The 57,931-nt window shown below is 37.5% G+C and overlaps 2 protein-coding genes across 7 annotated transcripts; both read right to left on the bottom strand.

Moving 5' to 3' along the window:
• Positions 1-7,387: 7,387 nt before the first annotated feature.
• Positions 7,388-21,979, bottom strand: LOC139135123 (actin-related protein 2/3 complex subunit 4). The gene is made up of 6 exons (XM_070702375.1): positions 21,907-21,979; positions 20,721-20,839; positions 18,028-18,139; positions 17,528-17,623; positions 16,885-17,055; positions 7,388-9,372 (listed from the first exon to the last, which is right to left on the bottom strand). Exons 1-6 carry the CDS (start codon positions 21,907-21,909, stop codon positions 9,367-9,369), a joined length of 507 nt encoding a protein of 168 aa, XP_070558476.1. The 5' UTR covers positions 21,910-21,979; the 3' UTR covers positions 7,388-9,366.
• Positions 21,980-25,338: 3,359 nt separating this feature from the next.
• LOC139135122 (serine/threonine-protein kinase Nek4-like) lies at positions 25,339-53,220 on the bottom strand. Of its 6 annotated transcripts, none has more exons than XM_070702369.1 (17): positions 52,768-53,220; positions 49,535-49,801; positions 44,780-44,977; positions 41,917-42,024; positions 40,476-40,633; positions 39,812-40,010; positions 38,853-39,107; positions 37,999-38,022; positions 37,182-37,199; positions 36,528-36,719; positions 35,789-35,873; positions 34,533-34,550; positions 33,831-33,970; positions 33,154-33,311; positions 32,076-32,344; positions 30,199-30,338; positions 25,339-28,024 (listed from the first exon to the last, which is right to left on the bottom strand). In XM_070702369.1, exons 1-17 carry the CDS (start codon positions 52,861-52,863, stop codon positions 27,929-27,931), a joined length of 2,421 nt encoding a protein of 806 aa, XP_070558470.1. In that variant the 5' UTR covers positions 52,864-53,220; the 3' UTR covers positions 25,339-27,928. The 6 variants fall into 6 exon arrangements, with proteins under 6 accessions (XP_070558470.1, XP_070558471.1, XP_070558472.1 ...); XM_070702370.1 differs by having other exon boundaries at positions 38,008-38,022; XM_070702371.1 differs by lacking the exon at positions 34,533-34,550.
• Between the last annotated feature and the right edge of the window lie 4,711 nt (positions 53,221-57,931).

The raw sequence follows: 57,931 nt of genomic DNA, 5'->3' as shown, positions 1-57,931 counted from the left end.
CGTCCCTTCCCCCCCCCCCCCATCACAGTATAGTACGGGCAAAATAAAGTAGTACGTTGTCATCAAAACGAGATGGGGCAAGACTTTTTATTATTTAGAGTTTTCAAATAAGTCTTCGACAGGGTAAACATCGAAATTTGAAAACTGTTCAACCATTTTCTGAGCCTCAGTCCCGGTCAGCATTCGAACTTTCAGAGTAATCGATGCACTTCATCGCTTGTCCACTGCAGCCAGTAAACCAGTCCATCAGGTATCTTGCCTGTTTTGAGTTGTAAATAGAAGCAGCTATCTGTCATTTGAGGGATGGATCCATAATTTGAAAGTATTGGTAAGAACGTGACGTTTATTCTTAGGGTGCTGATATGGTTTTTACAAATCGGGAACTATGGGTAATTTTTCGCAAGGCGGGTTCCATTAATTTATCCAGGTATTCGGGTCTGTCCGCTTTAGTGCTTTTGACAACCTCCTGTGTGTAGCGATGCATGACACATATTTCTTCTATGTGATTTGATTCATGCATCGGTGATGGGTGAACGGCTCTTGCACAAAAGATTGGCATGTACTTGGTGAGCTAACATCAACACGGAGCTGACGTCATTGATGACAGTCAACAGAAATAACTGTTAGTGTCTGATTGAACTACATTTAGTATCGTACACATCTGCCGATGCAATCTACGTGTTCCAAGTCATGTCGAAGAGTAATCCCTACCGATCGCTTTTCGGCAATCTAGATTTGCAACGGTTCATAACGGTGTGAGGCAAGCAATTGGAAGCTGTTAAATGCCCTGGTACGATGAACGAGCTCGGGGAACTTTACACTGCGAGTTCAACCGAGCACACTCGAGAGGCGATGATGCACCAGCAGTCTATCAGATGTGAGATTGGACTGCACATCTTCAACTTACGTTTTCCAAAGTATTTTATGCTCAATAGAAAATGCGAAATACCAACATGGCTTAAGTGGGTTTATACAGGCAACTACTTTGCTTAACTTCATTACTTTCAGTGTAAATATCATGTTTAAAACTTTGTGTGGGGTAATGATTTGGGTATTAAAGGTGACATACGTAAAAGATTGAATTTCCGTTGAGTGGAAAATACTTTGTACTTTCAGTGTCGACAATCTAGGGTCAAGGAGAACTCGTTAGCGATACAGGTAACTCATCGAAAATCCAATCTTCCGGGAAACCCTCGGTAAGAATATTGTACAATTCAAGTAGACTTCGGTCAGCGAAGGTAACCGGCCAAATATACAATACATATTTACACAGTATATAGTACATGCATAGCCGCGTGAACTCACTGATAGGTAAACAATCCATTAGAGGCTTAGGGCTGACGCTCCCATTCAAGCGTGCAGAATGCACAGCGTTCGATGAACTTTGAAGGAATTCAACATTGGGAAGGTACATTCCGATAGGTATATATTAGCAAAATTAAACCTATATTGATGCCAGAATGACATATGTTTAAAGGTACGTGAAACGTCAGTTTGTGAAAATATTTTACGATTGGATTATTTATCGAAGTGAAAATTAAATAGCCATTCAAATAAGGGAAATTGTCACGCTTTGTTTTTCATTGTGGTTTTTTCCATCAGTAGCTTTGGTCCCTTGACCTTTATTATTTCAATGTGTTTTGTCACAAGGTAGAAAATATTTACATGTGAGAGCGAATCATCTATGTTTAACATTTATCTTTGTGTAATTCTTTAATGTTAAGATAGGTGTTGATATCATATATACATCGTGTCGATGAAGTTGGCAAACCGAGAGCGATCTGCCAAAGCGATCCCGTCTGTCTTCAAACCTTGGCAGGGGGGCATTCTTCAAAAACTCGAAGCAATATCCCACATACGTTTAATCACTCCTTGTGAGAGAGGGTGCCCTGGCGCTTGTAGCCGTTGGCAAAAAGCCCTTTGGTATCGGCTGTCGATTGAACACACTTAGTGTACGCAAGGCAGGGAACCAAAACATAACTTCAATATCCTCTTTCGGTGACTTGAATTTCAAAATGTTTGTAATAACAAGTCGCAATAGATGAATGCAGGTTACTTTCCCGATTGCGTTATCATATACTAGCTTTGACAAAACATCTCCCGTAAAGATTTTACATCTGAGCAGTAAAATACACTGACTACATTTTTCTGTTAAGTGCGTCATGCTACGTCGCCACTTTGAACTGGTGAGGCTTTGAGGTCGATGCTTTTCGAGCTAAGGAAACATTTGCATAAGTTTTAATGTCGAGAGTCGACCCTGTCGCGCGATGATTTAAAGCCAGATATTCGCCCTCCCTCCACTGCTATACATAAACCACCAGACTCTGGAATGCATAAAGAAAAGCCAACTGTTGAATTCAGTGTATTAGATGTGAGATTGGACTTCACATCTTCAGCTTACGACCATACCATATTCATGCTTTTCATTAGAAGCTGGCAGCTGGAGAAATGACACAAGAAGGTCACAGATTTTCCATTCCTGCATATTTATTTATCTTCAGTCTCTAGCAAACAGAACTGTTTTTCACAAATTGTATTGTCATTGTTTGGTTGTTGAATATTGTGACACAAACACTGATCATGCATAAATTGTAAAAAAATATTGCAGTGTTCAATGTCATTTTCAAACAGTTTTACCGAGTGCAAAATAACCTGAAACTCCTCTTAGATTGCACAATTAAACACATTAATTTCCCAAAATTTCCAATACGAGAGGGGAAACCCCCTCTCGTGCTCTCCCCTGGGGCCCGGGTGTTCTAACAATTTCACGTAGTAAAAAAATTAAAAAACACCTCTCAGATTGCATCAGACTGCACCATTGCACACATCAATATCTTAAAAATTTCCATGCAAGATAGGGGGAAGCCCCTGTGACACTTTCCCCTACTAGAAGCCTCTCGCGTGTTCTCCCCTGTACTTTCAAATTCTGCCGGTCAGATATCCTAGTGAAAACCCTGTCATAATACCCATCCAAATTAAACAATATACATATGGTTAGATACTGTGTGAGCAGTATCTTTATTTTATTGTGACTTGCAATTTCATTTTGATGGGTTCACCTTTTTTGAACCATCATGAGATAACTGATGATAGTCTAGCAGAGTACATCAGGATTTCAAAGGTCTTTACTGTTGCTGTATTTTGTAAATTTTACAAATACATGTATTTGTATTTAACTTTTCTAAGTGGGGGGATCAGTCAAAATTTCAGAGTTAGAGAGGGGAGTTACTCAATTCATCATGGTTGAACGGGGGAGTGTCACTCGAAATTTCTGAGTTTCAGGCCGTAAATAATGACAACGCATCACAAACTTGATGACAAAGAAAAAAAAATTGCATTGCTACTCCATTTGAAAAAAAAAATTGATGCAGCTCTGACAGTAGAAAAAAAATTGCTGTCACTGTGACAGGAAAAAAAATTTGCTCCCATACCCATTTCCTCCATACCCCCCCCCCCAAAAAAAAATCAAATGGTTCTCCCCTAATGTCAAGTATTTAGCGTATCAACACAATCTATATGAGTATAATCTCCATTGTTATTGTTGAAAATTGTATTCACGTCCGGACTAGAATTAATTTGTAAACAATAAACAATGATCACCACACACATACAAGCTGTGTTGACAAAATGAATACTCGAAATTTCAGCATGACAAACTGATTAGGGTCAGACACGGTACTAGTTGATATACAGAAGCAGAATACTGAAAAAGTTGTCACAAGTTACAGCTTATGTCCCTTTAATTTAAATTATACGATATATTGGTAACTTGTTTGTAGCGAGGAGTTCGGGAACGCACATGCGCCGTCGTAAAGGAAAGGGGACATGAGGGGCACGTCTTAAAGTGCTGCTGGTGACGATCGGAAACCAATTTAAAATTTGAGTACGTAACAAAAAACGTCGCTGAGATTATCCTTACATTTACAAACTGATTATTCCCAAACTCGCTCTTCGGCTGTGGATGACGCAAGCCTTGGTTTTACGGTCCTTCAAAAACGTTTTCCCGTTAATTGTGGCATTTGGTTTTTTGTCAAAAAGACAATTATGTAATAATTTCTCGTTCATCTTTCAAACACATCGTAGCCTTTTCCTCTCTTATATTTTGGACCTTCTCTGCTTTTACGGGGGTTGTCGTTGGCCGTCAGTGACGACAGTTACACTTTTGTTTCTGTTGTTTGACCATGACTCATTATCCAGCTATCTTTTTCTGTACCGTAGCTGCCAGACATGCTGACAGCTGAAAGATACCCTTAATCCGGACGGGCAGCATGCCAATCTCACTGCAGCCGTTCCGTGAGAAACACTGTGCTCCTACGTGGTACTATGTTTAACTGTAGTGAGGGTACACTTGTGTGTCAGGCCAGTCTAGATCTAATACGAATGAAGCATGTATAAATCAGCTACCCAGAGCAACGACCGATTAACAGTCACATGTCGCGTTAGAAGTCCAATTCTGGTTCAAATTTGGTAGTTTATTTTGCGAGCAAATGGCAAGAGCGATGTAAGTGAACGCCTTTACATTGTCAGGCTCGGACGCTGGACCGCAGACGGAATGAATGATGTCCGTGAACAGATCGTTCACCGTAAACGCAGACTGCTGATAACAGATGGCTGGTCGGGGTTTTTTTTTGCCAGAAGGGATACTTTTCGCAAGTACCCATAAATCATTGCTGCCGCCTTAAAAACACTTTAAATCATTGCACATTCAGCAGTAAATACGGACATTTATTTTCATCTGTGGAAATAGTCAGGTTTTGGAAGATTTATACAAACGTTTACATTTCTGTGTGGTTACGGGGGTATGGTATGGCGCAGCTCGGGCAGCATTGATGAGGTTCTGGTGTTCTGGATAATAACGAGTATTTTTTTTTGGGGGGGGGGGGGGAAACACACAAACACATTTCTGCAACGCAAAGTGAAAACCACTGCGCAGATTCTGAAGCTCCGCTCTTCTGGAATAAAGTATATCTTTGGTGTCAGGGTACATCGACTTCGGCTCTATTGAGAGCAGATTTAACTTTCGTTGAAAAGAGTATTTGGAATTTGATGACTTGTTTTTCCTATAGCTTCTACATTTACGTGAAAACTAAAGTTTATGTATTTTACAACATCCAAAATGAACTTGTAGCCGGAAATATGAAAGTAGAGACGAAGTTTCAGTCATGAAAAACAAAACAATATAGGATAAACGTTTTGAGAAGACCATTCATCATTTAAAATTTATAATGATGAAAGGAATCCCTGGAAGGCCAGGTAGATTTATCACAACCCAGTAATGGCATCTGAAATAGTGTAAAACATAATACTAAGCATAGGACGCCCGTGGATATTCTTAAGACAGAGCCTAGGCCTAAGCTAGTTTGTGCAGCACTATTTTGTGTTTCTAACATTGACGTCGCCGTGGAAGGGTATATTTGTCAACTTTTACGTTTCATTTTAGTGGCTATTTGACCTCTAATGGCCTCTATTAAAGTGTATGTATCACTCTCATATCCAATAGTCACTCAGAGTATAGTATATAAGGAAGGTCATGTGCTATGTGAGATCGTTCACATCGAAGTGTGAAGGCCTTAAATAATTTGTCGGGCTCAGAATTTTGGAGTCGGGTGTTCCTTTTTATCTGTCCCTCATTATTTTTAGACATCAGAATGTACTCAGCTGGAAGACAAAGCAGCTGAGAAGATTGGTTCAGATGGAATTTTCTTCGGAAGGAGAAATCCAGCTACACGCGTGCGCGTGGATGTTAAAGCCGGCACCACGACACGGAAAAAAGCCGTACGTGTATACTTGTTTGGACTGCATCAAAGTATGGTTCGGTGATAGCTGTAACAACATCTGCCACATTCATTAGGCCTAAAGTCGTCATCTTAGCATATGCATCCTTCTCAAAGTTTTGAAACGTGGTATGCTATCACGGATGAAAATAATTGGGAAGAAACCCAAAATGGGCAGCCAGCAATACCAGGATCATTGGCATATAAAGTCAGCAATTGCTACGGGACTTCATTTGAAACAAGATAGACTAGCATATCTGGTATTCGACGCTTTGTAACCCATACGAAAAGTCTTGCCAGAAATTTTAATTTCCAGTCGAAAGCTGACATATGTCAAGATTTATGAGATTGAGAAAGAACGGTGACGCAATGGGTTGTGACCATTTGATGATTGGTTTTGACATACGGGTAGACTGTGACATAATTTGATGTAGCGAAAACTAACGAAGTACTACTGATGCATTTTCAACAATGGCTGAAAGGTTAAAATACCTTACTTCCATTTCTAGAAGAAAACTGAGTATTCAGTCGATGTTCTTCCGCTAAATTTACGATATCTTGTCATATTTAGAAAGCGACAGCACGATCATAGATGTTAGTTTTGAGATGAAAACAAGTTTTGAGAAACGATTAGATACTAGACAACAAATTTGTAGGTTGTTCTAATCTAAAAAATGGCAAACCGTAGCTGTAATATATCGGCCGGGCTAATACCGCGATGAGAAATCGCAATCCAAAATCTCACGGTTTCTCTTCTGATGTCCTCCCAACACCTTGAAGACACTCGGACCCTCTGACTTAATTTCCCTTGCATTGCAGCTAGTACAGGGGTGAGCAAATCCCATCATCAGAGGTCTAGGACTGCCAAATGTTATGCCAGGACCATTATATTTTACCGTTCCATGGATCTGGTAGACGGGGAATACAATACGCCTATGTGATAAAGCATGTACCAAGGAAAGCAAACTAGACTGCAGGACCTTTATATATAGTGTTATTAGTCTTAGATTATGTACATTATTCAGTAGTCCAGTACAGTTAGGTATACTCTCTATAATATGACAGAAATAGATTTTTAGCAGAAATGCTCATTCATATATATATATATATATATATATATATATATATATATATATATATATATATATATATATATATATATATGAGCATTTATTTATTGATATATATATATATATATATATATATATATATATATATATATATATATATATATATATATATATGAGCATTTATTTATTGATAACGTAATCTAAATCCTGATTAAAAAAAATGCCTCATGACCATGTGGCAGGACTTGCAAGCTAGGACCTAGAAAGCAGGACTGATCGTTTGCTTGTCTGGTTTACCAGTCTTGCAGTCTGGTTTGCTAGTCCTGCAGTCTTGTTTGCCAGTTTTGCACTCTGGTTTGCTGGTCCTGCAGTATAGTTTGCTGGTCCTGAATAAATTCTTTATCGTACAAGAATTTGATGGATCATCAGACAAGTACAATTGCAAATTCTCTAGTTCAAGCGTAACATTCAGTGGTCTTTGACCAGAGGACTCGCAGATTTGCTCATCTCTGGGTAGAAAATAATTACACAGCAGACAATAGATGCTTGTATATATATTTCAGTTTTACTAAATAATAAGGGTATTTTAAATCATGCTGCTACAAAAAATGTAAAAAGGAAACTGGCGCCACTTGGGTAAACAAATGGCATGGACAATGTACATAAGTATTTTAACTTTGCATTAATCTCTGCCAATGAAATGTATTGCATTCATTTTTCTTACAACAAATGATGTTTACATTCTGTCTGATTAAAGACAATTACAGGTGAACTCAGCGGATCAAATTATGGACAATCATCAAATGAAAGCTGCATAATTAATGCAGGGCTACACGGAAGGAACAGCAAGACCTTCAAAATATGTGGAATGAGAAACACTACTGTTGGATGTATTGTCTGCTTTTGTTTTTTCAGAGTTTGAGGCACATGGGTCCGTGAATTTGGAGACTCCAGTGGTATCTTGATATCCCCTGGTATGAATGTGTCAATGAAGGGGGAAAGTGACTAAAATGACAGATGGACATCCTACTGGCTCCCACACCTGTTGAAACTACTTATCCACCTGATACTATACGTGAAAAATATTGTAAACAGTAAGAAGTAAATGGGCAATGACAATGCTGGACATTTTGAGTTTGATCTGACTCACCCAGAATTCAAAATGACATTTCAGACATTTCACTTTCAAGAATTTTCTCTCTTTATCAAGCACAGCATCTCCAATATTTCCGATTTGTATTGTCATTTGTGAGACTTGCACCTTGTCTACATGTATGCGTGTAACATCATTGTGCAACATCAGAATTTGGCAATTGACAAACAACAATGGCAGGTACACTCAGTCAGTCTGATGGAAAACCTAATTACGGCACCATTTTACAAGTGGTACAGCCACAAACTGATGACGTCAAATCGCCGTACACACAACGCAGACGCCTTGTAATTATGGCACTGTGTATTGTGTATGGCAATTTGACCTCATCAGTTTGTGGCTATACCCCTTGTAAAATGATGCCCTAATTACATGCTCACATGGATATGGCTGTTTGAAATTTCCATGGCTGTAATGTTTTGGAAAGAATGAAAACATTCATGACTGACTGTGTCTTCTTGGGAATATTAAAGGTTTCACACACCAGCATCATAGTATACTATACTTGGATAGCAAATTTTTCAGAAATTGTTTTGATACAACTTTTGAACAGATTTGACTTGACAACGCAGAAATAAATTGGTGTTATCATGTAACTGAGTTATAGAAAAGGTTACGTAATCCCCTCCCCCAAAAATAAATGTACTGAGAAAAAGTTGACAATTTCAAACGCCATCTGTAGAAAAGCTGCCAAAAGTTCTATCTCTGTGTTTTGTGTATATCACAAATCGAAACTTTTGTCTGTATAAGACAGTATAGCAATGGAACATACCACCTGGACGTTGCATGATGTCAGTTGACACGGAAGATGGGTGAAATGGACACAGGAACACATGGTGGGTGAAATCCGTCCTACAGAAGTGAAATGTTCAAATCTAGACAAGGTATCAAAAACCCTTGATTTGGTCAGATATTTCTTTCAAGCATCCCATTCCTATGTTTTGATAAAGTGAACAAACTTCAAATATTCTCTTTTTCTGTAAATTTAAAACTAAATTCCTTACTCTAACAAAATGGTACTTTCCTTAATCCAACAAAAATATTTTCCTTGATTTCAAAAATATACAGTATTTTTTATTCTCCTTTGCCACATAATCAGTTGCTTAATTGACAAAAACAATACCTGAAATAGACAATTTCCTAAGTAACAGAAATTTAAGGCTTAAGGATATCAGTAGAAATGAAATGTAGCGTTTCCATGATTTACTACAAACTAAAGGAGGAACTGGAGGTTGGGTGACAGGGCCAGTCTGTCCATCTGGGTATGGTTTAGCATTAGCAGTACCAAAGCGAAATTCTTGTTGATACTCGGATAAATCTTCACATACATAAGGCTGTTGACATTTGTAGGTGATGTGCATCAGTTGTTTTAAAACTGCAAGGAAACAAAGAAATGTTATGGTGCATTCATCATATTACTGGTAAGTACATTACATCACACTATTAACCATTTTCCTGCCAAGTCCATATTTCACCATCAGGTCAAGATGGTTAAAATTAATGAAACACAACATATTCCATATGGTGTATTTTAACATAATACTGTACATTTGAAGGCTGTTGAAAACATAAATACTGTAAACTTGATTTTTTTGGACTAAAGATATAACAGACCACAACAAGTGGGTGAAAATAAGTCATATTTTGGCTCAATACCGCTTTTTACTGACTTGGCCGATGGGGAAGTGATACTGTCAGCGCATGTACCCTGTAATACTACAGACTTGGTGTATGCATGCAAAAGTCAAATTTAAAAGTCAAATTTAAACTGATGTTCAGTGGTTTTGTAGTCTCTAGATGGCCATCTTTCTTTGCTGAACCAGCCTGGAAACGGCAGTGGAACAGGTAAATGATAAACATTACTTTTAGGTAAAATGCACCACTGAGATAGATATTCAGACTGTCAAATATTTGAAAATCCTTTTTCAGTCTACCACTTGTTGGGGCTCATTTTAAAGCTCTATTACTGGTAGTAAGTAAAGTTTTCACTGGCTTATTTTCCGTGAAATATTGAAACATTTATTTTTTCCTTTAGAGTTTACACACAGCCATTTTGAATTTAAAGTATCAGTAAATATTGGTAATTTGTTTCTCTGGTACCAAATTTTGCAAGATGACCCTGATTTTTATTCTTGATTTTGTAAGGGGGTGGTTTAAAATTTTTCTTACTGAAAGTTTGAGAAAAAGTTTGGGTCTTTCAGTTTTGAGGCCCGTACTACCTTCATATGAAACTGAACCTGCCTGCATGTAGATGTTATACACTGGCCCTCACACTATTCAAGATGGTCAAGAAGGCCTAACAGCCTTAATATACTTTACTTTCATGTATAACTGATGTTACATGGTGAGATGTTGGTTCTATAGGATACTTCTGTTCAGTTGGCTGCGTTACTAACTTGCACAACAAGCGACTTTCATGATAAGCGTTTGATGATGACTAACTTTCAGTCAGTCTGAAAGTAGACGTGCTCAAGTATGATACAGCTCGAAAGCAAAAGTTTGTTTTCAGCTGGTTGAGGACATGGGATGAAGGCCGGCCCAGGGTGGACTGCTGTTTCTATGACCACTAGTTCAGCACAAGTCAGATGGATAGTCAGTGTCTGACAGAGTTTACATCACTTTCACATTTCACTGCCACAGGTAATTTGGGTATGCAGCTATTTGTTCTTCTAGGTGCAACTTTTTACTGATTAGATGAAAATAATGCACTTTGACAAGAAAGCCTTATTGCTAGTTTTAAACAGTGTGGGCAGACATCAATATTGGCAAAATGGATGTGCAAAAGTGACATCCTCATTGTCAAGTGCGATAGATAAAGTCACTCCAGCTACATTGGCATTTTTTGTTTTACAGGAAGGACTGCACCCTAAGATCAGCAGAGTCATTTTTTCTTTGAAAACTTAAAACCTTCTCTTAAACACAGCAGACTAGGTTGAAAGGGATGTTTGTATAGTTGTATATGTATACACTATAGGGGAAAAGTGCTTGACTAGAGCGAGAAACTGACGCTTTCTCGCAATCGGTGAGAATCTGTTCTTATTCTCACCGCTGTCGGTGAGAAAATTTTAATCTCCGCTGGAGATTGGTGAGAAATGCACTCCTTGGCGAGAATCAAGTGTGAGAACAAATTCTCACCGATGAGAATGGAAATTCTCACTAAGTACAGCGAGAATTGAAATTCACTCGCGAGAATCATCAAGACTCGCCGTTCATTGGCGAGAATCATAAAGACTCCGAAAGGCGAGTCTTGATGATTCTCGCCAGTGAATTTCAATTCTCGCTGTACTTAGTGAGAATTTCCATTCTCACCAGTGAGAATTTATTCTCACACTTGATTCTCGCCAAGGAGTGCATTTCTCACCAATCTCCAGTGGAGATTAAAATTTTCTCACCGACAGCGGTGAGAATAAGAACAGATTCTCACCGATTGTGAGAAAGCGTCAGTTTCTCGCTCCAGTCCCGCATTTTTTTCCTATAGTGATATACACCAGCCACTCGGGCATACAAGAAATAATCCACTCACAAACAGGTCTGCATGCACAGGCAACATGATCACACTGTGCCACAACTCTAAATATAGCAGTTTTACAATTCAAAGCACAATATTATTACAAGAAATGGACTAATGAGGATAATGCATGGGCAAATTAATCACAAGCTTCTTTTTTAACAAAGTAAAAAGAATGTAAGTGATTGAAGTCGGACTTGTTATTCTTGAAAGGGTGAGTGTGACGTTTGAAAGTCAAACTGAAAAACAACATTAATACATCTATGTGTACATAGCACATCCTGTTAGCTGTCAAACTTTTCCACACACCATGAGACAGTAGCGCACACACAGACAAAGTATGGTAGACAACACAGCCAGGGCTGGAGCTTGAACTTTAGGTGGTGACAGCATATCAAGGTTATGATTACAGAGTTCAAACTCCAGACAATAAATCGTGTTTCACAGACATTGCAATGCTGAATTCAAATGAGCAAAAGAGGTTTGTGATTATTACAAAGATCTGGACCCAATTTTCCAATGAACTGTGTACACTGTTTTGAAATTACAACCATGCAAATTGCTGCAAGATTCCTCACACTGTAAATATTGACATCATTGGATCCTACTTGGTGGAGTGGTTTGTGTACAGTTGATGATCACAACTGTATGGCACCTTTTTTTTCTCAATAACCCTGACTGCTTTCAACCTGAAGACACTCTAAGGAAGTTAGCGAAGTGAGTAACGTGCAGCAACAGGTCACAATGTCCAAGCTTTTCATGTCTGTCTTTTCACTATCCAGAAAAAAACATTCTACCTAAATTCTACATGATGTACTAGACAAGACGAGACACTTGTGCACAACTCAAGCTGATAACTACTCCTCAGTATAATGCTCTCCGTTCCTAACACTGAGTGCTAGTGGCTATAGTAATCTACAATCACGGAATGGCTACACAATTAGTGTAAAACTTCTATATAGAATACTTGACTTCTTTTTCCCATTTTTTTTCCATTTTTCCAAGATTGTCTAAAAAGTTCACACTTGATATTAAAATTATTAAATTTGTAAGCCTTCATGGCAAACCTTCCAATTCAACTATTATAAACATACAACTTCAAGAAAACATTTTACATTTACAATTTATATTTAATTATAATTCTTTCCTTAATGTGCCTTGGGGACAGACAGTTTGACTCTCAAACTTTTACAATACCTTTTGCTTTACCATTGATGGGGGCCAAGTTTAAAGCTCATGGACTATCTATACTTTTAACAGACCTACTTTTTTCCCCCATAGTGTCAACGCACTGACAGCAGCCATTTTGAATTTCATGAGTTGGTAAATATTGGGTAATTGGTTTCTTCCTGGCAGTACCAAATATTGCACAGTGACCCCTGATTTTTCTTCTTTACTTTGGAAAAGAATGGTTTAAAGTTTCCTTGAGGAAAGTTTGAGCAAAAATTTAAGTCTTTCAATTTCTAGGTGCATTAGAAATTATAGTTGACAGAAACATCTGCCAACTACAAACTTGATCATTTATCATCGCTGATGAGAAAAGCTGGTAAGGGTCACCTCTTGCAGACCCTTCTGGTTACAGGATCACTTCTGGAGACTTTCAAAAAATTCAATCCATCTGTCTATTCTCATAAATTCTTTAACCATGCCCTTTCAAGCCCCAAGTTTAGCATAGGCCTATGGTGTACAATGTTCTTCGAAGTAGGCTGTATTCCTCTTCACTGTATTCGTCCAATTTTAAGACCTGGGGTCAGCAACATGAAATGGGTGTGATTATAGGGTGGGTCTTATAATTGAGCAGCACCATGTTTTCCGCCTACACTTTTCATTTATGCCACTTTATTCACATCCATTCAGCATAACTCTGGTCTTCATACATTTTTGTCAGAATGTACACAAAGTTACATCAGCTAGATTTGATTTAACTATTCTTGCCAATTCTTAAAAGTTGAACAAGTCTTATGACATGTCTCATGCTTAAAAAAATCCTTCACAATAAAGAGTATCTCCATCACAGCTCTTCATAGGCTCAAACACAGACCACACGACCTTGAGAGTGTCAATGGACAATCTGATACAACTCTTCTTAATCTTTAGTTGGTTGGTCAGCAAATTAACTTTGCATATGTGACTGTAGAAGTCTAGTCTATTGTCAGTTTTTGAGTTGTGAATTTTTCGCTTTTTGAAATTAACTACATGTAAGGAGGGGTCTCACACTCAGATGTGTAGCATTTTTGCTGATCCCTAAAAATCCCCTATGAGTGGGGGAGGGTATTAGGGGAGGGTATTATACTCAAGAAGTGTCTTATAAGCAGGCCAATATGGTAAGTGGGGGGGGGGGGGAGTGAATTTATAAATGATTCCCAACGATGGCAAGGTTGTAGGGACATCATCAGAAGGCTGGCTTTCACTACTCACAAATTATAAACTTTGAATGACAGTCTTCCTTATGCAGGTAGGGAGGTGAAAAAACTCGAAGAAATAAAATCTACTGGACAGCAGCAGTGCATTGCCTTTTATAATTTCACTGAAATTTCCACAAATTAATATTTTAAAATGCCAACAGTTTCAACCAAGAACAATTAATCCATGTGCATAAAATATCCAGTTTGTCCTGGAGGACTATCAGGAAGATGTATTTTTCCAATACTATTGTGTATCAATTGCTTTCAACTGACTTGCAGTGAAAGATGTTCCATGACCAAATTTCAGAAAAATCTCACCTTTTTAGAATGTAGAATGCACATTCTTAAAGTGGCTTTACCTTGTGTGCAAAACAAATATATTCATATACAATGGGTTTTTGCAATACAATGGGTCAGATATACATTTCAATTCAGGCACTATTTTAATAATTCAGTCCTACTCGTCAGAGGAAAGCGTTGTTTGCTCAAAGACTCTTTCCCTAAATTTCCTTTATATAGGATAGTTTCCTGTTTATCACCTTTGGATATCTCAGAGAACAACCAACAGTTCACTTTATGACTACTTGCCGATCAACGCCGAGAACCAAACAAGATGGCAACAGATCCTCAGGGCATTACAAACAGCTATGACCAACTGTGTTACAAAATCAACATCCATGATATAGACAACTCAATAGCCAAATAAAACACAAAATAAGACTTATCAGCCATCCAGATTACAAATATTTCTGAGGTAGTAGAATGCTGAGCACATTCCAAATTGTGAGATACAGTAAATCCAGGATCCCTGTACAAAAGATGCACACACCAATGTGATTTTCTGGTTTCAAAGAGGACTGACCTTGTCACTCTTGGCAAACATATTTAAATGTTTTATGAAGACTTTACACATAACTCACAGGTGGCTGTTATCAATTCCACAAGTAGGGATGAAGTTGGTACCAACAGTTCAAAAAGCTCAAGTCTGAGTGTTCTACATTTTCAATGAGACACTCTCAGTCTATGTACTAGCATGCACTTACACTAGTCCCGCTGTGCTTACAAGGACTGCTTGAGATTTGAGGACTAATTTTCAGTTTTGAACATGCAAAAGACTCACTTGGCACAGTGGTGGCTCTGAACAATTACTCTGGCATTGCATGCCTGCCTGTTGCCTTTCTGTGTGACTTGACTAGGGACATCAACACAATGAAGCAGAAATTCAATGACAAAAACAGTGTGTATTCAGGGTCAGATTTACTTCTCCATGGGTTAAATTTATATACCATTCGCCTTGGTCTGGGCATTTCATGTACGTTGGGTCTTCGAGTATCTCCAAGGACAGAGGAAAAAAATTATGGCAGAAGAGACGCCATGAAAGATTGCTGTTTATCATAAATAATCTGATGTCCTTCACTAAATCTAACACGACAAAATCCAAAATCGTCTTAATTTGACATGCTGAAGTCACCAGATAAGGAAACCAGTATCAAACAGGAGCACAAATACACGTATATGTAAAACCACTTCCTTTGCATGACCAACGCAAAGTAATTGAAGTGGTCTGCTGTCTGACAGCAGTTTGTGAAATCTGGGCCACTTGATTGCCTGAAATCTATGAACTAAAAATAAAACACTTCCTCAAACCAGCTATGTTATTTTTGGAAACCTGCAGAGGCTTGGTTCTTTAGTCGAAATGCATTATCACCAAAAAATACTGACATAGAATACCAGAGAGCAGCTAGCTGCAGTGCAACCTATCATAAATATAAGGTTATCACTGCTGATAACTCATTTGAGTCTGATGGCTGATAATGTTCAACTTTATGGCTTGAAACTACAGTAATCTCTACATTTCAGCTGTAGATCCATGATGGCACTGCATACGCATCAAGATAGGTGGGATATTACCAACCAAAGTAAAGTCTTATCCTTGTGAGTGTGAATGTGTCTTTTATTTCTGACATATAAATATATTCTATAGATTTCTTCTCTGGTAGGAACTGATTTCAGATCGTTTTTGTGAATGTCCATCCTTGAGCAAATTGCATTTTGGTCTTCCATCTACCTTGCGTACACATAATGACATCTTCCCTATCCCCACCCTGGGGGGGGGGCATTGTCAAGCCATCTGGATGATTATATAAAGCTGCTTTGTCTGACAGGGCTCTTATCCGGTTTATCTGACTGCAAACTGATTTCCTAGATTACACTTTCTAAACAGGAAACTGAGAGGGTAAGGAAGTGAAGATAAGCACTGAACACAACCAGTAAGCTGAGAGCCATTGGGAGGAGTAACTTTAATTCAGAACCAATCATTGGGGAGATAAACTAGACAAACAATTTTGCCTCCTCAAGGTAAAAACTTACTGTCTTGGAGGGTCACATTCAAGGCTACATTACTTAGGCACCATTGATTAAAATCTGACAAATCCCATTGTGCCAAATACAGCAAAACATACGCATTCAACAAGACCTTAGGGATGTATTAAAATACCAAAATGGGGATTTGTGAAAATAATTATTCAGGCTGTTAGTAAGAGTCCGAGGTCACCATTACCTATTGGGTGGTCAAGAAGCTAACAGCTCCTACTACAGAGCAGACACATTTGCCATTATTCTGATGCCTGTCTGATGGGAACACCTTCATAATAAAGCTGGTTAGATATAAATGAGTTGAATATTATCTATGCCCTGTTGAGAGCATTTCGAAAGACCAGGACTCAAACTGCTTTTGAACAAACTCCGAAACACAGTGACACCAAATTTTGCGCGTTTTAAGTGTGTCTTCCTCTGTACTGAAACAAGACACTCATACCTTTGTTACACAAAGCCCTGTTTGAGAACTTATTTTCCATCATTTGTCAGTTGGCAAGTGCAGCCTGACCACTACTCCGAGAGGAGTGATCTGATATGATGAGATCTTGCCACAATATTTCAGAACAAAACTAACACAAAAACTGTTGTCACTTACATTTTTTAGGAATTCCTCTGCAGTTATACGTGCCCTGGCGTTCACTGCAAGTTTCATTTCACTGATTTCTTTGTCAATTTCTTCCATAAAGTGAATAACAAAATCTACGAGTTTGTGTTTGTACATCTGTTCTGTGTGGAAGTTTGTAATCAAGAAACTGATGTCATAACCCTGCAAAGAAAAAAGAAAAGTGTACCTTACTTATTGAGGGCGCTGCGCATAAAAAAAAGTATGTGTTGCCATGGTTCCTCCTGGGTGGAGTGATGATGAATTTGCCAGTGTACCATGTTGAAGTACGTTCAAAGGGCACTACTGTAGATGGTCAATAAAGAAGTTACCATACAAAATATGTCTTGCCATAGATCAAAGTTTCATTGTTTTATTGCACTGCTGATTGTTTTATTGCTTATCCCCTCCAAAATGCCTTGACAACTGCTTCAATATACAGTCAACAGAACCTCATTCTCATGACTTTTGATTAACAAAAGATACACGCACATTGCTTTGCAAAGTTACAGATTACCTTTACTGTAATGGTACAGAGAGTTCAGAGTTAATGATTTCCATGGACATCAACTAATTTCAGAGACCTATATTTAAGACAATCAAATGAAAAGTATGGATGGAATTTATCTTGACATACCTCTACGGCTTTCCTTCGGAGAACAAAGAAATTTTCCGCCCTCAGCATCATAAACCTCATGAACTTGTGACACAGGATCTTCTCAAGTTCATCAGCCTGTCAAACAATGTAGAAATGAGATTATCAGAATATGAAGTTATACAGAGTAGGCTGGGTTACCAGAAACACGTTTTTTATGTGACCTTAAAAAGATCTACTGGTTTCTTGTTTTCACCAAAAACACCATAGACTCCTAAATGAGTGAAGAGTCACACGAGATACTGGGAATGCTTTAGAAGAATGCTTGCAATTAATAATCAGTTTTTTAATCATTTGATGACATTAGAAACAAAAGTACTGAAAAGCTCTACACAGCCAAAAATTGTTCCATCTACTGGCACTGCATACGACCAAATGGCGAAAGACACAGATCACCAGATCGGTTCGAGGGTATGAAAATGTGGCTGGAAAGTTAACAACTGAGTCAACTAAACACACAGAAAAACAAGGCTGTGACTTGCCTGTTTGACAGCAATGCTGACTCTGACTGAGTTTACAGAGCCCTCTATCAAAACTTTTTCTTTCTCATTACGACTAATGACGACAGGCTGTAGGAGCAACTCTTTACTGCTTCTGAAATACAAATCATATGATTTCAATTACAACAGCTGCCTTTCATTCCTGCTTTTCTGCAAAAAATTGGATAGATTATCAAAAGTTTAATATCAAAGAGATAGATGATCTTCTTACGGAAAAATACAATATATACATATTATTATACAAAACTAGGAATTTTAGTGTTACAAGTCACAATTTTGCGTTCTTTCATGTCACTATAATGAGCCATGACAATTGTCCTGTAATAAGTATCATAAATGATAGGACCTTGTCACAGTCTTCTACCAGACTATGCTATTACATATAAGACATGTTCCAGGCCAAAAAAGTACTACATTACATTATTTTCGGAAAGATCTGTGAAGATAGGTGAATGATTTGTGATCCAAAAGCAGAGAAAAGATGTGAAATTGAAAGGTGGGGTAGAGGAGGGTAGGGGAGAGAGATAGAAAAAGAGTTTAGCTTCAGAGAAAATGGTACAGAAATATTACAACACAGATAAAGAGGCCATGGAAGATGTATTTCTATTGACAGACATGCAATGAATTTTACCATGGGTTGGGAAATGATGACATATATAATACTACAGTGTAGGATTGCTGAATACCCTCTTCATAGCTAGGTGGCTATAGCTCGGTTAGCCATTCAAGCAGCCTAATATTAGCTCTACTTGGCTATTCAAGCTATTCTGAATGTCCAAATCACATTATGAGACACTGTTAGCTACCTTGAAGTGGCCACACACAAACCTGTGCGTTGTAAAGAAGGCTAGACTGGAAGATCTGTCGCTTGAGGGCGCTCTCTACGTAGGGAGCGTCCTGGAGCGACGGATCTTTCAGTCTATGAGAGAGTCTGGCTAGTAAGATATTCACGCTATTAGCCATTTTTAGCTGCAAATACTGGTAGTTGCTGGCTAGCCATGGCATTGACCCCACAATCTACACGACAGTTAGCCAACACCTATTGCTTCAATTTTGCGATCACCTCACCGTCAACTTGACAGTCTGTTGACGTTTATTCCTTCAATTTACTCTGTTTTGGCATTTGCCCCAAGACTTCCAGCAAGTCTAGTTTGGCTGGCCAACTTACATACAATGTTACGAGTCTGACTTTAATGTATGTGTACATAGAATACGCCTTCAAAATGAGCTGAACAAATATTGTAGAACCAGGAAGGTAGTATAAAGTTCTACAGGGGAATTGCTTTTCTTAGGCAGGTATAGGCTTCAACCAAACATGGACTCTACAATTTTTTAAGAATAAAAGATCAAGAAATTGTATGGTGTACATCATGCTCATTTCCTTGTGTCAATAATGTTGTTGTCATATGAAATGATGAGAAGACACTTGCGATTGTTTGAAAAGGTTATATGTGAATTGCATGTAAAGACATTACCACAAAGACCTGATTATTAAACTGCTTGTGATTCTTTTTGTATCATCTTTTGTTCAGAGACATGTGTATGTTATTTTATGGCTGACAAAATACAAAATTTGTCTGTACAAGTTTCAATGATAGAAAGATTATGCAAAAGTAGAGAATGTTTGTAAAGCTTACACAACAGTGAAAGAAAACAAATTAGGAAATGAAAATCCTGCTGAGGCACGGCAATGGCATATTAAATAGAAGTTCTAAACCTTCAAAACAGACAATGTTGGAGGCTAAATTTTTACAAAAATGCCTTGATGGTGTAACAAACGTATGGAACGTGTTTCAGTCATAAAATTCACAGAAGAAGGTAAAGTTTTGAAATGGCTGTTTGCGTAAGGTGGCATTCCAAGTTGATGACATTGAAATTCATCTGCCTGCATTTACACGTATGTACTGTACATTTATCCACAGACCCTGGATCACTCTTCAGGTCTTTGTTTCAGCCAGATATTGTTGGTCTTGATTACTTGACTACATTGTCAATTGTAAGTTGAATGCACAAATTAAATTCTGTATTATGCAATGTTGTAAAAATTTGGAAATTATATATTTTTTATAACCATCCACAGCACCTTAGATGGTATATGCAAGCAGAGTGGCTGTTTGTGTAAGAAAAGATAAGAGGTGAGTAGAAAGTGAATAATGACAGCTTCTTCAATAGAGTTCAATAAAAGGAAATACAGTTTTCACCCAACTTGAAAGTGACAGAATACCTGATAGCTAGATACTAGTGGCTAATGAGGGATAATAGCTTGAATAGATGACTAGTCAAGGTAAAGTTGATAGTGAATACCGGTAATGAATGTTTCTTCAGTAGAGTTCAATGAAAGATAATCCATTTTCACCCGACTTGAAAATGACAGAACACCTGATAGCTAGATACTAGTGGCTAATAAGGGCTAATAGCTTAAACAGGTGACTAGTCAAGGTGTTCAGCACCACTGAAAAAATAGCTGAATAGCTGCCAAATATCTCCATACCAGCTATATAGCCAAACCTTAATGCCATTTCCTGTGAACTACAAGTATACTTTAGCTCACTAGCTTCAAAATATCCAATGTTTTATAGCATTAAACAATCATAGCTGAATAGTTGCTAAAATCTAAAGGTTGGCTAATTTGGCAATCCAGCACTGTTATCAAATTATGCTTGATGTTATCATACCTGACTTCCACTTCTGGTTTGTTATGTCTCTCCACAACTTGTGAAGAAAAATTTTCTAAACACATGGCAGCTGTCAATGTTGATCGGACAGCATTTAAATACGGTCGAAGTGTGGCAGCCTAGAGATAAGAACAGAAATGTCAGAAATATTACATGATAGCTTTTTACTCATGACTTCCTTAGCAGTACACCATAACCAGATTACTATACTACTATACTATACTATACTATACTATAATATACTATACTGTAATATACTAAACTATATAACCACACATGGAGTTAAATATTTCATATAAAATGTAATTGGCATAGGCTTTTCCATTTAAATACCAACGAGTCCACTTCAAGATTTGGTCAGGTGTCCATGTTTGGCAAGCTTTTCACTCCCTAAACCCTTGTCAACAGAACGTAGAAGTGACTTACATGTTTTTAACACAATGTCTACTAGTCTACTTCTACCCGTCACAGTTTTGAAGGAAGTTACCGTGCATGAAAATTCTGCATTCAATAATACCTGGTTGGCGAAGTAATGATGCTCATAAACTTATTACATGTTTCTGATGATGCATGGGTGGGGCCAACGTGCTCGAGCGTGCAAACAGTGTGATTTTCGATAAGCAATGACCGAAGTGCCGCTCGAAATACTGTTAAGTGAATAGCGAACAAAAAATACTTTTCTCCGGTCATTCTGCGAGACTCGGGCGTTTATTACATATCTCTTATACCAAGCTGAACCAGGAAGTGAGACTAAACTGTCAGAATGTCAGTTCGGGGTCACCCACCGATCACCCAGAATAATAGACTAAGAGGAACATTCGCCGGCGAAAAATTTAAACCACGGTAAAACTTAGAAACGCGGATAGACATCGGATCGTTGGCCATGGTCTTATTACAACATTAGAGCCTTGCTTCCAATAAACGTAATCTCTTGCCTGTTTACCTAAACGAAACGGCAAGGTTCCATTTTCACGGTGCGGTTTCTCGAAGTCACACACCCACTGTGCGAGTACAACACTGCCCTTCCTCGGACCGTAATTTTATGGTAACAAATTTGGCAGTTTTTAAGCACTTATACGTCTGGTTTCAAGTACCAACTCATTGTTGTGATTCAGTTACGCTGTTGTGTAGATAAAAAGGTAATATTAGTGAATATTTTGGCAAAAATGTTAAAAGTTTCACTCACCATGGTTAAGAGTCAGAGGAAGTCGAACAGCGGAAATGCCGATTGACGCAAGCGCATTACGATGTCATAAAGGTTCGCATGGGATCATGGGTATCCCATGGAGGTAGTTACTACCTCCATGGGTATCCTAAAGTACTTGGAAAGTGGTAATGCTAAATTTGGACCGGAGAGAATTGAGAATCGTAAAAAGATAATTGGAAAGCCAGAAAAAAATGATGTGTTAGCAAGTAAAAAAGACAGAAAAAATAAGTAAACAAATAAACAGATAAAGAAATAGACTGGCTGAAAATATACATGGTCAATACATACGGCAGACCAATTTTGAGACTTTCAAAGTACATACCGGGTAATCATCTTACCTATGGCGTGGTCCCCTAATAAAGTTGATTTCAAGTTATACAATTTATCTGCAATATTTGTCATATATTTTTGCAGTTTGTATGTTCATTTATAAGTTTGTTTTTCGTATTTTTATATTTTCTTTTCTCGTATGTGAATGTTGTTTTGTCTGCCAGGTTTACTTGTTACCAAATCTGAGGCCCCTGTGCTGGCAAAACTTACAAAGAGTTTTTCCAACAGAAATTAACCTATTCTCTGTATGTTGCTAAAAGAACAAGTTTTCTTTTTTTTTTTTTGTTAGAGGTGGCCCATTTGAATGGGGGAGGGGACCGTGACTGCACAGGCTTACGGAACGTTTCGTAGATCGTCGTCGGATGGGAAGTGACTGACACTGTGAGGCCGAAGGCCGAACCTCGGTACTGTATAACATTAATGTTATACAGTACCATACCGAGGTTCGGCCTTCGGCCTCACAGTGTCAGTCACTTCCCATCCCACGACGATCTACGAAACGTTCCGTACGCCTGTGCGTGACTGGAGGAAGTGGGTATGGCGAAAAAAAATTTTAAGCATCCTGGCAGCATATTTTCTTCCCGAGCTTGCTTCAAGACAAATTTTTTTTAAACTAGTAGAGTCAAAGCAATTTTTTTTCAAAATACAAAATCATTCAATCACAACCTGTAAAATCGAGCCGTGGAAATTTCCATGTCTTCACACATGCACATCGATGAACATATATCCAACTTATGCACCCTTTCCAATGTTACTGTCAGGTATTTTTTCCTTATTCAAAATTAGTTAAACATTTTCAGTCAAAACATTTGTAAAATTGTTTGAGTATGACAGAGTTAATTGTTCATTTATTCTTTGATACTTTTTTTACAAAGGATTTATTTAAATTCAGTAATATATATTGTTTATTTTGATCCTACCAGGAAATTTACAAATCTTATCCTTTACATTTCCAGTCGTTGTTTAAAGTACACCACCAAGGCAATGTCAACAATTCGACTGAAGACTTGGGTTAAAGCAATTACACACCCAATGAATATAATCATAAATATTCATTGAGATATGAATGGCAGATTAATATTCATTTCTTCATAATGAAATATCTGATCAGATGGCATACAACATGACATTGACATTCACCAGTTGTTTTGTTTTCTGGTAAAATTTGAGACAAAATGTTAAAATTTAATAGACATGTATCTATTAATAAAGTGTTACCATTTATTTGTTTATTGATTTTAATCTCTTTTGTAGACTTGACAAACATTCTCACATTTATTCTAACACTGGCAGCATTGCATTTATAACACAGCCTTGCAGTCGGAGAGTGCAGCAGCAGAATACAAGTACATACTCATGTACGGTCACTATGATGCAAGGTCACTCAACACAGAGTGACCGTGATTCATGCTACTGAGAAGAGGTTTCTACTTCTATAGATACTTATTTAAAAATGCTGCCATAGGTGGCAGTTCCAAAGGCAATACAATTCTGTTTTCAAAGATTCTTGTTCAAAAATACTGCCATAGATGGCAGCTCCAGAGACCACTGAATGCTAGTCTACCATGCGTCATAGGCATCACAGCCAATATTTTTGCGGCTTTCCCAGAGCAAATTTTTTTTCCTTGCCTTCTGCAGGAACAAATTTTTTTCCCGGCATTTGGCCGGCAACATTTTTTGTTCTTCAAAAAATCCTCCAGCCTCCCTCGTGAAATCAAATGGGCCACCCCTTATCTAAAAGTTTTAGGTGCAGGATGTCGATGCAATCTGCTATCTGTAGTTGGAGAAAGCAATGTTACAGTAGTTGTTTTACCTTTCAACACTAATGCCATGATCCCCTGTGAACAGTCATTCATGGAGCTACAATTTAGCACATTCCACTTTATTTATGACCATAAACACTGTTGTGAACTTCATTTCCTCATAGCAGTTCAGGTACTTGAAACCAAAAATATAGATTTCATTACAATTTGAACAGATTGACACCAGGTCATCCCACCAAATTTCAAGGCTCCTGGACAAAAAGTTCTGAAGTAGATGATTTTCTGACCAAAGATAATGAAAATTTTCTGAAAGATTTACATATCCCCATAAAATGGTTAAATTTGCAAGGTACCTATCAACAAAATATTAACCAAATCTCCCAAAATCATACACCTATTGCCAGACCCTGTTGGCCTTAGTTATTTTAACGTCTCCATGATGCAGTGTGCGCTAGGGTACACAAAGTGTACGCTATGCATAGAACTTTTTAGCCACAGGGTATACACAGCGCATCTTGTTCATAGAACACTGTGACAAGTTATACACCGACCTGTATTTTCATTGCCTATTGATACAATATACATGAGCCAATTTTTGGCATGGCAGATTTGCGTCATTCTTGTATATTATTTTATTGTACAACAAAATCACTACGATTTTGTTGTTTTGAATGTGTAAACCGTGTTTGACACAGCCAAATCAATGCATGGTGGGATAACCGGGAAAAGGTCTAAGGGATTCATTCCATTTTGACCAGGCTGCCACATACTTAGAAAATACCGGCAAAGGATTGTAATATTCTCTTCGAATGCATCCCTAGTGAACATGTATTGATGAAATGTTGTGATTTTATTCAGTTTACGACGTAACTTTTGACATTTCAAGGACAACCTATCCTTCTGTGACACTATATGGAGATAGGACAGATGACTAATCTGTCTATGCTTTGCTGTACTTGCATCGATGTATGCAGTACAGCAGTTTCTCTATGTGTTAATGTATGCACCAATTGCTGGCTCTTATTACCTATAACCTTGCGGTGTGTGTGCATATCGTCATTTTATTAGTTTTTTGCATCACAAATATATCCTACCCTTTTTTATGAAATAATGAAACCAGTTCTGGCATCTTTGCACCAACTGATGTGCGTCTCTGCAAGCACATTTACAGAACTTTTTTTTGTAGCAACAAATACATCAAAATTATGTTTTTGCACAGGAGAAAAGGGTAAATCAAAGTAACTTATGGTTTCCAAAGTGGGTTTAATTCATTGAGGCACTTGAAAAGTCAATAATACTTCAAAACACATACTTCATATGCTGGAAAGGGGCATTTATTTATTCAAAGAGGCACACACATAACATGCATTCTGAATTACAATGCACATCAAAGTATAGTACATTTAATAGTATACACAACAGTAACAAATATGACAACGATGTACATCAAGAATCAATTGAGAAAGAAAGATGATTATTTGAAGAATATTGGAGTCTTTAAAGATGCAGAGCTTACCCATGCCCAAACCTGAGAATTGCATACCGGTACATACATACTTACTTACTTACTTACAAATATAAAATGTGCACGGCACATTTAAAATTATCCAATTTCTTGATAAGCGATGATTCACGGTTTCAGCAACTGTGGCTGAATGCAAAGTTGTTGACTTCAAGAGTCAACAAGTAACAATACTGAGAAAAATCTTGGATTAATTAAGTATTTAAATGGTGACACCTGTCAAGCCCTGGACTTCTACCAATTATTTACTTGCGACAACATGAATTAATAGCTTTGAAAAAGAGCTTCTTTTTAAAGGAAATCGTATACCAAAAATAAAATCCCAGAGTTCTACTGTGACACGCTGACTATTTGGCTATTTAACAAAACAGATCTGTACAAAATGAAATACATAATAATCACTTTTAGATGTTTATTCTGATGGGATTTAAGTAGTTAATATTTTCTTCTACGTTAAGAAATTCAAAGCACTGAATCACTGAATGTCAGGATTTAGCAAGTATGTACAAAGAATGTGACTGCATGTGCATGAGACTGACAGAAATCCGGCAAATTTACTTTGTCAACAGAGTGGAGCACTCGTTAAATGAAAGTGAAAAGTTACTAGGTGGCTGTATTGGCAGTGACCAGAACCCTTAGCATTCTTCCTCTTATTTTTTTGAACTGCACTACAATTAGCTGAAATCATTTCCACATCTTTCTGAATACTGTGGAATCTGAGAGAAATAGACAGACAAGATTCTGAATCTCAATTAAACTCTACGGAGGTTGGTACTGAGATGTGAAAAAACAGATGGAGCTTGAAAGCTACATTACCAAATATTGATAATATTTTCAGCTGAATCTACACTGAATCAGACTCTGATTTGAACCAAGGCTCTCATACATTATGATTTATATTTTCAATCTATTTATCTATTTAACTGCCGCAATTTCTGAAAAAAAAAATCAGTACGTCATTCTTCAGAAGTTATCTGATTGACCTAACTTGTCTGTACGAAAATTTGCCTCAAATTTGCAAAATGTTTTCTTGTGAGCAAGTTCATTAAAGTTTCCACAACGGCAACGCTGCAATACTTTGGTCTTTTCATGGGGTATTCCAAAGAGAGATGAAACCAACAAACACTGGTATTCTACCTGACTGCAAGATACATTTTGTGAAAACTGTGTTTTCACATGGAAACTTCTCGTGTCAATCTGCTAGATACTGCTTTAGAAATATACCGGTAACAATTACAATTGGTAAAACTTACTGGAGGGACGAATAATTTAATTACACTAAATATGCAACAGTGGTAAGTATTGTCTATTCAGAAAAACATTTCTTGGACGCATGACCCATTTGAAATGGATCAATATGTTTGAACACTTCCAAACGATGAGAGCCATGCCACTTGTAGAACACAAATGCAACTACAGTGTACTACCTATAAAAAATTATCCCTGTTCTTTGACAATTCTAGCATGGTTGGCATGGTTACTCCATGCTGTTGATGGTATGACTCAAAACTTGGATGGTAGTCAACTGATGGAGCCTGAAGTGAAATAACGGCATGTGACTGAATCTCCGGAGGAACAAATGTACTTTGCAATGGCCATGCACTTTTACCACAAATTAAACTACCGTTATCACACTGAATTTGTCGCCTATTTTCCAAATGAAAATATGACAAATCTAACACAGGAGTTTGAAATCCTGGTCTGGCCCATGGTCTGATGTAACAGTCACAATAGAAAACCTTGCTTTTTTTTTTGAATGACTGACGCATGCCACACTTTGAACGATTATTATTTACAGCCTCTGATTCTGATCATGTCCAACAGCGTAACCTGTGACCTTGTCCTCACAGTACTTCCATGTACCTTATTGGAGCTGACCATTCAGTGTTATTTTGACCATGTCACGAGGGTATCATGTGACCTTTGACCTTGCATGGGGAGGGAGTTCACAAAGCAACTTTTACAACATACTGTACATGTACGTACAATGCATGTTGTATCTTTCAACAACCTCATCAAAAATCAACGAGACAGAAGACAGCGTACAAGTACAAATTCAAACTTATCTAAATATTTCTCAGCTAATATAAGCTCGCCGTGGAATTTTAAAACCTTAAACTAAAACGTCCTTATCAATGAATATTAACACTTCTTTCATAAGTACTTTATATAATTGTAAAATACACAGCGCAAACTAGAAATATAACATTTTGATCAAAATGTACAAATAATGACACTGTCTTGATGAATATACACGACTCTTTCAAATAAAATTTCTCTGATTTCCATGAAAACATTTGAAAAAAGATGGTATTGTACAGCAGGCATTTATCCAGTGATGATGGATGGTACAAATTTCTCATATTTATTCAGTTCTGATGCTGTATCATCCAAAGACTGTTTCTTCACAAAACTTCAACTGCCAAATTTTACCAGCAAAGATATCAAACTTGTCTTTTCCCATGAGTTCCGTAAGACGAGGCTGGAAGAGAAAACAGTTATCATGAAAAGTCAATTGGTCATTCATATGGACCTGTACAGTATTGTTGTTTTTGGAAACTATTTTTTCCCTTGTAATCCCTAGTGCCGGTTAACCCGGTGACCCCTAATTCCCTGTAAACAGGTCTACAATCACAATTGATTACAATGGGTTGGGCTAAACCTTGGCAGTGAAAGGGTTTAACTTGACATTTTTATGAATAAAGAAGTGGTTTACCCTATGAACTCTAGCCCCCTGGTAACCTATGACATCATGTGAAGATTCTTATCTGAGCTGGGTGGTAAGAGGTTAGTTGGATGAAACAAATTCAATATTTTTTAAAATTATTTTTACAGAAGGCAGTTGTACAAAATGTAACCTCATTTCCAGCTGCAGAGGACCACATCTCAAAGCAAAGGACAAGCATGAAGTGTGGTGATTAAATTGTTCTTAAAAAATAATTTAACTAAGGACACTAAATAACGAATTTATCAGTTTCACCATGCAAAACAAAAAGGAAATAATGACATTACAAAGAAGTGAATTTTTCTTTGAATTCTGACATGGAAACATAGTCAGTAGAATTGGTCTTGTGAAACAATGAAACGATTGAAAATGTCAACAAGTCTTCTCCCATTTCTTTCTGTTGACCCTTTTCACCCCATTTTTCTATGGTATGGTCCAAAGTTGTGACAGAAAACAGTACGGTTGTATCATACAGTAGACCCTCGAAAAAACGGGACAGGCAACTCCGATAGAGAACAAAGGGTCTATGGGATTAGCAGCCTGCGATCCTACTTGGAATAATTAAGAGGTGTTAATGGGTCTGGGACGGAATGAAACTGGACCCGATCGACTGCACAACGTCCGGTTCATAGACATGTGCATGCGGGTATACGGTAATAATGTTTTCGGATTACAAGTTATTTCGGATTACCCGCAAGTCCATTTTTAGAAATAAAAGTGTTACAACTATTTCGAGAAGAATTCGTCAAAATGGTTTTAAAGTACTTTTTACATATTGGTAGCGAGATTCGATGCAACTAGAAGTCTGCAGGGAGTCAATATGTTGCTGTAAAGTGACAAAGTTTCGAATAGAAATCTGAAACACATACCGCTGCAGTTCCAGACTTAACAGCAGTTGACATCACAGAGTTGTTTACATTCCGCAATCGTCCGTGTATCTCCGAATTTTCCCTCGTTTTTGCAGTTTTTTAACCGTCGGAATATTTTCTGTGCGAGGAGTGCTCCATGATTCGGTAAAGTATGTATGTTAACTACTGAAATGTTGTTGTTTGAAAACTCTGAACGGCCAAATTTACGAGGACAGCGCTCAGCTTTGTGTAAATGCATGTCTACCTTACCGCTTCTGACTCCATCAACCGATGGATAGTCCCGATTTATCGCAAAGTTTCTCCTGACAGCGAAAGTCAGTGTTACAAATGTATTTTCTAGTACTTTGCGGATGTAAACTTTGGTGTTTCTTTAGGCTAAAACAGTACCAAAATGTTAGAGGTCGTGTATTTGAGCTCCGATGGAGTAGTCATTTTTTGTGTTCCCTGATTTTCGTCAAATGTTGCGTGACAGATGAAATAAAGGTCAGATTTTCGTTTCACAGGACTGGGGAAGTGTAAACCTGTCTAAATTGTAAATGTTTGTTGTTATCGGAGATTTTTATGGTAGGGAATGTAATCTTATATTGTCGATATCTAGCAAGAGTTTTCTGTAGCGTCTATGGCTAAATGTGTACTGTTCTTATCGTCTGTTTTTTTCCCGTTGGCTTCGGCTTGAATCCAAAATGTGATCTTCATCGTTACCAGAACATTCACCATGACTAGTATCAAAAAACCCTCAAAATTCTGTGTGTCATTACTCGGAACGTGCCATGCAAGAGCAAAGTGTACATATTCAGAACGTCAGTTTGATCGTTAATGAGATTCAGTGTTAAGTACGAAGTATTGTTGTCGGGGACCGCTTGGCAAATATACTTTAATGTATTCCAAGATAGATCGCACAAAGAAACCTCAGCAGTTGCCTGTCCCGTTTTTCTCGACAGTCTATGGTTGTATCAAACTTGGGAGGTGAAATCGTAAAACGTCAAACTATCCTACCGGTACAGTTAGCAATAAAGGCTGAAGTGAAGACTTTACATAGAATGTGATTTCTTTTGAGCCTACCTCAACGTCAGTACCATCTACTTCTTCCATTATTTCATAGGCCGTCTTCAAGACGTCGATGCCGACACCTTTGATAATGTCTCTCCTCAGTGCGGCAATTCTGTCCATGAGTCGTCCACAGGTTGTAAGTGACATGTTTCCTGTTGAAAGTAGGTGTACAATGCATGAGATGTCTGAGACCATAAATCTACAGCATCTCTCATCCATCAAAATGTCAACAAATCTGAATGGTGATTTTTGTCATTATAGAATAACAGCTGGCAGTACAATTTAGCCAAACTGACCCCTTGACAAATCCTTTGTTGATGAGGTTGTTGTGTTCATGGTGACCACCAATGGCTACCTTTTTTTATTGTGGAACAGCAGAAATCTGTACAGACTGTTGGGGTCCCTATAACCCTTTTCCTGCCAGACAGTATCACTTCCCCATCAGCCAACTCAGTGAAAAGCGGTATTGAGCCAAAACCATACGTATTTCCACCCATTTGGCTTGGTCTGTTCCAACAGCTTAAGTCCATAAAAATCATGTTTACAGTATCTATGATGATCCACAATTATCAGTAAAGCTTTTCGCATGCTTGGCTTCATTAAGCGGAGTTGTAATACTTTTTCCAATATCAACTCCCTCAATTCACTGTACATAGTTTATATAAGAAGCATTTTGGAATATGCGTCTGTAGTGTGGTCTCCTTGGCAAAAACAACAACAGGATAATATAGAACGAGTACAAATGAAATTCATTAAGTTTCTTTGCTTCAAAACTAATCACCCTTACAACAGTAATAATTATGAAGAGTTGTGTCAGCATTTTAACCTTTCACCTCTATATCATCGGAGACGATTTTTAGATACAATATTTTTATATAAATGTGTAAATAATATGTATGACTGTCCCCTTATTGTTTCTGGTATTACTTATAATGCCCCCAGAAAACTACTAGAACTCGCACAGTCTTTAGACTTCAGTTAGCAAACTCAATGTTTTAAGTACTCCGCTTTACAAAGATGTATGAGCACTTTAAGGTAGAACGCACCTCGGGGACAGACATTCGGACTCTCAAACTTTTTTAGAGTTCTCTTCTGATATACCACATGTGGGGGTTCATTTTAAAGCTCTTGGTGAAAGAAAACTTTTCACCGGCTTAGTTTTTTGAAATTCGAAAATTTTTATTTTTCGCCATAGAGTTAACACAGGGATGGCGGCCATTTTGAATTTCCAATATCGGTAAATCTTGGGTTATTTGTTTCTCTAGTAGCAAAATTTGCACGGTGACCCCCTATTTTTATTCTTGATTTGAAAGAGAATGATTAAAGATTCCTTGAGGAAAGTTAGAGCAAAGTTTAAGTCTTTCACTTTCGAGGTGCATATTACCTTAAATGAACTGTGCACTTCAAACCCCGCTATTGACATTTTTTCATTTTACGGAAGTTTTAGACGCTTGGTAAAACTGTCATGTTTAAATTTGTAGACTTTTTTGTTTGTTTTTCATTTCGCTTACTTTTATAATGTTCTGTACTGTGGGTTGTATATTTGTATTTTTAAATTTCTGTATTTTTAAACTTTATGTTTTTTGGAGCCTGTAAATGGGACTTGTTCCCGTTGATCTTCCTTGAAATAAATAAATAAATGATTTCAGGGGCCTTCAAATGGTCAATTTTTTGTAAAAATGCACCAAATGGGACGAATTGTGCTCACTAGTTTTGACGAGCTTGACCTGATGCTGAAATATGAACTTGGCTGGAAAAGGGTTAAATTTAACAATTGATATGAAAGACAGAATTACAAGATATTTCCATGGTGGTAACCTTAAGATTTTGATACATGGACACTTGAGCGTTATGTGTAAAATGACCAAAAAACAATTTAAAATTCTCACCAATCCCTTTTGGAGCTCTTGGTGCTGCTGCCTCAATTTCGATGAACTTATCACTCTCACTGGACGCCGATTTGTTATTCTTATTTGGCAGTTCAGCAAGCAATTGTTTTAGGTCCGTTTTTACCTCTGGTGGATCAGGGGGTGAGTATGACGGTGGTGCCGACGCAACGGGGCCATCCGGTGAGTCCTTGTCATCAAAGTTTGGTATGTCTTCCATCTTCAAGGTGGTTTCCAGCATCTTGGAAAACCTCTTCATCTCTTTTTCCTCCCTGAAGGAACACAGAGACAATCAACAGACAGAAGACATGTTGAACTGACTGTGCAGTATACATTGGTAGGCCAATTGCTCACTGGCACTCAATTGTAAAGAGCTTCCAAAAGAAGTGGATCTTCAAGTAAAGCTGTAAGGAAGAATGCATCCGGCAACAGACATTTGGACTCTAAAATTTTTATAATTCTTTTCTGATCTACCATTTGTGGGGGCTCATTTTAAAACTCTCTGCGTAAGAAAAATTTTCGCTTTAGTTTTTCGGAAAATCAAAAATCTTATTTTTCCCTATAGAGTCACAGGTGTTTGCAGCATTGTGTTGGATAGTCAATTGAAGGCCAGAGATCGAAGTATGAGGCTAAAGGCCAAACCTCTCAGTAGTATAAAGAATAGGAGGTTTGACACAACATATTGGCAAGAAATCCAAAACCAACACAATAAAACATTTGCCCTCAAAAATGTAACAGTGTACAGTCGAAAATACCTTCAGAAGTTAAAATCTTTACTCTGGTAGCTGCATTTGACTGATACATGCAAAATTCATATGAAAATTCACTGTCAGGCAATTCTCTGCATTCACTTTGCCAGTCCAAAATAGGGGATCATTCAAGAACAACGAATAATGGGAGTGAAAATACATATCTCCATGGCAGAAATAGTTCGTGTGGGATGTTTGGATGAAGGAAGACTTTCACTGTGACACTGGACTAAAATCTGTGACTTTTAATTGGTCCTCTACTTTTGCACATTGGGATACGAGGTGCAAATTTGAAACTTCACAGCATTTTCCCAAAATGAAATCACAACTACCTCTCCTCTCCTTTCTTTTGATCTGATTCTTCTTCGTCCGTTGATGAACTGTCTTGACTGTTGATACGATTTTTGGCTTTCTCTGCAACAACTTCATTCTCCTCTTTGTCCTTGTGTCTCTCTTGCTGTTCTTTGCTTTCAAAGATGACCACTTTTTTCTGTCAACGAATAAATATAAACGTAAAATTCCCAATCAATGCTCCGGCTTCTGTTCAGAAATTTTTTTGACCATCCGTCAAGGACAAGTACGAAAGCTACATTTCATACAATTGCCCAACCCTCCACCATGCTGGCTAGCTGGCCATCGCTATGCAAATGGCCCATGATCTTGGTCTGTTGACATTGACACACTCACCAATCACTCTTTCTAAACATATTTTACTCTACATTACTCATCATATCGTAAATTACAGAAAATGAAGTAATTCTAAATAAACGATCTTTTGGTATAAATATGATACATGTATACTACTAGTTAAAGATGGTCGTTGTATGGTTGAACTTGTACACATTTAGAACCAGGAATTTTACATTTATTTTGATCTAAGGCTGATTCTCCCTTTTCAAAAGTGACCCTGTCAACTTGCTTATCCCACAGATGTATATCAGATATTCACGAAATTCTTTTTTCAAAACAGATCAACTTTTCATAGTGCGCAAACTGTTTACTTAACTACCTTTTCTGTTGCTGTCTGAGGATCAGACTTCACACGGTGAACTTGATTCTTGGAGGATTTGGGAGTTGGACCGTCGGTGACATTGGTAGATGATGAGGTTGGAGTAGACGACTTTGATGCCTGCCGTCGCTCAACAACAGCTGAGTAGAGAAAATGAGGTATTGTCAGCAATTGATGTAGATTATTGATACAAAATTCACCACTGACAGAATGATTATGACGTAAGATGTTCCTTTGATATATTCACTTGTATTCCAGTAGGATTGGTCAATACATGTATAGTGGTGTTAGTTGCTCAGGTACTTGATTACTGAAAATTTGCATATATCCATATTCATGAGCATTCATATTTGGAAAGGGAAGCATTTCAACCATGTTTACTTACAGAACAGTGCAATGAGGTAGTTTTGAAGGCATCATGTTTTCAAGTCGAAAATCGAGGATTGACTAAATATGAAAACTTGTAGCAAAAATCCTTTCATACAACCTCATGGTAATTTTCAGTGCAAGTCTTCATATGACATAATTTATGAGAAAACCCCAAATGGTTGACAATGTGTGTCGTGTCGGCAGAAGCTTGTGATGGTTGCTTGGTCCATGGGAGTGGAAATAAGAAGTGAAAACCCTGCTGAGGAGGGAAGTGATCGTGAAAATAAAATTGACATTCAGAGAGAAAGAGAGTGAGATAGTCCAGATACTGACCCGAGGTGAATCCATCTCCTGAAATGATTAGCGGCATAGCAGAGACATGCGGGATTGGAAAATGAATGGTACACAAAAAAAAACAGCCTTGGTGAGTTATTGTGTTAGTGGTAACTTTGCAGAAGATTGCCTTATGCTTGGAAATAAAAGATGTTGGGTATGGAAAACAATTGAAATTAATGCACAAAACTGTCATGTGTAGTTGATTAAGTTTTGTTTTCAAGAAAAACAAACACTGTGGGTGAAGGTAAAGGTGATTGCAATGTTGTGATAAAATGTTAGTGGGTTGAAATTTCACTGCATCCGTGTGTTAAGTCTGGTTAAGGTAGAACGTGCCTCGGGGACAGATATTTGGAGACTCAAATCTCTACAATTCTTTTCTGATCTACCACTTGTAACGGCTCATTTTTCAGCTCATGGAAAAAAAAAATTTTCATCGTCTCAGTTTTTCGAAAATCTGAAGTTTAATTTTCCCCCATAGACTTAACACAGGGATGGCGGCCATTTTGAATTTCAAATATCGCAAAATGTTGGACAATTTGTTTCACTAGTTCAAAACTTTGCACGGTGACCCCAAATTTTTATTGCTAATTTGTTAAGATTGAAAGTTTCACTTAGGAAAGTTTGAGCAAAAGTTTAAGTCTTTCACTTTCGAGGCGCATACTACCTTAAGAAGACAAAGATACAACAAAAAGACCATATCTGTAGCTTCATGTAAATTTTACAATTACGACAAATACCAGTATTTAGTTGAGCAAAGAGGACTATGTCTTGTTTGCAATGAAATTTCTAACCATTCTTTCTGAGAGTATTCCTATGTTAAGGGTGAAATATCAACAAATTTACGGGAAAAATGGTATGAATACTGTTACATGTACATGCACTGTACTTTCAAGCACATTAGCATTACTAAATGTTAGTTCACTCTTGTGCATAGTAACTACATGTATTAGTACACAACACACTCACCAAAATTTTGAAATTAAGAATGAGTACAGACACATTACCAAAAGATGTTATTGGAAATTATTATCAGTCACTCGTTATTGATTAACTGCTAATTGTATTACTACACTACTTTGCTATTGTTATTTTGGGCAACTGTAAAGATCAATTGAGATTCATGGGTAGGGGTGGGTAAGATGGAAGGAGGGATGGAGGGAGGGGACTAGGAAATGATGATGCACCATGGGACCTGACTGTGAGTTGTCATTCTAAATCATCACACCGGTGGCATCACTATCTTACGATCTCACCTGGTAAACTTCTAGGTGTTTTGCCCTGTTCTTGAGATTCGCGTAGTCTTCTCCTTGCTCTGGCTGATGAATTTGCTGATTTTCTCTGAAACCAAAATCAATAAAACAGAAGTAAGGTAAGAGATAACTGATCACGGACAGTACAAACTCTCCTCTGACAGACAAGATGTCACATCTCTGCTAGTCAATTTCATTGCAACTAGGAATTTCTTCTTTTCAACTTTTTCATACATATCATGAGCAATATTCCAACCTCAGGACAACTTTTGTACATCATTTTTATATAGTAAACTGTTGGGAATCAATAAGACTCTGATATCCATCTTATTTCACAAATTAATCTATTGACATACAGTTTTTGTACACACTTGCTTGAAAACATGTTCAATCTAAAAGTGACTGATGTTTAACCATATTGTTTACACAAGCTACATTACAATATTCCCAAAATATCATCATTTTGAAAGCTTTCTTTTTATCAACACATTAAGGCATCATGCTTTTCAACAAATACTCTCCCAACAATGATATCAGCTCAAAATAAGTAAGCTATAGGAACATTGAAAGTTATGTTGTATAAACAAATTGACCAATATATTATTATTTTCTGTGACTTAGCATTATTGAAGTCACACATTTTCATAAGGATCATACTGGCACTCTTGTACTTTTCGAAAGAAAACATTCAGATCGGAATTAACTCATTTCTGAAGGACATATTTCTGGAGCCAGGGCTTACCATCTGATCCATGGATGCTGATGGTGTGTGGAGATCTTCCTTTGAGCTTGACACTGAGCTACTTGAACTTGTGACTTTGTCCTTGGAGTCTGCATAACTAGACTTCTTGACAGCTGATGAGGAGCTTCTGGTTGGTGTTTCTCCCTTTGAAGGGGGTGGTGGTAGAGGGCGCCCTCTGTTGGCCGACCTAGGCTGCAATGACAGAAATTTCATTCAGTAGGTTTTGTGACACTGCAATGGTATCATATCGATGGATTTAGGCCAAATTATGCAGACAAAGGCATCACAAACTGTAAAAAAAATCTAATTAGAGGTTTTACGGTTTTGCCATCTGAAAGTCCGTTGTTAGAAGTACATTTTCAGTGGAAAAAATTACATGTAGTGTTACATTTCTGTGCAATGTCTACTGTTTGCAAATACTTGCAGCGGGTTTTACATTTCCTGGACTAGTAACCTTAACTTTGGCACAAAGAGTGTGCAAAAAATCAAGCGTACACTAGACCTCCATTTTTATGCATGTGCTATGTATGCAGTGTTTGTGAAATCATGGTCCAGTAAATAGCTGAAGCTGTGACTACACCAGTCGGAAGGAAAATGAATGAATGGCTAATTTAAAACAAGGCAGCGTGAAAGTAGCAAATGCAAAATACTGACCATTGACATCTCTGTGTCCTTTGTGAGAAGCATGCAAAGAACAAATGTGACTGGTTAGAAAACTGTGTGTGGCAGACAAGTATGAAGTCAAACCCTCGGGTCAAACCATACACTCAATCCGCAGATAAAGAAGGACGAAATACAACAAGACCACACCAACTTTGGAAGACATCATCAAACTAACATTCAGGTAAATTCCCAGGGAGCTATATAACTCTAATACTAAAATGATTCATTGCACAAGATTTTGCTTCATCATTCCTTAAAAGGTCTTTGGGATTTATTTTTCAGAGATTTACTATTACCCCTTCCCCAGTGTGCTTTATCGACTGAAAGACATACTATAACGCCTTCTCTACTGTGCTTTGTTGATTGTTGTAATATCAACTAGGCATGTATCATCAATGATTATTTTTGATCATTTTATGAAATACAAAAATTTATCTTCAAATATATGATGCTCTTCACTGTATTTGCAATTGCATTCGATGACCTTGAACTCCCAAATAGTCTTAATGCTGTTGAGGTTTGCTTTGGGCTACATAGCGACTATGAGTGCAAAAAGAATATTCACGATATCACACTTGGCCACATGCAGCCTGCCCTCTGAGTTACCATCGATCAATCACACACACTTTTCTTTGAGAGACAAAAATTATTTGTATTGAACAAGTGCAGGGCTAGCACTCAATAGAAAATGTCTATTTATAATTTATTCAATCCAGAAGGAGGGAAGAAATCTTGAGTGTGGTGTATGAGTAAAGATGTCAGTGGAACAGATCAGGGATTTGTCAGGCTGCCAGTGTTTCATACTGACCACACAGACCTGTACATCCATCTCCTGTCAGGTGGCGTGGTGTGCAAAATATAAACATAAAAAGAAAGATACAGTGAAAACAGGATGTCAGGGATGGTGAGATATTCATTTTGCCCTTTTCACTGTCATGTCCCTCTACATACAAGCTGGGAGATGGTTGGTTTAAACAGTTTCAGTGGCCTTCCTGTGTATACAATGTACTACCCTGTGGAAAGCGATGTGTGTGCAATGGGTCCAAATGATGACTGTGAAAAAGTCAAGTGTGTGGTGTATTGTGATCACTGGTGCAGACAGGGATGACAAAAGTCTAATAAATGTAGTAAAAGTTACAAACAATATTCAATTAAGCATCTTTGCATGATAAGGCCTCCTTTGTGAAGACTTTCGCAGAGTGTTACAGGAAAGTAGTCGTCTGTAACAAGATCAGTGGCATTGCATTCTGGTAGATGTAAGTTACATATGTAAATTTCTTTGAAACAAGATTATGATTATTCTATTTCAACTAATTTTTATTTATAAAATCTATCAAAACTTGAGATTGAAAGTAAGGCAAATCCTAAGGATACAAAACTTGTACCTCAAGCACCAGCACTTGGTGGTCAGTGAGTGGCCAAAAGCCCCTGAGCTGTATTGCCATCCTTGGGAAAGCAATTTTTTGTCATATTATATGCAGCTAAAATTAAACAAGCAAACTGACATATACGTCCCTCACATACCATCAATGAGCATAACAGTTGTCGTCAAAATATAAATATGAAAGAGGTTGTCTGCCTGACCCTTGTGTGATTGAATTTTATAAGACATGAGTGGGTTGGGTGGGGGAGGGGGCAGCATTAGCATATAACATCTCTTACCCTTTCAATAGGAATAGCTGATCCCGATGAGCCAGCCTCTCCAGAGGGATCCCTGGCTGACTTGGCCTTTCTCTTCGCCACAGCAACCTTGACCCCGCCTTTACTGGGTTCAACTGCCGGCCTTGGTTGTTCTGTCTTAGAGGGCGCACTTCTCTTGGGTTCGACTTTGGGCGTCACTGATTTGGGTGACTTGGGCTTTTCCACCAGAGGCTGCTTCGCCCTTTGGCTGTTGGTTTTAGCTGCTGCCTCCCTCTCCTGTGGAGTTCACGAAAAAGAACATGCAAATATTGCCTGATACATTTCTTCATTCAAACACTTCAACTCTGATGAACTACTGTGACTGATGCATGCTGATTCTTCATTGCTATTACTAAGTTTTTCTGGCAGTTTTGAGGCTTATTTAAAATTATAATGGGCAAAGTCAACACTCTTTGTGGTGATAATTGATCCTAAATTTTAGGAAAAAATTTCTTGATACACATGTACATCACTAGTTTACATTGAGTAAGTCTGCTGCACTACATTGAAATCCTTACACACTGAATCAGTTTGACATGACATGAGTCTGACGAATAAACTCTGCCTTCGATAGAAACTTTAATACTCTAAATTACTGAAATGAAGATATCGACGATTTGATCTTACAACAAATCACACAGCTGGTTACTTGTAATCAGGAAAATGAAATGTATTTTTTAGCTCCCTTTTGTCTGAGTGCATTTGATTGTGTACTGAATCAATTCAAGAATGCTTTTCATGATATGAAATTCAACATGTCAAATTTTTCACTTCAAGAAAAATGTCATCTTCACCAGTTTTTTCATTCAAGATATGATTACATGTCATTGGAAACAAAAAAATATTCACATCTAACCACACCATTGAAAGCAATATGATGATGACACAGCCTGGAGTTGCCATCAGCTCGATCACTGTAGAAAAGAAATGCTTTTTACTACCTTAGCTGTAGAGACTTCTGGGATAGCTTCCAACTCAGGACTGATGTCTAACTTCTCATCACCAGGCACTGATGGCTTGGAAATTTCTTTCTTCTGCTCAGGCGGCAGCTCATAGATGTCAGATCTGGCCGACGACGGCCTGGCACGGTCTCCACTGCCGGATGAGGGACGCCTTTCTTGACCAGATGAGCTCGGTCGCCTAGGTAACAAACAAAGTTTGAAATTGTAAAAGACACAGATTGTGTTTACCAAGGTTTTAATATCCCTAAATGTAGTCCTATTAGTGTTGTTATTAAACTGATCACAACATAAGGGACTACATTCCAGACTTTCATATTTCATTACAAAAGAAAAATCCTAACTCCAAATTGTTTTAAAGCACTGATGTCCACAACAAACTGCCCTCTCTGTTAAAACATAACCCTACATGATTCAAATTACATGAAGTTACCGATGTATATGTACATAAAAGTCCATAGATATAAAGGAGGAATCCAAGGCTATAAGCAAATAATGGACGAGTAAGAATTCCAAAAAAAGGGACATCTCCAGTGACTCACACCTTACCACATCCAATATGCACATACAAACACACATACAGTACACGAAATATACATACTCAAACCCCCCCCCCCCACACACACACGTTATTACTTTTCCTTACCTCTGTCTAGTACCCTCTAAGAACATTGCAATGTGTTTCTTGATGAATGGATTTCGGAGAATTCTTGATACACTGGGTCTCCTCTCAGGATTCTGTTGCAGCATTGCCTTGATTAGATCTGTCAGCTCTTGACTGTACATCCTAGGCATTGCTGGCATCTAACAAAGGGAAAAAACAATAATACATCAATATTTCATGGTGTACATAACCTTCCTGTGCCTCTGTCAAGGTGATACACTATCAGGTAATGAAATTTACTTCAATCACAAAAAGAACCTGGTATTGTGAATTTCCATACAAAGAATACAATTGAAACAAAGTATGTTTAATTTACGTCTATTGATGTAGGAAAAATATGTAATTGAGGCGCATATGACAACGTCTTGTCTACACAATATCTCTCTGACGTCATAACAAAACATTGTGTGTGGTGTGTGAAGCAGCTTCCATACTAGAATGATTTAGTCTCTTGTATGTGTGTTACAATACCAGAATGGTACTCCATGTATTTTAGCTTTCCTACATACCTGTTGATAAGTTGTATTCAGTTATCATAAGCAGATAATGTACATGTACTAGTTGGATTATACTGTATGACGCTTCAAGTTCTCATAAGTTAGCACTCTCGTTTTGATGATTGAAAAAATGAATAGTGGAAAAGTAAGCTGTATCTTAGGTAATGATCCAGTATAAGCACAAATGTTGTACTCTACATAGTAGTTGACATTTCGCTCAGATACCTACCGGTACATACCAAGTATAACCGTATAGTCAAACCTGTCACAGCGGTCACCCTTACAGAGCAGTCTCCTCATAGTGGTCACCTTGTGGCAGTCCCATAACTTTTTACATGTTTAAGACCCTCAACAGAAGAGTCACCTGTCTTATGTGGTCAGTGGCCACACGTTATTGCTCCACTTTGGGACTAAACCTGTGTATAATGATCAGCATAACCATAGACCCTAGTTTTTCTCTAGGGTCTATGGTATAACTGACTCTGAAATGACCTCTGTCGACAAATTTTCAGACCGAAAGCAAGAAATGAGTCCATTTTGACCAATTTTTATAGACGCATCACAATTTTTGTTTCAGAAATTAAATGCATATATCATGATTTTCTGAGTTTTCTGATACTGAATTTTATCATTACTATTATCTTTTCCTAAATTCACCACTTAGCACACCACCTACACTGAAAGTAACACCACACACACACCCTCTATAGAAATGCCATGTCCATACAGCAGCCATTTTCCCTTGGTCCCTTGTGTGACAACTATACACAGGTTTGACGGTACATGTATGTACCAGTATGATGAAGGTTACACATTAAGCGGCAGCATCCTGATTATTTGCTTTGCTATGGTACTACACCCATGTCTAATAGGAGAAATCAAGTTAGTTTGACAGTCACTTTACATGTAAGTCTGCTGTATCTTACCTTTCCTCTGAGTATCTTGTAAACTAAGGAGTTCATGTCTCTTGCATTGAATGCATGTTTCAAAGTTGACATCTCATACACGCAGCAACCTAATGCCCACACATCAGACTGTGGATCAACAAAAGGAAAAGACAGATACAAATAAATTTGCAGGTTAAACTAAAGGTCCAGACATACATGTAAGTTTTACGACAGAATTTTTACCACAGAATCTGCTTCTCTGCAATCATAAAAAGAGAAAATTGTGGGGTACTTTTTTCCACACTGGCATTGGTTCAGTCATTTGTGAAAACAAAACTGTAAAACAGTCGTTCCAGTGTAACAATAGAAGTAGCTCTGCTGACTTTTATCAACGAGGCGTATTTTTATGTACGTGGTTTTGTCATTATAAAAGACAAATTTCTTTCATCCTACTCTAAGTTTAATGGTAATATCGGTTCTTTCACCTCTATTTAAAGGTGCAGTTTTCTCAGCTTCATCCTGAACAAATTGATTAATTGAACACAACTTTAAGGTAGGGGACATACAGTCAGACTTTCAAATTTCTGTAACTCTTTTCTGATCTACCACTCTTGGGGGCCCATTTTAAAGCTTTTGAAGAAAGATTAAACTTTCACCAGCTTAGTTATCCGAAAATCCAAATCTCATTTTATCCCCTATAGAGTTAACATAAGAATGGAGGCCATTTTGAATTTCAAATATCGTAAAATGTTGGGTAATTTGTTTTGCCTGTTCCAAACTTTGCACAGTGACCCCTGATTTTTATTGTTGATTTGATAAGGGAATGGTTGAATGTTTCATTTAGGAAAGTTTGAGCAAGAGTTTGTCTTTCACTTTCGAGGCACATACTACCTTAAAAATCAGTAGAAAGGACAACATCCTGTTAATAGCCAATAGTCAAGGGCTGCTGCTGTAACAAAGTTACTTTCCTAATTATAACCATAATGCACTCAAAACACAAAAAATACACAATCCAGCTTTCTTTCTTCAAATCCTTCCCTAGCAGTAAAGAAGATACATGCACCAATTTCTCTATAAAATGACTCATTATATATCTATCTGTGTACATAAGAAAACCAATTTGTAAATCCAAATATTCAAATCTTCAATAAACAAAGTAATTTCCTCAGCAATTACTTGAGACTATGGAATGGTTCTCTTGTGTAAATACTACAGAGCTGAAACCATGATAACTCTAATGTTAAAGCTCAGTGTACAGTTCCTTGGGATGTGGGAAGCAATACTTCCAGAGCCTTCGTGGTTGAATGAGATATTTGTGACCCAAGGGCATTCCATTTTTCCAACAAATCTTTCACTGTTGTTACCTGCATTGTTACGTGATGTAAGATTTCTAGATGTAGACTGTAGGTTTTAAAACCAAATCTATGTCTATGCAAATTTTAATTTTATTCTCCCTATGATTCTTTCTTCAATTTTTTTTCCCTTTATTTTTTCTTTTTTTCATATGTAGGAAACTGTACTGTAGGACAGTGTAGACATTGTGGTAATGATTCTTTCATGTCAAAGCCTCCATTTTTCAGTGGCCTGGATGATTATTAACCTTAACTAATTTAACCCTTCCACTGCCAAATTGTGGTACAACCCAGACATTTTCTATGGCCGGATGGACCTTTACACAGGAATTCAGGGGTGTAAAAAGTAAAGGAATAAATCTTTTCCTATGTCATCTGACATGTCACAAAGCTAAAGTTACTGTTCACTTTTATGTGTTAAATTGGAATTAAACATGAAATACGGAGAGGGAATATCAGATTTATTTCTGTGGACACAGCCACTTGAAGACACTGCAATTTATCAATACCTGACTGCCAACAGTCAACATTAATGGGTGGCAATGGTGTTTCCATAGATACGACCCCAAACGTAGTCACAAAGGTCATTTGAAGCAACGGAATGCGAGCACTGGTATGCGCTAGGGCATTTAAGGTCAATATTGCTTAGTTAGGCAATTCAGCCATACAAGTTACTGATAACTTAAATCATGTTGGTAAGATCGGAGGGAAACAAGTACAATACAATCTTCTGTCGATTTGCTCAGCTATTTTGAACATTTTCTCAAAATACGAACACTCTTACCGGTAATAAAATGACTGTGAGTAATGCGTTTGGGCATCTTAACTGTGAAGAATTTCCTAAAAATATTAAATTAAATCTTGATTGTTCCTCAAATTCTTTTAAATTTTACAGTTGATAATTAATGTTGGACACCAGAAGGAAATAATTTGATAAAATTCAACTGAAAAATCTGCATGTAATGTAACAGACAAGTGTGCAAAATTCTGGCATTATTTTTGTCGATTTGTTTTGATCTAAAATGGTTTACTGTTGGTTCTGTTAGGTGAAATACGCTGAAATATGAGTTGACAAGGCAGATATATGAAATATGAAATATGAGTTGACATACATGTATGCAGAATGAAGTAACAATATGTCATATACATGTATGACAAATTCGCGCCAATGAAATTTTCACATTTTGGTCTCTGTTCTACCTTGAGAAAAGTGTGGGACCTCTGTGTTTCTCATAGCTTTAATAGTTCTCTTTGTGCTAAAAATAATGTCTAACATGAAAATGAGTCAACAGAGAACTTTCAAACATTGTCAATAAGGAAAATGCATTCATTCACAATTGTCATAGGATATGAAAATATGAATAGGATATGAAAATAGTTTACTGTATTTGTACCTTGCAAGAATTGGTGACATAACAAACTCTCAAAATTGAAAACCTCTGCTTCACAACATTCTGACAGGACTGAACATTCCTGCATTTTGAGGACTAACAAGGTTAAAGTTTAACAATAGCACTGACATGCTCAGTGCCTGACAGCTTGCTACTCACCTTGTGATTATAAGGCTTGTTAGAAAACAGTTCTGGACTCATGTAGTACGGTGTGCCTATAAGTGTGGTGGCCATGTCATTGTGACCATCAAGGACCTTGGCAATGCCAAGGTCACCTACTTTGATTATCTTACTCTTTGTAAGGAAAATATTCTGTGTCTTCAAGTCTCTGTGGAGGATATTCCTCTCATGCATGTACTGAAATTAGACGAAAAAAAATGTGAATTAGTAATACACAAAAAGCACAATGGATTATGTTACATGTAAGTTGTCAAGGTATATACTATTCAAATGAGAAGGCCAAAATATTGGCATATAGGATTGTAATGTGTCTTTATAACAATTACTTCAAAAAAGTGTTAAGATCTAGACTTACAATGTATGTACATGTACAGTACATGAACTTAACTGTGGTCACAGAAAAAAGGAAATATATTAAAAAAATTTCTTTTCCCTTTATTTATCATATTGCAGAACATAGTGTGGTACAGAAGAGTTTCTCAAAAAATATTTTTGTGTGCTACATACATGTACCACATATTAATACTATTACAATATTTCAACTATAACATTGTACCATGGGTCCTGCCACGCGTGACAATTGGTAGGAACTTGACAAACAAAGAAAATTGTCAAATAGAATAAGTTTTCCTCTGCACTTGACAGGGTAACTGCACTTGACAGGGTAAATGTATACTCGTCAGTTAACCACTACATGTATTTGTGGGAACATGGATTTCCCTTTTTTCACTGCTTTCACAACACAATCAGTGGCAAGCACCTCAGTTCAACATTCATGCATTGTGCCAATCAGCTGTACATCCACAGTGTAGACGGCTGTGTTCACGGCCCGTTTGCTGACACTCGCTATAGTACAGAGATACATTACATACTGACTTGTGAAGAGAGTCAATAAGCCTAAGCATGGGTGCATACATATCTCTGTCGAATGGAGTAGAGTTTTATTCAGAAAATCAATCCAGACCTTGTCAGCCTGTATACATGAAATTTTATACATGCTTTTGAGTCTCAAGTACATGATCTCAGAGTACATATAGGTCTTGTAATGTTCTGCCCACACAAAGCATGAATGTATGTGATACCAATAAGGTTACTTGTAATGAACTGCAATGAACTGTATCATGTGTAAGCATCTCTGTATGTATACATGTGTATCCAAACTACGATTTAGATTAGCTATTAGTAGTATTGGTTACATCAACTTTGATATTTATAATGGAGTCTGACTATGTGCAGCGCATAATGCCAGCAAGGTGTGTTTACTTGTCATGGCTGATAACAAAACTATTCACCTGCTCTGTGCTCATTCATTATAACATTTAGACTGGCATACAATGATCCTCTGGAAAACACAATACCTGCTTTTGTGTGTATACTATTTGATGTCAAAATGACCTCTTGACCCGCCTGTACTGGAAAGCATGGATGTACATTATGAACAGTGTATGCCGTAACCTTCTCTCCCAGGAATGTCTGAATTATTTTATTTCATCATATTTCATTTACCAAATTCCTACATTTCCACTGAAATTACATATACATGTATATAAATGAAGGAATCACAGAATCCCATACAAATCTTCTGATCCTTCACAGACTGTTGACAAGTTTTCACTGAATACAAATGGTACAGACGAGTCGAGTAAACACAAAAAGTACATGAATGTTTAACCCTTTCACCGCCATTGTATGGCGCAAACCTATTGTTATCAGAGGTGATTGTGGACTTGCACACAGAGAATTGGGGGTGAACAGGTTAATCATATCCCCAGACTGAGGATGAATTTTGTTTGTACATTTGTAATGCAACTACTGCTTCCAACGACTGTGCATCTGCTCATATAGTACAGGTACAGCATACATGGAATTTTAATTCAAAATTGACTATCTTGTTTAACCCTTCCACCCCCAGTTCCCTGTATACAGATCCAACTTTACCATAGAAAACAATGGATTTGGGACAAACCATGGTGGTGAAAGGGTTAAATGGGGATAGATGGAAGCCATACAACAATGCTGAATTGCATATTTTCAGGCAGAGTGCACCTCAGGGACAAGTATTTGGACTCACAAACTTTTACAATTCTTTTCTGATCTACCACTTGTGGGGGTTTGTGTTAAAGCTCTTGGTGTAAGAAAACTTTTCACTGTCTTAGTTTTTCAGAAATTGGAAACTTCCATTTTCATTCCATAGAGTAAACACAGGGATGGCGGCCATTTTGAATTTCAAATATCAGTAAATCTTGGGTATAAATTTGTTTCTGTTAGTGTAGTACCAAAATTTGCACGGAGATCCCCGATTTTTTCATTTCAAACTTATGACAGTAAGTACAAACACACAACAGCAAATGTACCAAAATGTACCAACCAACACGCCCCATCCTCACCCCTCATTCACGAGTACATACGTGGACCAAAGCACAATTATGTTCCAAAGATATGTTATTCTCATTATTTTGGTTTCTGACATTTTGAACAACAGATTTTGCTACAACACCAATCGTTCACTCTACGTCAAAGCTGGACTTGTTCACACAGAATCAATCATTGGTCTAACAACACAGGTTTCTCCATTTGTTTTTATTATTCCAGGTGAACGATGAGACGAAGCCAGGTTGATGAATAATTCTGAGCAATAGGCTCTGTCCCTGAGGGATTGATGCAATTAGCTGGGATGAAATATCAAGATTGTAATCTGGTTAGTACATGTCTGGCATTGAGATTCTGAAGGTGATGTCTTCAATATATTTGTCCATCAAGAGATGAGATCTCCAAACGAAAGCACATTTAAGGAGGAAGAGAAAGTCTCTGACCAGACTGAGAGCATTATCACAAGATAATTGACATGTATTTCACTTCTACACAACTGGACCTATACAACTTAATATTCTGAGGGATGTATATAGGAGGGATATTGAGCACATCCACTTTGATTATGATAGTCCTACAAACAATCAGAATGGGGCCTTTGATTTAGTTTTCTGATATACCTCACCATTCCTTCACTCCAGATGCCCCCAATCATCCAACTTCAGTATTTATTCTACCATGGTCAATGTTCTCTAAGCACTAGCTACACCACAATAAAGTGGCATCTGGATATAAAATGATATTGGTTCTTTAACTAATGCACTGGCTTTGTCTTTGTTCTACAATACGGTTTTTACCATTTCTGAATTGTACATATAAAGAGTCACCATTTGCAGTATCCCCCCCACCCCCACCCCCGTTTAGAAATATCTTTGTGATTTTGTCCATAAGAAATTGGCATTTACTTGCAAAACCAGAACTTCCATTAGCCAAACCTGTGATTCAATATAATGGTCTCACGAAATGATACAAGCAAACATCATCTGTACTTGTGCGTTTGTTATTGAAATCCACCTTTAACGCTGATTCTAATCAATTTCTACCTACGTTCAATCTTTAACATATTTCTGCTGTCAGTCACTGTTTGTGTTAAACTGATGAAAATTTCCACTGAAGACTCTCGAACTGTAACTTGTAAGGCACGCCAAAATATACTTTGACATTTCTCTGCATCCAACAGATTTGCACTGGTTACAGAGGGTCATATACAGTAAAGCAGTTTGAATAAAAGTTGCCAGTGAATGAGAGATGAGGGACAGTCAGCACTATAGTGAAACTTTGCATCAAAAATTTGGTCACCTAAGGACAGATGTCCTCCCAAAACTTGATTTTTATCACACACTCTTCTTTGGCAAATGGGTAGTCACAACATTGATGTACAGTATTTCACAAACACCAAGATTTCTTGTTTGTGTGTGATTGTTTTAGTTAACCATGGACATATAGATCACCAATACTATAGGGACTATATCCCTACACCCTTGGAAAAGGAATCTACTGTGTAGCATCAACAAGGTGAAAAATATAAATACAAAGGGATGGGCACCAGAATGGGCAGCCAGTTTTAGCAACAGATGCATCATGTACATGCATCTGTTGCTCAAACTGGCTGTAGTGCTAGACTTTGAACCGATAACCATCTAAAGAAAATTTGAAACAAACAACCAGTATAAGTCATAGAAATTAACTCAATACAAAGAGTGCGCAGTACGAAGTATTTGAAACTCAAGGAGGTGTTAAAGACTTCAATTTACATAATCCAATACAAATTGAAAATGACAGTCAGAAAGCTTGTTGTAAATCGAAAACAGATGAAAGTATTTAGATCACGATTCAGTCATACATGTACTTGTAATACACCTTGGTCCAAATGGAATCTCTCAAGCCGGAGATACAATAATTAATCAGATAAATTCTACATGTACTGTTATCAGATGTCAATTCTCTGCTTAGGTTAACTTGTAGCATAGACAGACTTCTGCTCAACCATCTATGGTTGTTACAAACTTTATATCATTTCCTTGAAATCCACATTGCCTTTCCAAAGTTACATTACAGGAAAAGTTCTATCATCAACATGTTTGTGTGATACCTGCCGGTTTTCATACTGCACTTTGTCTGTTCTGCATTTTACTACAGACAACACCTGGTGAAGCAACATTACATGGTCTGTTCTGCATTTTGCTACATACAACACCTGGTGAAGCCAACATTACTTGGTCTGTTCTGCATTTTGATGACACTTGATTGATTCTCAACACACCTGATTCTCAACACACCTGGAGTTACCTACAAGTAGCACTTGTTTTCCATTTTATCAGGGTCAACACCTGGGCATTACACACATACAACGGTGAATCTCACCTGCAAAGCCATGGCTATTTGAACAAACCATTCCACCACTTGCTTCTCTTCAAGAGCTTTGGTTTTCTGTTCTTTCAGCTTAGTGTACAGATCACCGCCATCGCAGTAACCCATTGCAATGTATAGGAAACCATCGTCGGTTTCAAAAGAGTCTTTGTAAGAAACAATGTTCGGGTGCTTGAGTTTGGAAAGCAGTTTCGCCTCCAGTTCAGCGGCCTTTCTCTCCCTCTTGGAGGCATTCTGTAAATCCATTCTTTTCAAGACATACTGCGCAAGGAAAGAGAAAAAAGATGCTGGCATGACAAACTGGTAATCATAATACCAGGAAAAAATTATGAGGAATACAGTTCAACGCTACACACAGGATTGAGGTAAATTATTTATCAAAGTTAGAAATTTCAGAACTGTTACACATAGATGTATGGTATACTTCTCGGCTAAAACCTTTATCAGAAAGTCACTTTAAACAGATTCTAAAACCCTGGTAGCTGTACATGTACAAGGATAAAAGTAGAACAGAATGACCTAGATACCATACATGTACACTGTATGCACAAATATGCAGAAAGTGATCATTTGTTGTAAAGAAATTAATTAACAGCCCCAGCCTCACACGGTTGAGAAAATGTCTATTTTTACATTTATAATTTGCAGAGTGAAATGATTATATCAGTTATACATGTACCACTGCAAGATCAGGTTGTCTATGACTTCATTATGCAGAATCAAAATTAAGTAAAATAATATCTGACCAACATGATAATGATTTTGAGTTTTGCTGAAATAGAAATTATTTGACACAGCAAGAGAACAATTTGGTTTTCTGGCAGGCGTCTTTCCCTACATCATGTGTTGCATTATCAATGACAAAATAATTTCACGATTATTTTTTAAACTGGGAATGCGTGTGTGGATCACTCACAACAACTAATAGAATACAAAGAGCAGTGAATGTATTTCACACTTGTGTGACGTAATTTCTGTTATCATTGTACCATTCTGTAGCACTCAAAAATTGAAAAGCAATGTTTAGAATTGAATTAGATGTAGCTGTATATGTACATGTATGAGATAACTTTCTGCTCAATCCAAGATTACTATAACCCCATGGAACAGGACAAAGGGCAATTGAAATAAGTGACCAAGGGGAAAACTGTCTGCCACAGGTGAGTATGTTATGCATTTAATCGGCATAAAAGGAAGAAAAAATATTTTATTCAAATGTTTAATGTAACACAAAATACCTCTAATAATATTTTGTGTATCAAATATCATTAAATGAGAAATTTCATGCAGCTTTTGTGACAAAAACAATAAATCAGGGGCCAACTGAAGGTTCTGTTATTCCTTCACAAGGACAAACACCTGTTAATGGCATTTTTCTATATTGAATGAACGCTTTGCTTGGAATCGGGGATAAGGTTGGACTGCAAATTAAGACCAAGGATTGTACAATATACAACTATATTGTACAGTGAATTTATTATACACGACTGCTCAATATTACAGCTGTCAGTAGGATAACATATGGCTAGCAGTAGCCTTACGGTAAATAACCAGTATGAAAATTTACAATATGGTGTTGTTTGCGATGGAATGATTAAATTGCAATTCATAGATTCTGGCACCACGAGACATATGATGTGAAATCACTGTGTGGAGAGACAGATGAAAAATGGATCTTTTGTCCTCAGTTATACTCAAAGGTAAAATTTTCAATCTTGTTTATTTTTGTTGTTGCTGTTTCTCTTTTTTGTTTTCATTTTTTGTTCCAATGAGGAAAGCATTTTGAAAGGTAATTTGTAGTACATGCTCGACTATACATGTAGTTTCAATACTGAACGCCACACAGTGTACTCTACTAGAAGCAACATCTAAAATCATTCCTTTGTAATTTTATATTACACATAAATACTGTATGCAAAATGCAATTGCTATAATAAAGCTCTGTGTATTTGGGTGAATGGTGCTCTTTGCGGTAACTTGCTGTATCTAAGATTAACAAACATTCCGTTTTGAAGATCACACTACATCATACATTTATGATCAATGCTATTATAATCTTTTCTTCCAGTAAATCTTCAGATCAAATTGAAATATAAATTGCTGTCCCTCCATATTGTCTGAGTGCTGCAAGACATGTGGTGCAGGTGACATAATGTAAATGTATCAATAAATCCTACAACTACATATGAGTTTCCTGTGATTTATATCTATAATTGAAAGTGACTACTCTGTTGCCATGGCAATGGGACTATTCACTGGGTGGGTTCCACTTGGCGTATGAGTCACATGTCCTAGTCAATGTGTCATATGCTTAGATGGGGTTCGATTTATTAATTACAACAACCATTACCAATGTACCAGGAAGCAGTCACACAAAATATATTATTTGCTTGTTCTACTCTGCAGAACTTCTTAGGTTTTGACAATGTCACGTGTGTATGCTTACTTAGACTGTGATGTACGTCTAATTCTGTTTTTTAAACTATGACACAAACAGAAACAATAGCACCACATTTATTGGAGTTCAGCCAACTGTTTCATTCAGTTGTTGCCTCGGTGCATTTTTATTTTTATTATGCACTGTTGTCAAAGCCTAGGCAGGGCTTCTGCTCAATATTTTACACTTACAAATTTAAAAATCTCACCGCTCTAATGGAGAATTAATGCAACATTACGTCAAGACCAGGTACAAGGTTTGCAAGTTATATCTTGTGTCAGGCGTTATCCCCACCCAACCGTACATGTGCATTACACCATTGCAACAGCACCGTACTCTCATGAGGGCGTTTCAAACCAATGCTCCCAGTAGATATATTGCTGTGTTGTCTTGAACAACAACAACATTAATTGCATACTACATCGTGTACCTATTTTCGGCATTAATAACAATATCATTCTTACGTTTATCTGTTCTGAAAGACAGACTGAAGTCGATGGCAAAGTAGAGAGTGCTTCTTATGTATTATTTACACATTATAATACCAGACAATTGCCTTCGGGAGTTGACAAGGTGAACCAATTGTTTGTGTTTGTTTGTACACCAACGACTGTTTACTATTACATTAATATATACATGTACAATAAGCACTTGTCTTTTCAGGAGGCAGTATATTCCGTCTGGTGACGATAACTCCCGAGAGTACTTGTGATATGTGCACAATGAATGGGCTTATCCCGTGTGTGTCGGATAAAAGTCGATATTTCGGTTATGGCTGCAGCTTATTTACCTGTTTCCTGTCTTTCTTGTGTTTCACAAGCCAGACTTCGCCGTAGCTACCCTTTCCGACTACTCGGAGTTTGTCGTAGTCGTTCATAGACGTCATCTTGCTTCGCGTTGATTGCAGCTGCCGATGTAGGCGATGACTGTTTCGAGGGAGACCCTCTGTTCTGGCTGGGGACAACACAACACTCCGGTCGCCAGTGCTATTGATTTCAACACGCCGATCGCAACACTGGCAACACCTTTGCTGAAGTCCTAGTCCTGGGCGTTATGAGAGAGTACGTCAGCTGGATCTTGAGTGCTAGCATGGAATACTACACCAACTGGACATTCATGCAACGCGATGAGCAATGCATTACATGATATCACACCCGCCGTGCAAACCAAGCAGGGTGGTCGCAATGCACACACCATCGGTAACCAGTCACTGCAAAGAAATTCAATATGGCGGCTTGTTGTACTGAGCGCCCCCTGTAGCGAATAATCATGTGCACCGGTCGTTTTTATCGCGTTGTACAAAAGGAAAGGATATCGCCTTCCGACTCTACCCTGCCGAAGTGAAACGAGAATATGTTTGCAGGTTCAGACGCAAAGAATTTGATCAATGGAATTCACCTCTAACAGCTAAACAGCGACAAATACAGACTTTGGACCATCATTTTAACATACCGGGATTGCAACGAAAAAAATACAACTGAAAATCGACTTTCAACTATCATTACCATTTTTGATAAGGTATGTCATTATGTAATCAGCGGCTGTTGTAGGGAGAGATAATTCAAAGTTTTAAGGGTTGGTTACGAAAAAAGCATGCCTTCATGTTCACCCGTCTGATTGATTGATGGATGGATGGATTGTTTGATTGTTTGATTGGTTGATTGATTGATTGATTGATTGATTGATTGATTGATTGATGATTGATGTCATCTTTCGCACATCTGTACTTTTAGCATTAGCATTATTATACTTTATTAGCTTACAGGCCACCGGCCCATTGCTTGGAACATATGACAAAGAAATATTACATATCATGATTACACCAAATAAATGTATTACAATGTAAGGAAAAGAGGAAAAGAAAAGTACTGATCTTACACTTCCATAGCTTCTTTCCTTAGTTCAAATGCTTTATAAATAAACTTCCCTAAATTACAAAGAATTTTGCTATCTTTAGTAGTAAAAAGCCGTATGAGAGTTTGTTGTCTTCGATTTTCATTCGCCCAACATGGCAAAAACTTCTCTCTCAAATTTTGAAAGAGTGGACATTCGAAAAGAAAATGAAATTCGTCCTCAACAAGACCTTCATGACAAATTTCGCAGAGTCGCTCTGTGCGATCGAGACCCCTACTACGACCTGATTCAATAGCAAGCTGGTGACTGGAACATCGCATCTGTGATAATGCTTTACAATGTTTATTTACTGTGACAGTTGATATATAACTTTCAAAATTCGGACGAAACTTAATCTGACAAAGTAAATTCAATCGGCTCATGCTGGACATTTCCCCCACCATTCTTGTTGCCAGCTATCTTCATTCTTGTGTAAGAGTAAAAAATAAAATTACGCTCGTTTCCAACACCTTGGTTGATCCATGCATGACCAAAACCATATCTGTTCAGCATTTCTCTAATATGCGTTACCCAGTTTATTTTACCTCTATCATCTTCTCTTAGTAACATCAAGTATGAATGTTTTGCAATTCGACTATCTGGCATGGTCAGAAGTTTTAACCACCATTTTATACAACGAGTAAATGTAGAAATAAAGACTGGCATTCTCCCAAGCTCAGCAATCACAGCAACATTGGGAGTACTCCTTTTTACACCCAAAAAACGTTTACAGTAATTATAATGAACTCTCTCTATACATGTGTACATTTGATATCCCCAAACTTCTGAGCCATATAACAAAATTGGAAGGATCATAACATCAAAGACTTTAAAATACAAGTTACAGGGCAGTTCTCCAAATTTCCTAGTGAAACGGTTAACAGTAAAAATAGCCTTATTTGCTTGGTCTGCAAGAGTTTGTGTAGCCTTATACCAAACATTACGACTCGAGAACACAATTCCCAAATATTTATAAAAAGATACAACTTCAACTTTCACTCCCTTGTAAAACCACTGTTCTATTTTCTTAAGTTTACCGCCATTTCTGAAAACGATGATTTTTGTTTTGGAGAGATTCACAGTCATTTTACATTTATCCGCAAACAGACTAAGGACATTCAAAAGTCTCTGCAAGCCTAGTACAGTATCTGCAAATAGTGTAATGTCATCTGCATACAATAAAAGAAAAACATCTTTCAATTCTTGTGTTATCTGAATTCCCATATACCCTGCGTTTTCAACCATAGTCTGCAGTTCATTTATAAATATAGCAAATAAAAACGGACTTAGAATGCAGCCCTGTCTTACTCCCATTTTACAATCAAAGTTGTCTGTATGATGACGGCCTACTCTAACACAAGACTTTACATCCTTATACATGCTTTTAAGAATAGTTAACATCTTTCCCTGTACACCACTTTGCAAAAGTGACATGAATAGAAGCGTATGGTTGATAGTATCAAACGCTTTCGCAAAATCGACAAAAACACAATAGAATCTTCCCCTACGCCTGCTTAAGTATTTCTGTATAATAGAGTACAAGGCAAAAATGTTGTGGATAGTAGAGAAATTTTTCTTAAAACCAGTTTGACATTCAGAAAGTTTTCCTTCAATCTCACCCCATTTAGTGAGCCTTTCATTCAGAACAATGGCAAAAAGTTTACTAAAATTACTTAACAGCGTAATGCCTCTATAGTTATTCACATTATTTGTATCCCCTGTTTTATGAAAAGGAACTATTACCCCCAACGACCAACCTTCTGGAAAGCAGCCAGAATCAAAAATTAAATTGAAAAGTTGAACGAGATATGGAAGAAGAATGTCATCAGAGACTTTGAAAAATTCAGCCAACAGACCATCTGCACCTGGGGCTTTTCCAGATTTAAGTTTCTGTATAGCATTACGAATTTCTTGTTCAGTGATAGCATTATTTAGGGTTGGGTAGTTTTCACTATCTGTATCATCAATGGTCGGGTTTTGGTTCTCGGAGTCAGTTGGGATAGAGTGGAAAAGATTTTGAAAATACTCAAACCATTTGTCAGTCGGAATGTCAAGGCCCATACATTTGCTCTTCAGTTGCCTAAATCTGGCCCACATCGAATCATTAGTTTTAACATCACTCAATAATTCTTGTTTCAATTCATCTTGGTATGCCTTTTTCTTCTCTTTACATACCGATTTAAATTTGTTTCTGCTTACTTTATAATCCTGAAAATCACTTTCTCTATTCAATATACGGAACCTACGCAAATCCTTATTTTTGGCAGACTTCAATTGTTGGCATTCCATATCAAACCAAGGTACATGAGTGTAATGCTTTATACATTGTTTAGAACTAACTTTCATGTCTTTACCAGCGTGATGAAAAATTTCACAAATATACTTAACAGTATCATTAATATCTGCTCTATCAATTGCAGACCTAACAAGGTCCCATATCTCAGAGGTTCTGACCCGATTAATAAAGGCATCCTTCAGTTCTGGCTTCCACTTGAATTTGACTATCCCCTGTTTACTATTCCTATCATTTTGGGGAAAGTTCGGGAAATCAAATACATCTGATTGCAGTTCAATCTTAGAAACAATAGGTAAATGATCAGAAAAGTCTTTTTCAAGTACTATAAAGGATATCACAGATGTAACGAGATCGGTTGAAATTATAGTGTAATCCACAACGCTATAACCATTATTTGTAATACATGTGAACTCGCCCGGAATATCCGGTTCTTTACGTCCATTTAAAATATGAACATCAAAGGTTTTACACAGAGATAAGAGGGATTTACCATAGTTTGATACAACCTTATCTTTTGATTTACGAGGTAGCGTCAGTGTATCAGAATTGTATAAATCTAGTGGCAGGTAATCAACAGAGTCATCCAGTATAAAATCGTTTTCTGATGACGTCCTCGCATTAAAGTCTCCGGTTAAAATTATATTTACGTCTGGATAATCTTTCAAAATATCCGCTATACAGTCTTCTAAGAGTACAATACCGTTTTGCTCAGGTAGCACCTTGTATGTTGTGGAGTACTCAGGTGGGATATAAACACAGAAATAAATTACATCTTTAGCGGGTTTGAAATGAAAGAAATCATTATGAAAAAGTAAAACAATAACATCTTGGCATTGACAATGCAATTGAGTAACACCCTGTGCAATTTCATTACGAATGTAAACAGCAACTCCGCCTGAGTTACGTCCACGTTTACAACGTTTCGGTCTGGGCATATTGAAACCTGTATAACCAGCTATATTTGGAAACTCTTCGATTCCGAGCCAAGTTTCAAGAAATCCCAGAATGTCATAACTTGAAATAAAAGATTGAAAATCATTGGCATGTAATTTGTTTTTGAGACCTCTGACATTTAGTGAAAGTATATTTAAAACACCTAAAGAGTTATTATTATGCATATGTGTCATACCTTGCGCCAATTTTGGGCCTTGGCCTGACCTCTATCTAGGCCTCCCAACAGGTTTGATATCATCATTCAATGCGTCGTAGGTATATGTTTTGCCTTCAATAACAATCTTATCATAGGATAATCTACATCGTTTATTTTGCTCGCGTGCTTGTCTTAAAAACTTGGATAGATTCTTTCTGATGTGGCGGACTCTTGTTGTAAAGTCTTCGGCGATACGATACTGAGTATTAGTGTCTTTCCATTTTGCCGCTGCAGATAGCACCTGTTCCTTGTCTTTGAAGCTCACACACTTCGCTATTATTGGCCGTGGTCTGAAGCGGGTGTTAAGGCGATGTGCTCGTTCGAATTCCACAGTGTCAATTTCAAGTTCGTCCTTCAACAGGGTTTTCACTTTCTCTTCACTTTCTGCCCAGGTTTCATGACCATTTTCGGCTTCCTCAATTCCGTGAACTACAATGTTGTTACGTTTTAGTTGTGATGAGACGTAGTCAGACTCAGTCTCTACTTTAGTGATACGTTCACGCAATTGGGCGTTTTCCATTTGCAGCAATTTCACCTTTTCACGTTCTTGCTGTAATTCTAGTCTCACGTCTGTCATTTCCGTTTCAATCCTGCCTATCTTGCTATGAATTTCAT

The sequence above is a fragment of the Ptychodera flava genome, chromosome 6, assembly GCF_041260155.1.
Source record: "Ptychodera flava strain L36383 chromosome 6, AS_Pfla_20210202, whole genome shotgun sequence".
NCBI classification, from domain to species: Eukaryota; Metazoa; Hemichordata; class Enteropneusta; family Ptychoderidae; genus Ptychodera; species Ptychodera flava.
This window is presented reverse-complemented; position numbering and strand designations above follow the sequence as displayed.

Bases quoted from the DNA above. Each gene is read 5' to 3' on its own strand.
- LOC139135122 (XM_070702369.1), bottom strand. From the start codon at position 52,863: ATGACGTCTATGAACGACTACGACAAACTCCGAGTAGTCGGAAAGGGT. The intron at 44,978-49,534 runs GTGAGATTCACC...GTCTAATTTCAG, and splicing joins AAATAGCCATGGCTTTGCAG to TACATGCATGAGAGGAATAT. The intron at 39,108-39,811 runs GTAGTAAAAAGC...TGAACTCCACAG, and splicing joins CAGAAGTCTCTACAGCTAAG to GAGAGGGAGGCAGCAGCTAA.
- LOC139135123 (XM_070702375.1), bottom strand. The intron at 17,624-18,027 runs GCAAGTCACAGC...ATTGTTTGACAG, and splicing joins TCAGCATTGCTGTCAAACAG to GCTGATGAACTTGAGAAGAT. The intron at 17,056-17,527 runs GTATGTCAAGAT...TTTTCTTTGCAG, and splicing joins TCCGAAGGAAAGCCGTAGAG to GGTTATGACATCAGTTTCTT.